At 43.8% G+C, this 68208-nt stretch overlaps 9 protein-coding genes across 14 annotated transcripts in view; 7 read left to right on the forward strand and 2 right to left on the reverse strand.

Moving 5' to 3' along the window:
- Positions 1-1049: 1049 nt before the first annotated feature.
- LOC100843875 (probable receptor-like protein kinase At2g42960) lies at positions 1050-6284 on the forward strand. Its single transcript, XM_010233758.3, has 9 exons — positions 1050-1503; positions 1615-1668; positions 1993-2754; positions 2858-2962; positions 3590-3712; positions 3784-3954; positions 4058-4187; positions 5494-5703; positions 5782-6284. The coding sequence occupies exons 3-9, from the start codon at positions 2090-2092 to the stop codon at positions 5911-5913; spliced, it is 1536 nt and encodes a 511-aa protein (XP_010232060.1). The 5' UTR covers positions 1050-1503; positions 1615-1668; positions 1993-2089; the 3' UTR covers positions 5914-6284.
- Positions 6285-8975: 2691 nt separating this feature from the next.
- Positions 8976-10032, forward strand: LOC100844176. Its single transcript, XM_003569364.4, has one exon. It carries the CDS (start codon positions 9482-9484, stop codon positions 9818-9820), a length of 339 nt encoding a protein of 112 aa, XP_003569412.1. The 5' UTR covers positions 8976-9481; the 3' UTR covers positions 9821-10032.
- A 1854-nt stretch (positions 10033-11886) lies between these two features.
- Positions 11887-17840, forward strand: LOC100844468 (aspartic proteinase oryzasin-1). 4 transcript variants are annotated; one of them, XM_010233760.3, is made up of 15 exons: positions 11950-12029; positions 12275-12301; positions 12807-13327; positions 13421-13481; positions 13865-13959; positions 14048-14160; positions 14692-14860; positions 14985-15024; positions 15128-15192; positions 15339-15452; positions 15690-15754; positions 15902-16058; positions 16141-16257; positions 17099-17187; positions 17315-17703. In XM_010233760.3, the coding sequence occupies exons 2-15, from the start codon at positions 12292-12294 to the stop codon at positions 17397-17399; spliced, it is 1701 nt and encodes a 566-aa protein (XP_010232062.2). In that variant the 5' UTR covers positions 11950-12029; positions 12275-12291; the 3' UTR covers positions 17400-17703. The 4 variants fall into 4 exon arrangements, with proteins under 4 accessions (XP_014753750.1, XP_010232061.1, XP_010232062.2 ...); XM_014898263.2 differs by having other exon boundaries at positions 11952-12029; positions 15687-15754; positions 17315-17840; XM_014898264.2 differs by lacking the exon at positions 12275-12301 and having other exon boundaries at positions 11887-12029; positions 12753-13327; positions 15687-15754.
- A 5834-nt stretch (positions 17841-23674) lies between these two features.
- LOC106866103 lies at positions 23675-25004 on the reverse strand. Its single transcript, XM_014898771.2, has one exon. It carries the CDS (start codon positions 24646-24648, stop codon positions 23902-23904), a length of 747 nt encoding a protein of 248 aa, XP_014754257.1. The 5' UTR covers positions 24649-25004; the 3' UTR covers positions 23675-23901.
- Positions 25005-43448: 18444 nt separating this feature from the next.
- On the reverse strand, positions 43449-44339 carry LOC100845083 (50S ribosomal protein L31). Its single transcript, XM_003569367.2, has 2 exons — positions 44096-44339; positions 43449-43985 (listed from the first exon to the last, which is right to left on the reverse strand). The coding sequence occupies exons 1-2, from the start codon at positions 44189-44191 to the stop codon at positions 43674-43676; spliced, it is 408 nt and encodes a 135-aa protein (XP_003569415.1). The 5' UTR covers positions 44192-44339; the 3' UTR covers positions 43449-43673.
- A 1778-nt stretch (positions 44340-46117) lies between these two features.
- LOC100844776 (factor of DNA methylation 1) lies at positions 46118-54048 on the forward strand. Its single transcript, XM_003569366.4, has 7 exons — positions 46118-46438; positions 49322-50236; positions 50333-50514; positions 52296-52385; positions 52714-53001; positions 53130-53342; positions 53611-54048. Exons 2-7 carry the CDS (start codon positions 49351-49353, stop codon positions 53836-53838), a joined length of 1887 nt encoding a protein of 628 aa, XP_003569414.1. The 5' UTR covers positions 46118-46438; positions 49322-49350; the 3' UTR covers positions 53839-54048.
- A 2946-nt stretch (positions 54049-56994) lies between these two features.
- Positions 56995-61767, forward strand: LOC100845391 (factor of DNA methylation 1). Of its 2 annotated transcripts, none has more exons than XR_730850.3 (7): positions 56995-57151; positions 58201-59121; positions 59225-59406; positions 59902-59991; positions 60080-60383; positions 60504-60716; positions 61174-61767. XR_730850.3 is itself a non-coding variant. In XM_003569368.4 (7 exons), the coding sequence occupies exons 2-7, from the start codon at positions 58230-58232 to the stop codon at positions 61399-61401; spliced, it is 1893 nt and encodes a 630-aa protein (XP_003569416.1). In that variant the 5' UTR covers positions 56995-57151; positions 58201-58229; the 3' UTR covers positions 61402-61767. The 2 variants fall into 2 exon arrangements, 1 of the variants encoding a protein (XP_003569416.1); XM_003569368.4 differs by having other exon boundaries at positions 60080-60367.
- Positions 61768-64327: 2560 nt separating this feature from the next.
- Positions 64328-66757, forward strand: LOC100831233 (SNF1-related protein kinase regulatory subunit gamma-1). The gene is made up of 7 exons (XM_003566874.4): positions 64328-64657; positions 64767-64936; positions 65076-65165; positions 65361-65522; positions 65605-65687; positions 65886-66074; positions 66169-66757. Exons 1-7 carry the CDS (start codon positions 64489-64491, stop codon positions 66545-66547), a joined length of 1242 nt encoding a protein of 413 aa, XP_003566922.1. The 5' UTR covers positions 64328-64488; the 3' UTR covers positions 66548-66757.
- Positions 66758-66911: 154 nt separating this feature from the next.
- The window catches only part of LOC100845692 (dihydroflavonol 4-reductase), a 2025-nt gene continuing 728 nt past the window's right edge, over positions 66912-68208 (forward strand). Inside the window, exons 1-4 of one of the 2 annotated variants that reach the window (XM_003569369.4) lie at positions 66912-67318; positions 67397-67566; positions 67686-67880; positions 67987-68146. In XM_003569369.4, coding sequence (XP_003569417.2) covers positions 67177-67318; positions 67397-67566; positions 67686-67880; positions 67987-68146 — 667 coding nt within the window. In that variant the 5' untranslated portion in view covers positions 66912-67176. Of the gene's footprint in view, positions 67567-67685; positions 67881-67986; positions 68147-68208 lie in introns of both variants that reach the window. The other variant, XM_010233763.3, reaches the window with a different exon arrangement.

A 68208-nucleotide genomic window follows, 5' to 3' on the forward strand; every position in this document is an offset into this window, starting at 1 on the left:
TTCCTCCAGCAGCACACCCTGTACTGCAAGATGAAGACAGGGCGGCGGCGCCGTCCCCTTTCTATCCTCACTTGACCATACTCATACTTGACTCTTTTTTTGGCTATAGATTGAGTAATTAGGATACTTTAGATCTGTAACGTAGATGCAAGTCGATCGATACTTATTAATTAGGTGCCGCAATTGATTGATTTATTGATCTGCAAGTGTTCAATTCTGTCTGGCACATTTCAGTGAATTTTTTAGATCAATCAAATTCAAGTCTCGTGTGCCAAGAATATTTGCCGAACTTTTTTCTTGACCATCGCATGAACAAAGATATGATGAACCTTATCAGGATCCTAACTAAATAAGATGCATCACTTGGAGGCTTAATTGAACCAGAACAACAAAAAGGCAAAGAGCGAGGGTTAGATCTAAGCCCGATGCAGATGCAGATGCAGATATTGTAATTTCACAAGACTTTCCCTTTTTGGATGGGCGGTGTATTTCAGCAAATGACCTGGAAATTGTAATGGTATTGGGCAAATCCACAATCGAACAGTGTGTTCGGACAAAGACCGCAAAATAACGATGTCCCCTAACCAATTTCCCCTTTGAGTAATTATTCTCTGCTACTGAGTGGACACTTGCATATCTTAGACCGGCAGGATCTTATTTCCTCGGCTCCAAAATATCAAGGCATATTTCGTTCTCTCAACAATTACTCTATCAATATGCATTTAGGTGATGTAAAATATATATCATTGTACTTGTGTTAAAAAAATAGGGATACTTACCTGTAGTTATAATTTTTATCACATGTGTGAGTAATTTTTGATCAAAGCATTGTAAAAAACGAAATACTCCAATTTTGAAAAGGAGAGAGTAAGAAACATCCAGCACCATCAATACCGAGGCTAAAGGCCGCTGCAGAGGATCCGATGACGCCGGAGAGAATTTGATGACCAGCGACAGCTGTGTCCCGGCATACACCAAGAATTTGCAGACCCGATGGAGATTTATAAAGTGCGCAAAACAACACAGAACTTGGGGGAGGACAAAGACACAGTGAGGACGGGTCGTGGCCGGTGGCCTGGGGGAAGCAAAAGATAGTGGCCAAGTCTGTCCTCGAGCCAGCCTAAATCCATGCACCTTGTTTCTGTTCTGTGTCATGCTTATACATGCAATTATTCTATTCTGTCAGTTGACCTTATCCTGCAGACCAGCACATTGTTTCTCTCATCTCCCTCTCTCACTCTCTGCCTCCTTCGATCTCCCCTCCTCGCTCCCATTTCACCATTTTCACATAGTAGGAACGAGAATCTACCACACCATTTTCTTTAATTGCTTTCTCCACCCGTTTCTCCTTGCCTTCTTCCTGATCCAGCCTTTAATGCCATACCTGCAACATCCACTACCTTACCCCCTTTTACTCCCATCTCTCTCTCTCCCCCCTTCTCTCTCTGGTGTTTCCCTTTCGCCATTGGTGCCACAGGTTGGATTCTTGCTCTGCTGCACTGGGTTGGTTCTGCTTGCATTTTCTGATCTCAAGTTTGTAGCTTCATCAAGTGTGTCTGTTATGGGTCTTAATTTCGCCTTGTTCTTGGTTCTTTCCCTTTTTGTGCGTTTCAGGTCCTTTGCTTGTGCTTGAGGGATGAGTAGATGGAGGTCTTCTTGCAGAAATAGGTAAGCTTACTTTCTTCTCAAGTGATGGTACTGCTGTACTGGGATAAAATATCTTCTTTCCTTTTTGACTGTCAATTGTATTTCCTGCGGTCTGCTTTATATCGACGCATTTAAAAAAAGTGTGTTTTCTCTTGGGAGCAATTGCTGTATGGAGCAGAAATCGTGAGTAGTTCGGCTCTATTTGCTGGGGTAATCCAAGAGATGTTTTTTTCCTTATTCTTTTCCGAGCAAAGAGACGGCTGTGTTTACACATGAGATGTGTTGATTGTTCCAATGCGACAACAGCCGAATGGTATATTTAAGTGCCTTCCTCTCGTTCTGCAGGGAGAAGAGTTCAGTTACCGATGCCTAGTAGGGGATCTACTTCGACACAGCAGAGCTGAATTTCGCAAGATACTGTAGAATTTAGCACGTCGCCACTATGGGTTCAACCGATCTGAATTCAGAGATGACGAGGACGGTTCTTGGGCTCACATTGTGGATTTGGATTGCAATTGGCGTAGTTGCTCTTCTTGTGGCCATTCTGTTGATGATATGTATCTGGGTGGCGTCCCGTCGCAGGACAAAGAGAACAATTGACAACATGACCCAGACACAGATCCCCATCTACTCCAAGGAGATCCCGGTCGACAGGGTTGGCGGCGGTCGCAGCCTTGCACAGACGATGCATGAACGTGAGCAGCCTAGCTTCCCGCCGCAAGACAAGCACGCAAACCGGGAGCCGGGTAAGACGCCGGGGCATATGGCATTGAGCAAGTCGTCAGATCATGATAACATGAGCCAGGGAAGCTCGGTTTGTAATGTGGACCGTGGTGGCAGCGTGCATTCTGGTGAAGATGGCAGCTCAGGGCAGCATGGTAGAAAGCCATATTCTCCTGCAGCGTTTGTGTCAGCGTCACCTCTGGTTGGCCTTCCCGAATTCTCTCATCTCGGTTGGGGACATTGGTTCACTCTCCGTGACCTTGAATTTGCCACCAACCGTTTCTCAAAGGAGAATGTGCTTGGAGAGGGTGGTTATGGGGTCGTGTATCGCGGGCGTCTAGTGAATGGAACTGACGTTGCCATCAAGAAGATCTTTAACAACATGTAAGCTCACTTTTGTTTGTTACTGCTCTGATCCTATATGCTTATTCCAATCTAATTCGCCTAGTGCATCATTTGCAATTTTGCATCATCACTGGTTTTACAGGGGTCAGGCAGAGAAGGAATTCAGAGTGGAGGTTGAGGCCATTGGCCATGTCCGACATAAGAATCTAGTTCGTCTGTTGGGATATTGCGTCGAGGGAGTGAACAGGTATGTCAATAGCCAGGCTTCAATCAGTTGTCAGTAATTTCTTTGAGCAACCTATGCAGTTCAGGAGAACTGACCGGAAAATGTTTGTTCATTAAGCAAATTAACACTTGTTCTGACTTACATATGTACTTTATACTGCGTTAATTCGAATGCAGCAATCTGCTGTTCAGTTTGTGTAAGGAGTACCTAAAATAACCCTTGATAAATCGATATGGAAAATACAACTTCAGTTTTTGTTTCTTTCTTGTTAAGTGGTTTTACTATATCAAAAAAAATCCTAATGTTTTTACATCTTTATTTCTGGAAACTAACAACTAAGTACATCACCTAGTAAACATTCTTAGTTCCTGTGTCGCTGAACTATTGTACAGCATAAACTATTAACCTATTGTACAGAATTGGAGCATCATGAGGTATTTTGTAGGCTTGTAGCCTCGTATGCTATGCTAGGGACCATAATTGTATCTAAATTTTGCACACTCCCCCAATTTAGTGACAGTTGATGTCTTTTTGGTCTGCAGTCATTGCTCTCTGAGGGAAAAAAAATGGCATAACTTGCGTAGAAATTTGTACTCGTATCTTTACAAGGCACCACAGTAACAATATAATGGTGATTTATTTCAATAGGATGCTGGTTTATGAGTTTGTGAACAATGGTAACTTGGAGCAGTGGCTTCATGGAGCTATGCGTCAGCATGGTGTTTTTAGCTGGGAAAATCGTATGAAGGTTGTTATAGGCACTGCAAAAGCGTAAGTTTCACTAGCTTTTCAGTCTATAAGATACGCATACACTGTGTATGTCTAAATTTATTTGATTGCAGACTTGCTTACCTTCATGAAGCAATAGAACCAAAAGTTGTCCATCGTGATATTAAATCAAGCAACATCTTGATTGATGATGAATTTAACGGCAAGGTCTCTGACTTCGGATTGGCCAAGATGTTGGGGTCAGATAAAAGCCACATTACTACTAGAGTGATGGGAACATTTGGGTATTGTCTTCAGCTTATTTATCCTTTTGTTGGTCTTCTGCATTATTACTTTATCATGCTTAAATGAGTTTAATATATTTCTCATCTTTTTTTCTTTTTTTAGATACGTTGCACCTGAATACGCTAATACGGGGATGTTAAATGAAAAGAGTGATGTTTATAGTTTTGGTGTTCTCTTGTTGGAAACTGTGACTGGAAGAGACCCTGTTGATTATAGCCGCTCTGCCAATGAGGTAAATGATTTGATGTTGTTTATTTCGTTTTCTTGTTTTCCTTCTGTTCTTATGTGGATCCTACTACACCATTTATTTCTTGGAGAATGTCCAGATTACACCCTTGGTGTTTCGGGCTCTTGAACACTGAACTTTAAAACTAGGTATTTTGCATCCTAATTTTCAAATGCTAGAGCACCTTGGTTGATGGTGTGGCGATAGCTTCACAAAGAAAATATAAGATAGCCTTAATTTTCTCTCTTCTCATCAGTTCCCTTTCCAGTCCTATTGGAACTACACCACCATGGAAGATTGGAAAACATTGTTGAAGGTGGATATAGTGTCCCCCATGAAAAACATTCAGTATCCTAGAGGTGGAGCTCCTTACAGATCTTCCTTTGTAAGCATCAATGGCCAGGCTACTGCTGTGTACGATCACCAGAGCAGAATGTGCCACCAAATTGCTGCTGCTTGCCAAATTTTGCAGTGTCGATATGTCTTCCTCAGTCTATTGTGACCCTCAACCTCCCACTCATTTATTTCTTCCATGGCTGATGGGAAGAAGGGCGAGAGAGGCGGTAGCTTGCTTCGTGCAGATGAGGCAGACATCATGGTGTAATGACTCACAAAGCTGCACACGTGTCATGTGTGGCTTCATGACAGGCTATCGACAGGTTGCGTTGCCAGCCTGCCAGTTAGAGACAAGCAATGCTCAGTGCCAAAATATATATGTTGCTTGCACCATGAGACATCACTAGGGCATCAAACTGACCGGCGATCCTAGGAGGCCAGGACCAGCCACTTGATTCATGTACGATGGAGGATGGAGGAAAACATATAGCATTTTGTGATTTTTAGTATAGCCCATTGGTTGACTATGTTGAACAAACTTGTACATCCTTCTATGCGGCAAAGCCACTCCACGTCATTAGTCATGGTGGCAAAACAACCTCCAGTTCCAGGCTTCCAGCCATTGGAGTTACATGATCTGATAGTAAGGTTTTCGGTGTAAAATATAGGGTTTTGAAGTTCTGTTCTCCAAGTGATGGTTTTTATTTTTGACTTTTTGAGGTTTAGAGGTTTGTACGGCCTGATCAGTGAAGCTCCGGGGGTAAATTAAACTAGAATGCCAATTAAACTATATGTTTCCATTGAATGCCAACTAAACTATATGATAGTCTAGTATTGTGCCCATGAGAAAACTTGTATCAGTTTTTACTTTTTCCTGGCTATTATGATTTGTGATTCATTTAATCCAGTAAGTATTTAAAGTTTCAAAAGGATCAGTAAATAGTTTTGTCCAGATGATAACAAACCCTCTCATTAGGTCAATCTTGTTGAGTGGCTCAAAATGATGATAGCCAACCGGAGAGCAGAAGAAGTGGTTGATCCAATCCTAGAGGTTAGGCCAACTATTAGGGCTCTTAAGCGAGCTCTGTTAATCGCACTAAGGTGTGTTGATCCTGACTCTGAAAAGAGACCTAAGATGGGTCAGGTTGCTAGGATGCTCGAGTCTGAAGAAGTTCCATATCGAGAGGTAACGATTGAAAAGCTACTCCACTTTAACGTATACCCTAAGCACATGATTTGGCTAACATATCTCCATTTCGAAAAGGATCGGCGAAACCGGAGGAGTCGCACAGGAAGCATGGACATCGAGTCTATTACGGAGGGATCGAATTCTGCTGAATTTGCAAACAAGGTAGAACGGACTGGCAGCTCAAGATCAGACCGGTCTCAGTCATGACTGAGCCTGATGTTTACAAATGCATCTTACACCGTGAGCACTCCTGTTCATTGATCATTCTGAGAAATGATGCTATTCACCGAGGTGGTTACTGAACCCTAGTAGGAAATATTAGTAGGTTAAGGAAGGCACGCCCAGATTTTACTAGCTAAGATTTAGGCCGAGCTATTAGGTCGAGCAGAAGCATTCTTGGAGGAAGAATTTCCTGGTCTTTGGTCATTTTTTTGTGTGTGCTGTATAGGTATGTGTTGGTGCCTGGGATGATCATACTTATGATCCATGATGTTCCTTCAGTTTGTGGAAGTGGACCGTTCTTGATTTCCTTTTGGTTCTTTGATTGCTGCTATTTCAGTTTTTACTTGTTTTTTTTAGAGTGTTTGCTTGTTTATGTGTTTCCATAGTGCTGCAGAACAGACTGGTGTGAACTGTCAAGTGTCCGTTTCTCCAGCAATCTACCTGGGGTGAGTTCATTGACTGAATCAGCCAAAAGTTACATGGTTCATTTGGCTGAACATGTTGATTTGACTGACTTCTGCCTAGAACTAAACTGTCGCGTTGTCCACGCAAATTGCTCTCGAACTGAAGAGATAAATAATACTCCATATTTGAACTGTATTGATTATTAGTACTGCCTCTGTTCTTAAATTCTTGTCGTCGTTTTAAGAACGGAGGGAGTAACAATCTGGTGGCGAGGGTGACTGACAGTCTGGCACGATGTTTCCTGTTTCAGTCCATTTGCTATCTTCAAATGTTTTGGCTTCAGTTCAGATCCGAGAATCCAGCTTCCAAAGCTTTGCCTCGACTGGTACAGGCTTCTGTTTTGCGGCATGGTACAAGCTTCAACTCAAAACTGAATTAAACCGTGAGATTTCAAATCACATCGAAGATTTCAACTGAATTAATCCTTGATATTATTAAACGAAGTATCAAAACATCATCCAGTATTACATCTCAAGATTGTTAAAAAAAGAAGCAAAACAGGTTGAAAAGAAATGATCTATTATCTAGCCTACGCTCGGTGCGCCACCCAAACCGGATGTAGAACTCCCGTTGCACCCAAATTCCATTGAATTCTTGGCCCTCGATGAAAGCAGTGGGAAAAAGTACGGAGCCAGAACGCATTCTTGGCCCTCGAAGAAAGCAGTGGGAAAAAGTACGGAGCCAGAACGCAGCCTGATAGACCACCTGCAAAAAGTTGGAAGCTTTCTTGTTGTTAAAAACCAAATCATTTCTACACTTCTAAATAGACCAACAAATCGCACAAGACCCAACAAGAATGAGCTATTTCAGAGATTTCTCCATTTCATGGAGCCAACAACCGAATAAATTCGAGATGCAAGTGGGAGGTGGAAGATTAAAAGTCACAAAGACAACTCTCCACACCAAAGGCGCCATCGGACAATCTAAAAACAAGTGGTGGATAGTATTATCTTGATCGCAGAAAACACATCTTTTGCGACCTACCCAAATTTTTTTAGCCAAGTTATCTTTAGTAAGCACAACTCCACGACACATAAGCCATGCAAATGTTTGACTAAAATACACCCGCAGTCCTAATATTATTGACAAGGTGTCAAGTTAGTTCTAAAATTACTAAACTGCATATTTATGTCCTAATTTTTTTAGAAATGTGTCATGACAGGTCCTAAGCTCGTCCAAGAACGTTTGACCAGCCTACATGGCGCGCTGACCGAATACACGTCAGCTAAAGGGCCCGCTGGGCATGACTGAAGTTATAAAATTAGATTAAATACACCCTAGCACCGCGAATACTGAACGTTCCACCGCCTAGCACCGCCCTCATCGCTACACGAGCTCATTGCCAGCACTCCTCCGGTTCGCCGCCAAGCACCCCCAACAACTTAGTAGCTACCCCTAAAACCCAGCAAGCCACCCCAATTCTCTACTCTCCCTAGCCGCAACTCTGGTGACTCGCCTGCAAGAACCGCGGCGATGGGTGAGACAACACAGTATTTCATAGAGCCAATTATGACAACAGGCGGCTTAGCCGACGTGTATTCGGTCACGTAGGACGGTCAAACGCTCCTTATCGAGCTTAGGACCTCTCGTAACCCACTTAACAAAAAATTATGACCTAAATATTCAGTTTAATAATTTTAGAACTAACTTTGCACCTCGTCAATAATATTAGGACCGCGGATGCATTTTTCCTCACGTCACTTATGTCCAACGGGCTCTCTGGCTAACGTGTACTCAGTCCACGCGCCACGTAGGCCGGTCAAACGCTCCTGGACGAGCGTAGTACTTGTCGTGACACACTTAGCAAAAAATTGGGACCTAAATATGTAGTTTAGTAATTTTAGGACTAACTTGACACCTCGTCAATAATGTTAGGACCGCGGGTGTATTTTACTCCAAATGTTTTGTTATCTTATCTAAATGACGTGAGACACATAAGAAAAGATGGCCTTATCAATCATTGTACATGCCCTCAACTCCTACACAGGCATACATGTATGGATTATGGATCGTGCATTTTCATACCCGCACCTGCTTTACCTGACGGCTATAGAATTTTCTGCATTTGCATACTCATGGATAAAAAATTGGACCAAAAGTTTATTCTTGAAGGGATTTTACCCGACGTTTACGTGGGTGATGGGTATCCATTGTCAAAAATGACCAAAAGTGCCCCGCAAAAAAGAAATAGTAACATTAGCATCACATCATTCCACTAACCATTTTTTGAACAAGGGCACTAAATATTGACTTTGACTTTAGTTTGCGAAGTGATTACTGAAATAGAATTTTATGCAATTACTGGACACGCATTTGCTACCTGATTAGGTCAGAAACTGAGTCTTTGACATTTGAGTATGTTCGGCACTTGGCTGCTCGGCAAGCTAACAGGACTAAACAGTAGCATCACATCATCCCACTAATTAACCATGAGCTTCTAGAAACCAAAAAGCAATCATCCGAAAAGCCACTTGCCTGTTGGCGTCATCCCTCCTGTCATCAGAGTCAAACGATATTTTTAGTACTCCATCAGAGATGATGAGCCGATCAACAGCTTCCCTAAATTAATTTGGCTTGATCCCCACGGCGGCAAACTCCAGTAATTATCAAACATGAATAATGAGCCTGGCTTACATACACACCAATACTATATCCAAGGTCTTCTCACCTCCTTCCCCAAGCCATTGCAGTGGCAGCGTCAGCAGTTTTGACTTGTCGCTTCAGGTCGGAATCTTCCAGGGAAAACCCAAAAGGCCTGAAGACTGCCGTCAGGCTCACCACCAGGCCTTGTTTCTTGACCAGGCGTAGGGTTTGACTTTGAACCGTCTTCCTCTCGTGTTGTTATTTGCCTTTCGCGTCTCTTCCTCTCCATTTCCGTCCATGTACACTGGAATTCTGGCTGCATCGCAACATATAAAGCTGGGCCGAGAGGCGGAGGAGGTCAGAAAGTGCAGAGAGCGATAACAAGCAAGAAACTCAGAAGTGCAGAGAGCGGTAACAAGCAAGCAAGCAAGAAAGCGACTGATCTCGGAGACTCGGGGGCGGAGAATTACAGTATATCGTTTCGTTTCAACTTGGAATATTTCTGATGGCGCGCGGCAAGGTGCGGGAGTGGATACGGAAGCGGGCGATGCCGAGGAAGGCGTCGTCGGCCGCCGGGCGCTGGAGCAGTAGTGCCAGCGGGGCGTCGTCGCCGATACTAGGAGAGGCTGCTGCCAATGGTGCGGCGGCGGCGGCGCCGGTGACTTCGAAGGTCCGGGCGGTGAGCGCCTTGTCGACGGCGCTGCGGTGGCGGCTGCGGGTGAACAACGTGCTGGCTGCGCTGTACGAGAAAGTGGTGTACCACCTGCTGTGGCTGGTCGAGTCCGTGGTCATGGTGTCCAGGCTCTGCTTCTTCCTCATGCGCTTCGGCTTCAAGCAGCTCTGAATCGAGGGGAAGACCAGACGGGACAGCGTGATTCTTCTTTGGTTGGCTGATTTTTCATTTTTGTTTCTGTTCTTTTGTGCAAAAATTTGATTGCCATTCTTCAGTGGGTTTCGACCCTGTAAAAGCTGTAAATGCCCTCGGCCCCTCTTGTGTATAAAAGAGAGAAATCCATGTCCTGGTTCCAATTGGAAATGTATCAGCGCTTCTCATAACTTGTTCTGGCATGACATTTGGATTGCCCTCGACTCCTTGTCCTTTGCCCTCATTTTGGCGTGCGGTGTAACAACTACAAAAGCAGACTAGTGCTACGAACTCTGCATTGCACGTCATTGGGATCAACTTGCTTTGTTCAATACTCGGTAGCCAGTCCGCGCCCACAAAACGCTTAAACTCAAAGACTTTTCTTTTCCAAAAAGATTTGACAGGTTCGCAGCGGAATCAAATTTGACATGGTTGCTACGACTAGTCGCGTAGTACTGGCTGGCTAGCTAGCTAGCCGAGCCGGGGGACGTGGAGTGCGGCACAAGACCACGTATCGTGCCCCCAAAGGGCTGCTATAATTTGTTCTCCACTCGGATCCTTCGGACATCCGAATCATTGATCTTCTAAGGCACCGCGTCGGATCCAATGGCCAAAACGTTACGTGCCGCCAACCTTTCTTGTGTTGCCCTCATGCTTATCTAAATTAATACGATCAGATTCACCCTGTTAATTAGGGTGCTTATACGCGTTGTACCGAAGCTACTGCCGAAAGAACGAATAAATCCCCTTGTCAAAGCCCTTTATGATAAACTTTCCTGGATTTGGGAAGTTTTTCTTTCACGGTATCGGGATCGTTTGCTCGATTTCTCTGATTTGATCGCTACTTATGGGCGTGCGTTCAAAGGATACAATCAGGGATTCGCAAACAAAAATGGGAATTCGTAGTCACTTTTTCCTATCGCGTAAAAGCAATAGAGGTTGGGATACATCTATCTCTTCGAAGCAACCTCTTTTGGATTCTTAATACCACCGTTGCAGTAGAATACCATAGTGGCGGCATTTGAAACCTAGCCAATTGAACTTCTTATAATTTTCCGATACTTTTGCTTCTTGCATGATCATACTCTTCTAAACCATGTACTCTCCCCGTCCTTAAATTCTCGTCGTGGCTTTAGTTGACTAAAACCACTAAAACCATGACGAGTATTTAGAAGCGGAGGGAGTACAACACAAGATCAGGTTTTCCTCGCAAAAACTCACACAGAGCTAAAATATGAAAACTCCAGCACAGGTATGCACCCACATCAATTTTTTCTGCATTCGAATATATTACTCCCTCTGTATGACGTATAATTTTCGTTGACTGTCAAACTTTTTAAGAAAAAAACAAAAACTAGATACTACGAAAATACATTTAATAAAGAATTAGCATTTACAATGCCAAATGAATATTGTTAGATCCATTGTGAAATATATTTTCAAAGTAGACACTACATATGTTCATACATTTTGCTATAAGTTTGATCAAATTTAGAATGTTTGGCAGTTAGTGAAAGTTATACATTTTGCATTTTGGAATAGAGAGAGTATAATTTTTAACTCATGTACATCTTGATTATTACTATTTACACTTATGGAACACAAAAGTTATAATTGTGCAGAGAATTTGCAAGCTAACATTACCCCACATATTCAAGAGAGAAAAAAACAGCACCCCACACATGTGGATATGTATTTTGCGGAGGACGAGGTTATCCTCCTTTTCGGAAAAAATATATAGATATATTATTAAACGTTTTAAATGGAAATAGACTTATATACATTTTTGACGGCGTAAACTTTTATACTCCCTCCGTCCCATATTATGTGCCGAAATATTATGTGTATCTAGAAGTATTTTAGTATATAAATACGTCCATATTTAGACAAATTTGAGTCACTTAATATGGGACAGGGGGAGTACAATAAAGTTTTACCCACAAACTATCCATCAACAAAAAGTTCCTTTGAAAAAAATGCATACAAACTTTTTTTTTATTTTAGGATCAGTTTAGCACCTTATCATACAGAGGTGAGAGGTCAAGTACTTAACGGCAGCCTTTAGCCAAAAAAAAAGTTTATCAGTTCCTATTTTTCTTCCATCTATATATAAAGTGCCCCCACTAATTTATCAATAACCCTCCGTTGAGCTCTCCATTTTACTTCGAATCGGCTCTTCCCGAACCAGGTGAGTACTCTCTAGTAGTCTAGTCCCAATCCCTATATACTAGGCTCAAAAAAAATCCCTATATACTCGGTTAATCCCTTCAATTTGATATGCAAAGTTAGAAAAATGGTTCTCCGATGCGAGCCGTGCAGTTCTAATCACAAACTACGGCGGTTTCATGAAAAGGAACACTGCATTAGTGATTAGATTGCTTCTTCTGTTCGTCGCTTCCTCTCCTCAATTTTCCCATTCTGACGCCGTTTCAGGATGCGGTTTCTGGCGAATGTGGAGCTGTTAGTGTCTCTGTGGCTTCCTGTGATGCATTGGCTCTAATTTTGTTCCTGCGTTCTGGATTGGGGCTTCTTGTTTGAAACTTTGAATGGCATATTTGTTTGTCTCCAACCATGTCTCAGAGCCTTTTGGAGTAACATCCAACCATGTCGTAACCTAAAAATTTAAAACTGTGGTAACATTTCACTAAAATTGCACACATTCAGAGAGTGCAATTTTAAGCGACCAAGATTTTCTTTTCCTTAAAGAAGCCAGCTGAGAATTAGCTAAAGCATTTTTTATACTTTTGTTTGTGCTAATGCTAATCAGTTTTGTCAACAGTAGAGTTGTTATCGCTGTTAAAAAATAGGGTTTTCCATGTATATGCAATATGGATTCTTACGTGCTCAATAAATTCATAGCAACCCACAAATTCGGCTTTGCAGTATTCATACCATTTTCCTGTTACTCCAGGACAATTTTTCACGCGTTTGGCTGATTAAATTTCTCGCCTGCTTACATCTTCAGCGGTTATCAGAATGGGGAATCATAGAGCTTGTGGGATCTGTGTTATTCTCTCCATACTCTTCGTTTCAAGTACTGTCGTATCTGCTAGCGATGATGGGCTGGTCCGTTTTGTCTTAAAAAAGAGACCGGTAATCGAAAGTATATACAGTGAAGTAATTCCAAATAGTACAATGGAGAACAAAGCCGCACTTGGGTATGCTGGTGTCAGGTTGAACGGCGCAGCTGGGACAAATTTCGATCCAGTGAGAGAGGCAGTTAACCAAGTTCGTGCCCATGAACGAAGAATGTTCATAGAGGCCGTGGCCATGGAAAAGCAGTGCAACCATAATCTGAGTTGCAGAGGGATCAGGGGAAATAGAAGTGTGCATGACGGTCAGCAGAACATCATCCCGCTAAAGAACTACATGAACGCTCAATATTTTGGGCAGATTGGAGTTGGTTGCCCACCACAAAATTTCACGGTTGTCTTTGATACAGGGAGCTCAAACATCTGGGTCCCTTCTGCCAAGTGCATTTTTTCGGTAAGACTGCAAGGTGTTTTGCTCTTTTATTCAATTATCTTGGGATGCTTGCTATGCTAGATTGATTACTGATTTTGGTTACTATGGGAATAGCTTGCTTGTTACTTCCATCCCAAGTATGTATCAAGATGGTCCAGCACTTACAAGGAGAATGGTATGCTTCTTCTCTAAGACATCGACTTATTTATTAGCTATGCGCAAAAAAAAGACTTATTTATTAGCACATTGTTGGTATCATGGTATGTACTACTGCTCAAATTTGCAATGCTATATGGCGATGAAATTTCAATAAGCGATTAATATTTGTTTAGAGGAGCTGAGATTTGAGTTGTGAAGACTGAAGAAACTAGTTTGTTTTCGAACATTGAAGAGGCTAGTTTTTTGGCCCTATGAATTCCTAATACTTATCACATGGGCATATTTTCTCTAGATTTGCATGTTCGCAAGTCCAAAATGATGACTGATCCCTTAATGATCCAATACTCTTAGGACTACGGCTAGATTATGGTTGATCTTTCCATTATTGCTGCTATGCAGGTACACCTGCTTCCATTCACTATGGATCGGGAGCAATTTATGGTTTTTACAGTGAAGACCAAGTTACCATTGGTAATCTAGTTGTCAAAAATCAGGTGCTTCTTTGATCAGTTCATTACTTATGAACTTAGTCTGAACAATGTACTGCCAATGCTGATGCTACTGAACTCGATATGTTATCAGGAATTCATTGAAACTACCTATGAGCATGGGTTTACATTTTTAGCAGCAAAATTTGATGGCATACTTGGACTTGGATTTAAGGAAATTTCAGTCGAAGGCTCAGATCCAGTCTGGTATAAAAGTAACTTTTTTAGGAGAACAAAAGTATCATTGTTGATTTAATTATAATGGTTTTGGGACACCAAGATTAAGGATCAGCTGATTTCCATTTGTTCTGACCATTAGTTCTCATTTGTCAGTCTCTCCCACTTGTTCATCTTAGATGTCTTGCCATGGATTCTGTTCTTTAGAAAGTGGAACCTTTTTTTACCTCCTGTTCATAGCTTGCATTAGTTGGCGCAGAGGCCGGTGGTACTTCAATTAAGCTTCCATTTTCTAAAAAAAATAGCTTGCATTAGACAAAGGAATTTTGTTGTGCGGAAGTAACCACTCTTTCTATCGGACAATTCAATCTGATATTAAGCTCATGGTCAATGTATTTTGTGTGCTTCCTTAAACAAATGTTTGTCAGTGGTTAGTCATTATCGGAATTTGTTGCTCATTAAGTACAAATGTTCAGCATAGAGCATGTCATACATAGCTTCTAACTTGTTACTTCAGTGAATTTCTTTTGGTGGCATTTTACATCTTTAGTTATCTATCAGGTACAATATGATCGATCAAGGTCTTGTGAAAGAAAAAAGTTTCTCCTTTTGGTTAAATCGAGATGCAAACGATGGGGAAGGAGGTGAAATTGTTTTTGGAGGTTCTGACCCAAAGCATTACAAAGGCAGTCATACGTACACCCGAGTTACCCGGAAAGCTTACTGGCAGGTTGTTATTTAGTTTCAATTCATAAGTTTAGAGTATGTTTGACCTTGTTCTGAATCTGTTTTTCCTGCTTTTCTCTATCGAACTTTTTGCGAGTTAATTTATTTTTGTACTATTGCGTCTGCAGTTTGAAATGGGAGACTTCCTTATTGGCGGGAAGAGCACTGGTAGTGTATGCTTATTGATTCCTCCCTTAGACAAGACAGATTTACTGAAGTACTGATAGTTGCAACATTCCCCTTCCCTGATCAATAATGTATGTCATGACAGGAATTTGTGTGGATGGTTGTGCGGCCATAGCAGACTCGGGAACTTCGTTAATTGCTGGTCCAGTAGTAAGTGATCCATATAATTTGAAAAATTGCATCCTACCTTTGATGTTTGTATTATACAATTATTTCATATCTAATAAAAATGCTCCTAACAACTGCAGCAGTACAGCCATGTGAGATTTTCATTTTAATATTTTTCTTCTGTTTAGGCTGTCATTGCACAGATCAATGAGAAAATTGGAGCTAATGGAGTGGCTAACGAAGAGTGCAAACAAGTTGTTGCTGGATATGGGCAACAAATGATAGAATTGCTGGAAGCTAAGGTTTGGTCTCTGCTTCAAAGTTGAGACTGTATATATACTCCATCCGATCCATAAGAAGTATCTCAGATTTAGTACAAAGTTGTACTAAATCTGAGACACTTTTTATGGATACTTTGTACTAAATCTGAGACACTTCTTATGGATCGGAGGGAGTATTATTTTGTCAGAAAACTCTCCTTCTTTCCAGTCTAGTTGGGTTACAACTTACAACTCAGCGATTGTTGTTAACTGCAGCAGACAGCGCCAGCACAAGTGTGTTCGAAGATTGGGCTCTGCACATTTGATGGAACTCGTGCAGTAAGGTGTGTGCACACTGCATTGTGCAATGATCGGCAGGCTTGCTTTGTATCTCTGAACTTTATCACAATTTCCAACCAACTCCTGTTTTTCTGTGTTCATTTTGGATTCCCCTCGTAACCTCATACATGCTTTCTTATGTATCCATACAGTGCTGGTATTAAGAGTGTAGTGGGAGAGGCGCAAAAAACAGCTTTAGGTGGCATGTTTGACGCTACATGTAACGCTTGCGAGATGGCGGTTACGTGGATGCAAAGCGAATTCGTTCATAACCGTACCAAGGAGGACACGTTGGAGTATGTCAATCGGGTGAGCCTATCTAGAATCACTCAGAATGTATATGTTTGCATACATCAAACATTATCTTACTAGTAGCTGATTTAAACAACAGCTTTGCGACCATATGCCTAGTCCCGTGGGATCATCTGTGGACTGTAGACACATCGATTCCCTGCAAAGTGTCTCATTCAGCATAGGTGGAAAAATATTCGAGCTCAAACCAGAACAGGTATTCACTTAGCTTGAGAATTTGTATCTGAACTACTGCTTCCAACATATCGAACATTAAGGCTTGAATATCTGCATGTCTTTTAAATGCAGAGTACTTTGCCCCGATCATACATTTCTTATTGGTTATTTGGCTGATGCAATGAGTTATGTTCAGTTCCCTAAAAAAATCAGTTATGTTCAGCTGTGTTTTATTATTTAAATTATAAAAATAAAGGAAATTAGGTCGTACATTTTGTTCTGTTCTTCGTCATATGCCATGTCCAGTAATTTAAGTTCAGTTATGCCTATGTTGTCCTAAGACGTTTCTTAAAATGGATAGCATTATTGTGCTAAAACTTCAGTTCAAAGTACTAGTCACAGTTGCCAGAACACTTCGCTAAAGAAACGTACTATTAGAACCGGACATTTAATGAAACTTCATTCCCAACCATTTACAATCATGTATCCATCAACACAAATTCTGCCATAACGGGTCCTATAGGCTTCCCTTCATGGTGATCCTGGGCTGAATAACCGACTTAGCAAAAAAAAAAGTAACCTCAAAGGTGGGTTGGTAGGCAGTATGAGAAATTCAGCTAAGAGATTTATGTATCTGCTGATCCCTATTTTTTTATAGTGGCGCAGCAGATAGCAGATATGTAGAAATTCGTTTTACCGTGGCAAGGCAGATGCAGAAATTTGGACATGAGTTTTTTCTGTTGTTAGTATACTACTTTTGGATTTTGTAGAAATCCTGACACAAGCTTTGGTACAACTGCTTAAGCTTTACCTTGATACAATCTCTGGAATAAAATGATACGCTGTTTTCACCTAATTTCAATCATGTTTCTTCCAAGCAGTACATTCTCAAGGTTGGAGATGGATTCATGGCTCGTTGTATCAGCGGATTCACGGCTTTGGACATTCCCCCTCCAGTAGGCCCTCTCTGGTAAGAGAGATAAATAAACTCTACTGGAAGAACTAGTTGTGCTGCAGATGATAATTATTTCTCTTTGGTGCTTCTCATGAGATGCGATCTCTGAATCTCGCGACAATTTGTACCGTCTGGAATGCAGGATACTGGGTGATGTTTTCATGGGAGCGTACCACACCATCTTTGACTACGGCAAGATGAGGGTTGGCTTCGCCGAATCCGCATGATTAGAAGCATTTCACTGCTGTATTTGTCTCTGATGGAGTAAAAACATGGTCGTTCTTACATGGGAAATTCTATCACACGCCCAGGCCATAACACGCACCCAGTGACCCAGATGCGTTGGGTGAAGAAGACGCACCTGGGAACGTCAAACGTGTTAAGGCTATCATGTATGTACCCAGGTGCGCATTAGTACCGCACGTCGCCATATAATGTACGGAGTATGTCTCTTTATGATGCGCAAGTAAATAAGGTCATCCAACATTCCCCTGTACTACCCTGATACTCAGTAAACGTGTTTCTAATTTAGTACGTACAGTACATGTTAGAGTTGTGAAGGCAAAACATGTCAATTTCCTGGACTGTAGTTCGTACATTGCAGATCATGTGTAATAACTAGATCAAGACACAAAGGTGCACAACTTCATGTTTTAGTTCTGATCTAATCCTTTGGTGCTCATTTTTTTTTAATCTTTCTTCATATCAACCTCGGATCTATTTCCGAGGTTCCATAAAGGTTGGCCGGCTTGCTCTAGTTCAAAGTCGTACCAACCATTATGAAACGGATGGAGTACATGCCGGACTAGCAAACAAGAGCAGCAAATTGCAACATCTTTTCTTGTCAGATACCAAATGCCCTTGGCACTCTGCTGTGGAAGCATTCAACTCATCTTACTGCGATGTTGCGAGAGAACGGGTCGGGCCGGTAGCACAATTAAAAAGGAAAGCATCACCATGATTACAAAAGTGTTCTTTTTTTAGGGAAACTAGCATGGTGTTCCGTGCAATTGCGCGGGAAACATCTTTTATATGTCTTTAATTACTTTGATGCACATACATACTATTGCTATATTATTTCAAAAAACACCTCATCAGTAATATAATGGAAGCTTGGGTGTTTGTGAGGCAGAGTGCAACGTCGTAGCCGCCTTCAGGGATCTAATAGCTCCCCTAACTTTCGGCCGTCATCTTGGCATTGGGAGGTTGGGGTAACCTAGAGTCCTCCTAGACGTATCAAGAAATCTTAGTAATATAAATTGTGTGTTCCTCGTTGACAATGCTATGGTGCAGGGTGCGGTGTCTTTGAGAATAAAGCAATCTGGTTCTTCCTCTTATGTGACGGTACCTTACCTGGCGGAAGCATGGAGTGAGATAGTTTTTCTCTACAGGTTCATTGTGTCTGATCATGTAAATATTGGGTTAGTATCCTTGTAGAACCGTTCATACAAATTTGGTGAGATTTTGTTAGTGTGTCTTGGTGCTTCTGTTGTCCAATATGTCTTGCTTTGGAGTTCTTCTCTAGTGTTCATGTACATTTAGTGGGTTATCCCCCATGCAAGTAGGTTAGACCCTTGTAACTTCCTCTCTTTTTGGTGTCAATTGGTCGATTCAATGTTTGCATCAAATCAATTGATCATTTAAGGTGATATTACTTATATATATATGCAATTAAAGTTCATATAATCTACCGTTGTTAGTCTCTACTTGATACGACTGATGGTAGATGATTAAAGTTCACTGTGTAATTGATCAATCGGTTGTTTGCATTGATAGATCGAATATACACCAAATTATATTAGCATAATGTGATATTAAAGTTTTACATGATTATTCTATTGATACCCAAACTAACGTTTAGATCGCGGATTGTTATCCATTTACAACTCATTCTTGAAATTATATAAAATACATATTATGATGGATGGAACTGTCCTTACTACTTAATATTCTCATGACCAGTGAAGAAAAATAAAATCATATAAAGTTGACAGATAATATATCCGTCACCTAATCGAGTATGGTAAAATAAATATTGACTTGGCACTAACCACCATGACAGAACTCATTCGTGCAGATATATAAACTAATGTTATGAGACAAATGGAATTGATCTTACTACTTAACATTCTCGTGACTCGTGAAGACAAACAACGGAATAATATTAATCCTCTAATAGAGTATGTTAAATAAATATTGACTTACAACTAACTATGACATATTGGGCCAAAGTAAGACTTAAACCACTTTGATGTGTCATTGCCTAGCCCATCCAATATACCTCTCTCATTAAATCTTGACCTTTGAATTAATATAAGACCTAATAGTCTAAATAATTCAGATGATGTGGACCAACATGGTGCTTCCAGTCAGTCTCACCCAATGTGCTTTTGGTATATAACTCTTTACAAATCTTTGTTTCCCAAGTATATATTAATTATGAAAACAATCTTCATTTCTCAACTAAAAATTACACAAAACACAAAAACCCTATAATAAATTGTGTGATATTATGTGATATTATACCAGTATAATAAATTGTAAGTTAGGTCACGGTTGGTATGGCACATGTAAGTATACATTCTACGTTTCAGAAGAACATATAAGCTTAAAGATATTATTAACCTTATATGTAATGCAGAGGATAATATGCTGTTCATTATGTTAAATACTATTCCGTACTACTACTATTCAATATGGATATGCACTTAATATGAGTTCCCATAAAAATCTGTGCTGCAGAGAGATAAAATCTGCCTTGGTTATTAAGAACCAAACAGGGAGGCATTAAGCTAAAAAGAAAGGCAGGCACGTCAACGACAAGCAACTGCATAGCCGAGAGCACTGGGTACGTCCCAACCCATCACCGCGTTCAGCTGAAACTCATCTAGTGCCTTCAGCGTTTTAGATATGACTGCACTTGCACAACTAAAAACAGAGATAAAGTCCTGCGCGCCTCTGGTTCAGCAAGTACTCCTTTTTCTTTCTAATAATATGGAAACAGGCGATCGACCTTTTTTATTCTGAGTCGCGGGGGATCGATCCTGGGATCTAAAGCAATCGACCTTTTGTATTCTCACTTGCGGGGGATCGATCCTGCGATCTAAAGCACGTAGCGAAATGCTGTTACAGGGATACTAACACCACACGTTGATCAGCGTGGGTCCATATAACGGTCGGCCAGATATTTTCATAGCCGTCCGTACCTCTCATATTTCTTTTAGTATAGAATAGATTACAAAAGTGTTTCAGAAGCTATTTTCTGTTGGTATTATCAACAACTCACTTTAAACTCAATCTTTCAGGCATGGCGCTTGAGCACAGCTTCTCCGTGTGCTTTCGCTGGGCCCTTACATGGTCATTAAAATCAGAAGGATATAGATGTACTGCCACGAAATATGTTGACCGAGTGTCCCTGTCGCCCGTAAAGGATCATCATGTCATGCATAATGAACTTGGGTATTATAAAATAGTATGATTGAATCATGGTGGCTTCAACACTAGTGGACAGTATTCTCGTTTCTCATTAGTGGAGACTTGCGTATAACGAAGGGAAAATAATAGCATATATAGCTAACTAAAGCTGGAAACTATGGGAAGAGAAACTATTTTATTCTGTCTGGCACTTTTTATGAATTAACTCTGCTCTGCTCCCTCTTAAAGGAAGGCCAACGTTGGTCAACACCCGGTGCTAAACCGTGTTAAGAAACGTTGGACCTGGGCCTAAACGTTGGACCACGCGGAGCTAAGAAAATTTCACTAGACTCGACTCAACTACTTTGAGTTGATTCCAGAAGCTCGTCGACAATTGTGGACCCCCGCCCACAGTGCTCGTGTCCGTCCGCCAACGCTCCAGAAGCCGTGAGGCGATTTTGTTGTTACCGGTGGCGGAGGAGGCTGCGGATTGAGGGAGGTGTAGGCAGCGATTTGGGCGGTGGTGATAGGGACGATGAGTGGGGATTCCACCGGCTGCAGATTGGAGGACGCATCGGCGATTTGGACGAGACGACGGCCGGAGTCTCTGGGAGACGAGAGAGCAGCGGACGCGGCGTGGTCCTTCCCTCCCTCCCTCTCTGTACTTGCGACGGCAGGAGGGCTGAAGCGAGAGGCGACGCTTGGCGGCGGAAGTGGCTGGGAGGAGGAGTTCGAGTCTCTCCCGCCTCTGCTGTCCCCATGGACGAGCGTCCTTCCTCTTTTACATAGTCGCGGGCGCAGTAGCCATGGCCATAGATGGAGGAGGCGGATCCGTGGAGAAAAAAAGTACTAGTAAAAAGGAGACTGGAAAAGTGAATGGATATTAAAATATAACTAGTGGGTCCCACACGCAGCAGCTAAGGAAAACGTACATTACAGCATTCTTGGAATCTTTACTGGCGTCCAGCGTTTTTCTTAGCCTAGTCCCACGTTGTGCTTGCTCTTATGGAGCCAATGGAGGCGACTGACAGAGCACTGTGGCTGTGGCCCATGAAAATGCTTCGAAGTGTGATGGTTGCAGAACTAGATAGCTTTCAGGATTGGTGGGGTGTGCCTTGGTGACGAACTGAGGAAGGAACGAGTAGGCTGTATGGTTAAATCGACCGAGATGATACACGATGCATCCTCGCGCTGCTGTACAAGCCGATCTGGGAGTTTGCAAGGGCAGGGGCAACAGCAGCAACACTGCGGCAGCTACTCCTATTCGATAATTGAACTGCCCGATGCGCATCGAACCAAACATGCCGAAAACGACAGGGGTTCATGTCGGAATCGATACCATATCCCCCATATCCATGCCATCTTCGTCTTGGAATCGGATCCCATATATACGAGAGATGCGCATAGATCGTGGGAGAAATTACTAACCTTCCGACCGCCAGCCATTTACCCAAGATTCGACGGTAAAACAAATCGCGTCGTCGCCGGCGAATAATACCGAAGATAGCAAGAGAGGGGCCGGGCCGGGGCATGGAAATATGGAATCGATGGCTCCCTCCGGCCCCCCCTTTCTTGTCGATGCAATGGTTCCGTGTACTTTGGAGACGTAGGGCCCGGCCGGCCACAGTGCTGCAGTGCAGGGACATGTGCACGTACACAAGCTCTATCGTTCGACCTCAGGCGCACACTCCACGCAAAGTTACAGCCACAGCCCACAGCCCACAGGATAGGAGTAGCTCCTGTGGGCCACAGCCATGCCAAAAGGCCACGTACGACAGGTGCGTCGTCGGTGAGATTTATTTTCAAATAAAATATATATCCGCAAGCGTACTGTACCTCATTGTCGTGTACGTGCCGGTGCATGCATGCCTCGGTTTTTATGGCCCCGACGGGAGAACCAGTTCATGTCACGTCGATCGGCTTTCTTCTTTATTTTATAAAGTTGTACGTAAATAGGAGTATATTGCTAGAACTGCACATGTCCCCTGTACCAGGGCTCCGTGGCGTGGCGTCTGAATTTACTGATTTACTCCGTGCGTGCATGCACCGGGCCAGTTAGGTCAAGTCGATAATCGACGTGTCGTTAGTAAAATTCCAGGGCCGTCCGGGTCCATGCCTAAGCTTTTACTAGTAGCAGCAAAGAGCAACCGGGCCCGGCACTGGCTAGCCAGATGCATGGTGGCTGCATATCTTATTTTAGCTTACCTTGCTGTTTAGTGCTACCTGTGTTTCTAAATTTTTGTCATTCTTTTAGTACAAATTTGAACTAAAACAATGACAAGAATTTTAAAACAGAAGGAGTAGTAAGAATTTTTGAGGCTGTAATAACTTAGAGTTGTGCGCATCCATGACGGAGAGGATATGAGAGCATTTTCTTCTGTATTATCTAAACTAAAACGGGATCTATATATATATCGGCACACACAATCTCAATGTGGTATGGAAGCAAAAAAGTTTCGAGTTCACGAGCTTGGCTTACCCAATTTAAATTGCATGTATAGTACTTAATTTTGGTCCAGTATAAGCCCAGTGAAGTCACGTGAGAGGGCCTGACGCCTGAGCTTTCTCAGGCGATCTCGCTGGCATATATAACTCCATGCGCAATACACATGACGTTTTTGCTAATTTGTACGCGTTGGGTCTTGGGTGATCTTTTCCCCATTCGCAGTTCATAACGTTTTTACTAATTTCTTCAAGCTCGTGAAAATATTTAGTTGGAAATTAGACCGTAATGGGGCTTGCTACAAAGCTACAACAAATTTCCACGTGTGATTGATATACCTGCTCCAGTGGAACACTTATCATGATGTTGTGGGGTGTGTGTTTCTCAAACTTTGTTGCAGAGCACCTGATAGGTCCCTTGAAGCATGTATTATAATGGAGGAGATCAAGGTGCTTGTCTCGAATGTCCTTAAGTCGGAGTTCACGTAATCAGGAGAGTGAATTACAGTACTCATGAATTATCTTCCGGAAGAAGTTTCTAAGTACTGGCCGTGGTCCAAATGGTGATCAATAAATTTTTCCATTTGCCGCGCAAAAAAGAGAATCGAATGTACTACGGCCCCGAGATGCACATCATGCACGGGAGTTGAGCCAGCACCAAACAGTGCGACGGGAGTCTGAATTTTCTCACTTATCTAGTCCATCGATTGTCAGCAGCCATCAGTGAATCACAGACCCGCCAAAAGCAGAGGAGGAAAAGAAACACATTCTCAGATGCTAGAAAGACAAGAAGCAAAAGGCGAAACTTGTACACCAAACAAGGCACCACGAAATTCTTTACAGACCGATCGATCCATCCATCGTTTCACACACTCACTTCCCTGCTGGGGGAGGAGACACAGCTACGACGGCGATCGCCTGCGCCTGAGCATCGTCTCCGGCGTCGACCAAGACAAAGGACTCCTCGCGGTGGAACCGCGTCTGCTCCTTGGCGATGAACTCCTCGACCGCCCTCCGGAACTCCTCCGGCTCTTCCTCCTCTGCGGACGCCCACGACGTGGACCGGCGCCGGCTCCGCCCGTACTTCTCCGACTCCGACCGGCGCATCTCGGGCGACGCCGCCCTCCTCCTCCCGCCGCCTCCTGGCTTCCTGATCTTCTCCGACCTGCTCCGCCGCGGGGCCTGGGCCTGGGCCGGGGCGCGGACCGTCACGTGCACGGCCTGCTTGTCCTCGAACACCGCGTCTGCAGCCGCCTCGGTGGCCGATGGCGGCAGCAGCAGCGGCGGGCCCGCGAAGCAGATGAACTGCTCCTGGGCGTCCTCCTGAATGGAGGAGGAAGGGCAGGAGGATGCGCGGTCGCGGCGGGAGAAGAGGAAGAGGAGGAGCACGATGGCGTTGGCGACGACGAATATCGTGCGCGGGTGGAGGAGGAGCGAGGCGGCGACGCGGACGGCGGAGGAGGCCGCGGCGGCGGCGTAGGGGAGGCGGGGGAAGGAGCGGGAGAGGAGCAGGGCTAGCGCCAGGACCTCCGCCGCGCGCACCACGCGCCAGGCGAGCCGGAGCCGCACGGCCGCCGTGGACGACCACTCTCCTCCGGCATCGGTGGAGGCCATGGCCATGGGGGGCGGGCAGCGGTTCTTTGGGTGCTCGTTTTTGATTCGGTTTGGAGGGAGAAGGTGGTGCGCGCAGGGGTTTGGGAAGGAGCGAGAGGGAGCAAAGCGTGGCTGGCTGCCTGTGTGGGCGCGCGTGTGCCAGTGGGTTTAGGGAAGCGTGAAGGGAGAAGCGGCGCAACTAGTATGTCCGGGGTGTGTACCACTCTACTCTATTGGTTCAGCGCTCTATAGGTTGGGTGTTTGGGTGGTTTATATAGGGAACTTTCCAGAAATTCCAAGCTTCTATTTATACGAGTTAGGTAATTTTTCAAAAGTTTGCAAAAAAACGCTCCCTCCGTCCCACATTAAGTGTCGAAATGTATCTAGACGATTTTTAGGCATAGATACATCCATACTTGAACAAATTTGAGACACTTAATATGGGACGGAGGAAGTATTTGTCTGGTAAGTGAATGGAGGAGGAACACATTTGAAGTATTGGAGAGGAAAAGAGGATCAGAAATAAGAGAATGGGATGTGTTGAAAATTATCGGCATGCGTTCATTTGATGGTGAAACCGAAAGATCTATACGTTACTTTTTCTGATCCATATTACTTGTCGCTTGTCGTAAATTTGTCTACATACACATGTACCTACACAATAAAACACGTATAGACGCATGTGTATCAGATAAAATTGCGATAAGTAATATGGATCGGAGGGAGTATCTCTTTTTGGTGGTGTGGTTATGTCACAAAATACTTTCCATTTATTGGTAGCTAAGGAAAAGAGAGGATGGATATGATGTAGCTAAAGGAGAGTTATTTCGTGCGCTTATTTGCATATTGTTCTGCTTATTTGCAATCTGACCATCGCGGATGTGATCAAGTATTATCCCTCTAAACCCTTGCCTAGTTCATGTCTGCGCACCACGGTGGCAAAATACAACAACATCAGCGAGTTTGTACTGTATCTGCATATGCAAGCCAAGTTTATAACTCCCTCCGTCCAACAAAAGATGTCTCAAGTTTGTCAAAATTTAGAGTATCTAGACATGACTTGGTGTATAGATGCATTCAAATTTAGTTAAAGTTGAGACATCTTTTGTTGGACGAAGGAAGTATGTGATTTCAAAAAAATCAAGAAGTTGTACTAATTAACAACACACCATGAACTAGCTATGCAATTTAATTTGCAAACTATGATTAGGTATTTTAATTATGTTTTGTTAGAAGTGTACACTGCCGATATCAATGTAACCTAACTGGTATGCACTTTTAGGCAATCCTAAAACACAACAAAACCCTTTTAAATTTAGTAAACTAAGTAAGTTAGTTATATGTGGGCCGTGGAAAGAGACTAAAACATAGTCCTACTTCGAATTTTGCTTTGGAGATTTGTATGGACCTATGGACAGAGACCTCGATCCCGCCAAACTATCAACGAGATTGATTTCAAATAGTTGTAGACCTTGACGGGTTTAAGTAGCATTTTCTTGCCTTTCGGTTCCTCCGCGCACTTCTCTTCCTCCTCCTCCACATTGTTTGCGGGTAAAATCGCTAGCTTTGCAGTCTGCTGAACCAAATCAATATAAGTACACGATCTTAGAAAAAAAACACAGTAGTACTACCGATTTATGCATGTTTACGACTTTATCGAGACCTACGAGATAGATAAATTAGTACCAGATCAATGCTAACCTATAAATTTAGTCATCCACTACGGCTAACATGATAAATTAGCTAGTACTACCAGATCAATACCAGCCAATAAAGTTAGTTATCCAGAACGACTGACATGATATCTCAGGTCACCACAAGCCGCAACAACAGTAATCGAGTGTCCTTTAATCACTCAATTCGTAACATAATCCAGTATAGCTTTTCGCTCCTTGTAATTTGCAATTGCATGCGTGGGCAACCTTTCCTTTCCCCTTGGGCGAGGAACGCGAGAAAGGCAGGGGAAAAGCTCCCTCGTGACCACATGCACGTACATACAGGCACACAGCATCAGGGATCAGCCTGAGACAGCGGGGCATCAGTCCATCCATCAGGCAGAGAGCACCACCCACCGCTGCACGTACGGTCATCACCTCCTGATCTGATCAGATCAGCCAAGCCACCGGCACACGTACGTCCCCCTTCGCAAAAGCTACTACTAGAAGAAGATGGCCTTTCCTGCACCGCGCGACTCGGATCTCAACACAGTTGGTGTTGGGGCCGGGCCGCGGGGGACCCGAAAGAGGTGGGTGAAATGGGTTGCGGTCTCTCTGGCTCGGACCAGGAGAGAGGAGGTCACGTGGATCGTGGCCGAATTAAGCGCCACTGTACGTGCGCCGTGGCAAGTTTTACAGATTCTGGTCGCATGCACGGACAGGGGACTACTTTTATGTGAGCGCACGGATTCTCATGTGCTCCACGGAAAGCTTCGCCTTCGCCTTCGCCTTCGCCTTCGCTAGCTGCAGGTTGGTGTCAGCGCCCGTCTGTTTGTGCTAATGCTAGTGCGTAGTACGTCCAGCCGTCCAGGGCTCCAGGCCCAGCGTCGAGACTCGCGCGTGTTCTGGCTCGGGTCGGTCACGTGATCAGAGGGCCTGGGCGCCTGGCATTACATTTGCATCATCGCGCGCATGGTACTACTATTCTGGTCCATGGACGTGACCTTTTCCGGTCACGTAATAACACCAGCGATATTTCGGGATTTTAACAACTGTATACTACGACGGTTCTTTTGTTTTCACGCCACCGGGAGAGAGTTGGAGAGATGCTGGTAAAAGTAAAAAGTTCCTACGGTCCGTATCCGACCCAAGGATTCAAATTGTAGCTGCTCTACACGCAGGGTGTTGATACTGTGCATTAGACGAACTTTAGTTAAGGCCTTCCCTGCCTTTGCATTATTACCAGCAGAGCCACGATCGACCGGTAGCTTGGCGTGCGTGGTTGCCGAATGTGTACGACGGCCGGGTAACATGATGTGACAAAAACGTAAGGTATGCGGCCTAGTAAAATTAAAAAAAAGGGAACGAGACCCCTGCTCAAAAAAAAAGGGGAACGAGACAAGTCAAGCCACGGCCTAGGCTCACACGCGATCGAATGACCGGCCACTTGTCTCAGGGGTAACGTGTAAGCAAAGCGCGCCGCATGCAGTTTTAGCCAAATGATTTTTGGAACGTACTACTCCACTGCCGATCCAAATGGATTTACGGCCGCTCCGGTGCTCGAGGCCACGAAATCAGGCGCTGACTACCTGTGCGTGTCGGCGTACGCTCAGCCTCAGCCCAACTGAACAACATCGCGACCGAGGGCTTGGCTCTATATATGTCAATTTTGAAATTTTAGTGGTACTAGTGTTACTTTACATCAAAGAGCAATTCACGATGGCCACATTAAAGCGTACGTATATTCTTTTCTTTCGCTAGATGGCAAATGCAACTAGAAACATGGTTTAAGTCCTACTTTATCCGCCCATTGACAAACCAGCTGGTTCTCGTATGAAAGAGATCATCAGTCTAAATCTTCGTCCTTTTCTTCCAGGAAAAACAAAGCATAAGTGTTCGGTTGAACAAACTAAACTCGATCAAGCAAAGCTATGGTTTCTAAAGCTGCGTAGCCTTGCGCGTTTGAGAGGCGTCCCTTTTTTTTACAGGGGATCTGCGGCAAGATTAAAAGAAGCAAATTAACAAACTTGAGGCCCCTCTAGCATAGCACACGAGAGAGGCAGAGAGCACGGCACGTACTAGTATATTACTAACACAAAAGCGAAGATTAGGCAAAGAAGCCGCGCTGGAACAGGGGCCGCACAGCCGCCGAATACCGCAGCCGTCTAATTAAGTTTGGTAACCCATATTATAACACGGAAAGACCCCACGAGCTTAATCAGTGATTGGCTCGTGATTGCCTCTTTCCATAGGCGCCACTCTTTCATCAGATCATGTTTTCGTGGCTTTGACTCCACAAAGGTTGCAGACGTGCAGATAGTGCAGGGACACAGCTTTTATAAGTTAGTCGTTGATTCGAAGACCAGAGCTTAGAATAGTGGCGATTATGATAGCAGCAGTTTGATTGTGTTGGGTTAGATTAATCGGGTCGGTCAGCAACGCCATATATCTAGAAGACGCTGTCCATAACAGACTACTCCCTCCGTTTCATAATACAAGACACCCATGCATCCCTAGATCATCAATTTAGGTAACTAAATATAAATTAAATAATTAAATAATCATATCATTAGAAAGTTCTTTCGACGACGAATCTAATGATGTTCTTTCGATGACGAATCTAATGATGTATTTTTTGTTAAGAAATATGTATATTTAATTAATCAAATTGAGGATTTATGACTGCATGCGTACCTCGTATTATGGGACGGAAGAGTAACAATTAATCTGGTGTGCAGGAACTCTGCCACCCTGGGTCATTAGCCTCCTCGCAAATCTCAATTTGCTTCTTTAATCTGATGACCCACTGAACCTTTCAGTTGACTGTGATATGACCAATGCGAAAGGTGGGGAAGCAGAATAGAATTGTACAGAACATATCGATTTTTTTTAAAGCAAAAGGAGATGTTTAGTAGCTGATGGAATGTAACAGGTTAAGAGAATTCGGTTACAAATTTGAACTTTCTGCTTAGGAAACAGACGCTCTATCCACTGACCTACATGCGCCTTGATACACCATTTCCAATTATAAATTCTCACTTACATACATTCATCATTAATGTGCACCCAAGACTAAAATACTAATCGAAAGAATAAGAAACGACACAAGAATAGAATCAGATGCTCACGACTAATTAGAAAGGCACCATCATTTGATATCAACGTCCCCTTTCACCTAGCCTCTTGCAACAAACGCCGTAAAGGACAGATCAACCACCACATATTACCAAAAAAAAAAAAATCACCATCCTCATCAGTCACCACTGCCCATCCATTCATGTCGACTCGACGGAAGCACCTCTGATGCCATCAAATAATTTGCATGCAGACCAGACCACGGCATGCGTGCGCCAGTCCGAAACAGCTCGGGGTTTCAATAATTTGGGGAAGCTAGTTCTAGAGATGCCTGCGCTTATCTTGTACTGCTTGATAGTGCTCTAGTTGTGTTGACTTCTGAGGCCTTGCTTAGACAATTACTACTACTCCTACGTAAAGCATATGGTAGAGACTAGAGACTAGAGACTATCACCGCTTCTTGCAGTCTGGGCCGGACCCGGCTTCCTGCTAGTGTGCTGGCCTGGCCCACACAGCTTCCTTTTTTTTTGAGAACTAGCCCACACAGCTTCCTCGAGTCCTCGACAATCCGGAAGACACTTTTCTTGTGCCGAGCCATGGCATCCCAACATCCGCCGCCGCCGGCGAAACTCCCCACAGCCGCAACCACCACCATAGATGCTCTTGACGAAGACCTCCTCCGCGAGGTATTCGTCCGTCTCCCCTCCCTAGCGAGCCTCGTTCGCGCTGTTGGAACGGCACTTCATCTAGTCAGGCCTGATGTACACAAGTCAGGACGGCCTAACGGCCTAGACCGAGTCAGGAGACTCCCCTAGTATCATGGGCGTGCTGATCTATCCCTACGCACGCCCGCGCGTTTCTCTCGGGCACGTCTCCCATTTTCTGTTGTACATGTACGAGTATAAATACTCTTCACCTATGAATGAATGAATCAGTTCGGTGAATCTAGCTATTCAACTTGGTATCAGAGCCTACTCTTCCGCCATGTCTTCCCATCGCCGAAGCCTCTCCCTTGGCGACGACTCCATCGATCCAACCACTCCCCTGAGCGCCGCCTTTCAGGAGCGTCCCGTTTCCCCCGCCACACCTGCTGCAGCGGCCGCCACCGTTCCTCCTACTCCGGCCGCCGCCCGTCACGGACAGATCGCCGCCACTCGTGCGGCACCCACGGCACCCGCTCGCACCAGACCGGCGCCCGCACCTCGGCTGGGGCCTCGTCCAGCACCATGCCATCTCTGGCCCTCCCTCCCTCCATCAACATGCACCAGTGTCCCTTGCTACTTTGGGGCTATTGCCAGTGAAGCACCACTGGTTGGTCAGTGAACCAACTAGTCAACCATGCAACTATCTAACCATCCAACCCTTTCGACCGCTGGCGGGGTTCCTCCTCTTATAGCCAAGGGAATATCACGGGTGCCACGATATATGGTTTACAAGTGACGAGCGGGGAGCTCGGGCAGCTCCTCCTCGGTGCGCTGGCATACATGCAGGAATACTAGCCTTGTAGCTAAGGGTCTAAGCCCTAAATTGAACAGCCACTGTTTGCCTGATTTGACGGGGAACCCCCTCCCTGTCGGTTCATTAAATGCGCCGTTCGCCTCACTCCTTGTCCTGACGAACCCTGCGCGCTGGGCGCCCGCCGCATGCCCACGTGGCACCGCAGTCCTGCTTACTCGGCCCCGCCCTCGCAGCGGAAACATGCGCCCGGGAGCGCCCCTCCCGGCAAGTACCTTCCCGGGAGGTGCCCAGGCGGGAATTCTCCCCCGAAGCCCCGCTAGCCCTGCCGGGCTGGTAGCTTGCCGCGCGGCTTGTATACTGCCGCCCGAGGTGTGACCCTCCCGGGAAGCAGGCGAGGCGACTCGTGCGTCGTGCAACGGTGGTACCCCGGGTGCCACTGGTACGACAGGCCGCCGGCCAAAATGCGGCCTCCTCGTTGTCGCCCGGAGCTTCCCTCTCCCTTGCGAGCTCTCTCTCCCTCCCGATCTTTCTCGTCGGCTTTCAATTTCTATCCGAATGTCTCTAATTTAAAAATTTTAGTTAGCTCCGGTTAATTAACACCTTAATCCCTTGTCAATGATTAGGCTAACTATTTTACTTTGTTTGTTTTCTTGTGTATTGTGTTGTAGATCGAAGGACCGTTCTTGGATGTACGCTAAGGAAAGAATCAATGCTCGATGGATAACCGAATGGACGGTCTTTTTTGGAGTCGCAAAAGGTGATATGGAATGAAAAGGACTTGTGATGATGTGTTGTCCATGTCGCAAATGTGGAAACACATGCATGATGAAGTCTGAAGATGTTCAGATGCACGTGCTGGCATCGGGTTTTGTGGAAGGTTATTCTCGCTGGACTTCTCACGAGGAGGATGCGGTTGATGTCGATAGCGGTAGCGAAGATGATGATGTCCTGCGGTATGATCTGGCGAATGACTCCGAGGAAGAAACAAGGGTCGATGAGGAGGCTAATGTGGAAGGTGAAGGAGCTCCACGTGGCAGGATTGCCGAAATGGTAGATGACCCGTACCTACGGGGGCAGCTGGAGGACCCCGAAGATGAGGCAGAGTCTGCTCAGTTCAAAAAATTGTTGGAGTACGCAAACACACCCTTGTATGATGGAGCTGGCAAAGAAAACAACGTGCTCGAAGTGACGCTCGAACTTTTGAGGCTGAAGGCAGCATCATGCTGGTCAGACAAGGCTTCACGGACTTGTTGAGTTATCTTGCTTCGGTTTTTCCACAGCGAAACAAGTTGCCCAAGAGCACATATGGGGCGAAGAAGATTACATGCCCACTTGGATTAGATTGCCTGAAACATCATTCATGTCCAAACAACTGCATGGTATACATTGGAGAGGACGAGAACCATGAGAGCTGGCACATATGCGGTGCATCGAGATAGAAGTAGAAAAACGCCAGAGCTGGCGAAGACGATAGGGAAGAAGTGATGAAGGGCAGGCCGGCAAAGACTGTCTGATATCTTATGGCACGTGGCCAAGTTGAGCGTTGGATGCAGAACGTTAAGGACGCGAGGTATCTCGTCCATCACGATCCGATGCAGGCTTCATTCGATCCTGACGGGCACTACCGTGTGGAGGAAGCTGGGGTCCTAAGACACCCTGCCGATGGGACTCAGTGGAGGAACTTCGACACGGCATTTTCTGATTTCGGGGCAGAGCCCAGAAACCTGAGGGTCGGTCTCAGCACTGACGGGATAAATCCTTTCGGAAACATGAACAACAAGCACAGCACATGGCCAGTGATCTTGTTTGTCTATAACCTTCCTCCATGGTTAACCATGAAGAGAAAGTACATCCACATGTGCATGCTCATACAGGGTCCAAAACAGCCGGGAGCTGATCTAAATGTCTATCTGCAGCTAGTGAAGGATGAGCTGAAGCAGCTTTGGAACCCTGGCAGAGTAGTTTGGGACGCAAAAAGGAGAGAGTACTTCACGATGAGAGCAGCACTTCTGACCCGCGTATATGACTACCCCGCGAGTGGACAAACTTCATGCCAGGTGACACATGGCTACAAGACCTGTACAAAGTGCGGGGAAAACACGACATTGGAGAAGTTGCCCGCTTCATCCAAAATTGTTTACATGGGCCACCGAAAGTGTTGGATGCTAAAGACTTTTGGAGGGATGACAAGGAAAGGTTTAATGGGAAGACGGAGCATGGGACAGCGCCGAAGAAGAAGTCTGGTATGCAAATCCTCGAAATTGTGAACGATCTTGATGTTGTCCCCGGAAAGATTGATGCGAAGAAATATAAGAAACTTGAAGGCGTCGTGTGGAAAAAGGAGGTCCGTATTCTGAGACCTGGAGTAGTAGGCACATTTAGAATGCCGCCACAGCATAGATGTCATGCACGTGGAGAAAAATGTATGCGACAACGTGTTGGGGTTGCTGATGAACGTTCCAGAGAAGACGAAAGATCGATCCAAGGCATGGAAGGACCTGGAGCTCATGTCTATCAGAAAAGAGTTGTGGGGCAAAGATCAAGTGTCGGCAGCCGACAAGAATGGTTTCGTGACGGTGACCACGCGGTGTCGTCTTGCATGTTACAACCTGTACAAAGACGAGTTGCATAGGATGTGCCAGTGCCTGCAGGGCATTAAAGTCCCATCGAACTACTCGTCGAGCATCAAGCATCTAGTTGACATGAAGAGTCACAAGCTATCTGGCATGAAGTCTCACGACAATCATGTCATACTCACTCAGTTACTTCCAGTCGCAATCAGAGGTATGATGGAGCCGCACGTAAGGGAGACAATCATGAAGCTTTCTGACTTCTTTGACAGCATCTCGTAGAAGTCAATCACCGTTAGACGATGCCAGATACTGAAGGATAGTATGATACAGATTCTGTGCAAGCTCGAGATGTTCTTCCCTCCATCATTCTTCGATATCATGGTCCATCTAATGATCCACATATGTGAACGATACAACGGGGTTCTGAAGCACTACGTTCGTAACAGATTGCGTCCGGAAGGTAGCATCGTGGAAGGCTTTAGGGCAGAAGAGTGCGTCGAGTGACTTCACAACAGAGGAACCATGGGTCTTTACTAAACAATGCAAGCAGGTATTCTACATAAACGACCCGGCAAATAAAGGCCGCATCGTAGTATGAAGAGGGAAAAGAAGCATTGTTGGAGTGGACGGAGTTACTTCACAAGAAGACTACGAAGGTTTCCATGATCCGACGACCGCCGCAGATGATGAAGAAGCGCAACGCACATATTAACGAGGAAAAGGAGAGGGAAAAGAAGAAGTGATCGGAGCGAGAGCGAGAAAATATCACAAAAACCCTACGTCAGAAGCAGTTCTGCGAGGAGTCAAGTTATGACTTACCGAAGGAAGAAGAAGCACTAGTAGTCACATTGTAAAATATACTCGTACTGAATCTTAATGCAAACTTTGTAATAAGTGAAATTATGTGTGATCCATGTACTTCTGTAAAAAATTTAAATGTTCCTGTAATTTAAATTGGTACAAAGCTCAACAAGTATAGATGCACATCAGTAACGGTCGTGTTCTTACCTGAGCGTTACTGATGTATAGATCATCAGTAACGGTAGCACCACGGCTCGCCCGTTACTGATGTGCATCTATACATCAGTAACGGTCGCGCGGGAAGGCGACCATCACTGATGTGCTTGGGCGTATAAAAGGAAGCACCGAAACCCTAGCCCGTTACTTCTCGCCTGCGCATCGCTTTCCTCTAGCAGACCAGCAGTGGGCGCTCCTCCTCCCCGGGCGAAGCTCTGCCCAATTTTCACGCCGCCGTTGACCCCGCGCGCTGCCCCGAGCCTGCCGCCGACGGCCTCGTCCTCGCCTCCTTCCTCCTCCGCCCCGAGCCCGCGCCTCCCCGTCCTCGACCGGAGCCCGCCGTTGACCTCGCCCGCGACCTCCCCGGCCGTCCTCGCTCGCGACCTCCTTGCCGTCTTCCTCCACCGCCCCGAGCCGTCTTCCTCCGCCGTCCCCGAGCCCGCACCACCGAGCCGTCTTCCTCTTCCCCGCCGGCGACCCCGTGCCACCGAGCCGTCTTCCTCGACCCACAAGGTGCGCGCTCCCTCTGCCTCCCTCTCACTGTTAGGGTTAGGGTTGAATTTTAGGGTTAGGGTTCACTGTTAGGATTAGGGTTAGTGTTAGGGTTCACTGTTAGGGTTAGGAATTGCTGCTTCTGCCCCTGTTTACAAGTGTTAGGGTTCCTTGAAATTACAAATGTTGTATGATGTGCTCCTGCGGTCCTAATCCTTGTATGATGTGCTCCTGTGCTCCTTGCTGATTTGAATTAGGTTGCTGATTTGAATTAAAGAGCATGATTTATACATGTTTAAGATTTTAGCTATATATGTAGCTCTACATAATTTATATGCTGCAATATACATGTTTGCGTGATGCAGTTCATAAATTTAGCTCTACATAATTTCAGAAAGACCATGATTTATACATGTTTATGATTGTAGCTATATATGTAGCTCTACATAATTTAGATGCTGCAATATACATGTTTGCGTGATGCAGTTCATAAATTTAGCTCTACATAATTTCAGAAAGAGCATGATTTTATCTATATACATTACTTATGATTTTAGCTATATACACCAAGTGCTTCATTTATGTGAATTGTGGGCCCGACCATCGTGTCGGGTCATTGGAGAAGGGGCCGGCCATCGTGCCGAGGGGGTACATATGCGGGTGGGGTTTTTATGCAGGTTTCGAGCTCCTAGTAGAGAAAATTTGCTAGCTTTTTAGCATAGGTCATGCCAAAATTTTTAGCCGATATATATTTGATGGTTTTCATGGCATAGGTACGAAATGGGCAAGAGTAGCCAGAAACCAGTTCTTGATCGGGAGGAGGTAGATCGTGTCGATGAAGAGTCTTCATCGGGAGAGCAAATTGCCAGCTCTGGCTCAGGTAGCTCTCGTTCAGAAGAGCGCGACAACAAGCGACGGGTGGAAGAGAGTAACTCGCAGCCTTCTGAAACTCCCACTAAGAAGCCAAGGAAGAAGACGCCAAGGGGGAACCACAACTGGAAGGAGTTCTGTTGCGTGGTCACCCGGCACTCTGAGAGAGGCCGCCTGGAGTCGCCTGAGAGGGCACAGAAGGCCTTCGCAACGACCTGTGAAGTCGTTGCACGTAAGTATTGCAAGATCACCGACGAGTGGAGTGACATCTCCGAAGTCGTTAGAAACACGTGCATCGCGGACGTTGCAAGGAGGTTCCAAGTCACTGACGAGTGGCGCGAGCGATTCCTAGCGGCCGTCGACATAGTAGTGCGCAATGGAGTTGCTAATTGGAAAACCACCGCTAGAAAGTGGATCGACAAACCCTACGAGATCATCAAGAAGAAATGGCCGTCGGTAACTGATGAGGCCAAATGGGAAAAATTCAAGAAGGAATCGTCTGACCCTGCTTTCATTGCGAAGAGTGAACGTATGAGGGTGTTGCGCTTGAGGAAGCCCTTGAACCACAAGCTAGAGAGTGCAGGGAAAGAGGGGAAGAAGAAGGTCTAGCGCAAGCAGGAACGATTTCTCGAAGCGGCAGGCAGGGTGCCTCCAGTGCATGACATGCTGGAGGACCAACGTGCTAGAGAATATGCACGTCAGCACATGACACCTGAGGAGTGGGCGGGCATTGAGCCAATGCAGCCGCCTGTTAAAATTTTTACGGTAATGGTTCACGTGCATTTTTTTGTTTTCGGCGTTGATTATGACACTCCTGATCCATATAGACTCACGTCCTATCTTATATGATAACAGGAAAATGGCCACAAATGGCAGGACAGCAAGAGGTCAGAAACCTCCGACAACTCCGTGCAGAGGAAGAGGTGGGAGTCGGTTTGACCGCCGGCTTGCAAAAGGCGGAGCACACGGGCCGTGTTCTAGGAGAAGGCGAAGGGGCTGTTGGGATGATTATTTCCCGCCTGCTCCGAAGCGAAGCAGGGTCCAGAAAAAGCTCCCCGCTCCTGCTGAAATAATAGAACAAGCTAAGGCGGAGGCGCGAGAGTAGGCATCTATCGTGTCTCAAGAGGTGTCGCGGGAATATGTAGTGCAAGCCGTCCATCATTTGGTGTCGGCATTAGCCAAAGACCATCCTGCCCTTGACGCCATACTCGGGGGAGGAGTGGAAGGTTTGAGGAACCTCCTTCCTCCTCTTCCTCCTCTTCTCCCGCGAAAGACCACCCTGCTGAAGAGCAGCGCCGCCTCCGACACACGTATGGACGACGAAGACACCTACACCCCAGGTTACAGCCCGGCTCCTAGCATGCACAACCTCCCCGCTAGCCAACCGGACCCAAGCGAGGGCATCCGGGATAACGATCCGGGTCCGAACGACAACATCCTTGTAAGCATACTTTTCAAACTCTTTTTCACTCCTCACCTTCATGAATAAAGATCTTACGCACATATGCCTTCTTCTTGTTATGCGCAGGCACCGGTGAAGTGTCGTATCCACGTTGACAAGTCTGGGAAGCCAGTAGGCGCCATTGGCCGCGTGATGCCCAGACAATCACCGCCACTGGTGCACGGCATTCTTATGAACGACGCACAAGTGATGTGATGGTGGACTCCGACGTCGAGGAGCATCGGGATTATGCTATCCCGCTACCTCCGGAGGAAGGCGTGGATATCCTAGGCGGTTGTCCAAACTACCGCATTATGTGGCCTAGGAGCTTGGTATCTCTCTACAACCAGCGCCGGTCCTTTATGACTCCATCTCCCTCCGCCCACAAAGGTACTTCTCATTCGCCGCTCGGCCTTTCCCCTAGGATACTTACTCCTGTCGATGCCGGCGGAGATGAAGAGCGGGCAATGTCGATGCCTGCACAACTCAAAGATAGCCAGCCCACATGGTCGGCACAGGCTGGAAGCGTCCCTACTACCTTCTCTCTCTTGGGTGCCGCTGAGTCCATGGGTGGCCGCAAGATCGATGACAAGTACAAGGCAGAAGAGCAGAAGGCATGGGACAATAAGAGGAGGCATAAAAAGAGGGGGCGCGGTGGCAAGACCATCAAGGAGTCCTCCAATGTCACTCAAGATGAGATGCACTACGTGCCTAACATAACGGGAGTCTGGGAGGACAATAGGCCTGACATTCGCATGAAGGACCCCCGTCAAGGCCAGAGATTCGAAGACGGATCCTATTTCGTGACTAGGGAGTTTGACCAGTTGCTTATTTACTATCTTGGAAGACCGATGGTCACCGAAGATTCACTACGTGCCGTGTCCAGAGAGATGCAAGAGCTTCATCAGTTCTACATGCAAGCATCAGCTGGTTCTCAACAGCATGCCCAACAGATTAATGTTCAAGTCCCAAAAGACTATGGCTTTTTTGACCAAGAAACCGGGAACATTCAGGAACGTCTTATCACCTTTGGTGTGGAGTTCAACGAACTGTTCCACATCTTCAACCGTCAAAAGCTTGATATCAACCTCTTAAGGCTGTAGTCTGCCTACCAAATAAGAGAACTGCGGCGAATGGAAGTCAAAAAAGTAGCCATTCTAGGCCCCGCGATGTTCAACTATGGTGACATCGGTCTTGAGCTAGAAAAGGATGCCTCAAGAACCCTTGCATCTAAATACTTGGTGGCATGTCTCGAGAAATACGCGGACCACGACTTTATCCTCTCCTTCCTTAATTTGGAGTAAGTTCAATTTTATATATGGAACCGTCTGTTTTTTCTAATTTACTCTTTCTTATACACCCTTGGATACTAAAATTTGTTTCTTTTGAAAAAAGAGACCATTGGGTCACACTACTCATTTGTTTGCCTTGGTCCGTGGTGTACTACTTCGATTCACTACTTCCGAAGAAGGGTGTTCGAGGTAGGTTTTGGAAACCCATCAAATCACTCATTAACACTGCCTGGAAAGTGGTGACCAGGGGAAAACTAGCTGGTAAAGGCTATAAAGACGAGCCTCAGCACAACCACAGGTTCCCTTGCCAGCAACAGCCGCCCGATAGTGTGTTCTGTGGCTACTACTGCTGTCACATCCTTATGGAGAATGCCAGCATGTTCAAACCTGAGTGGAAGGGGTCAGTGGCGGCGATGGAAGAGTACTGGCGGCCCCGAATGACAATGGTACACCGACCTAAATGGGTCGTGTATAACATTCAAAGGGAGTTCGCCCATCTCATCAACAATGAGGTCATCAAGTCTAGTGGGGACTTCTACGAACGCGTGGAACAAGTGGTGTCTAGGGTTCACCCACAACATTAGGACCTAGCTTGAAATGAGATACATTTGTATTCTTTATATGCTTCCATAAAATTTTGACACTTTGTAATTATATTTCTATGAAATTTTGACACTTTGTAATCAATGTCGTGAAGTGAGATACTTTTGTATTCTTTATATGCTTTAAATGATGTGGCTTTATATACATTTGTATGGTTTAAATGATGTGATGTGATGTGATGCGGCTTTATATGTATTTTTATGTGTTGTGCTGTATATATAATCTGTGCTGTGTTGTATATACAATTCTATGTATTTTTGGTGTATTTTCTGTGGTTTTAATTATTTTTTTAAATACCAAAAATGTATCAGTGTCGGTCGCTCGACCGACACTGATGTGGCAACGCGACCGTTACTGATGATATATACATCAGTAACGGTCACTGCGACCGTTACTGATGATGGCACATCAGTAACGATCGTAGCAACCGTTACTGATGATACCCATCATCAGTAACACGAAGTTAGCAACAGCGGCCCCGACCGTTACTGATGTTGTTTTTCGACCGTTACTGATAAGCCTTTCTGTAGTAGTGGGACAATATGGTTAACTACTTGGCACTTTAGGCCTTGTTTGGCATTAGTGTATTTCTCACTAGTTTATTGGGTATTTGAGGGGATTGGGTGTTCACCTAATATCTTCAAACCCTTCTACCCCAAAACACTACAAAAACAGTAGTGCCAAACAAGGTCTTAGATGGTTAATGGTCAGATTGTGAACAGTATGGTTCTTTGGTTATAAACCTTGTTGCTGCTAGCTTGGTGCATGCTGGATTGCTGGGATACCGATGGTAGGTCTCAGGTTGATCCACGTCACACAAATCTAATGGTCAAGATTTAATGAGTCGGATATGTTTGTTGGGCTTGCAACAGATCATCAAATTGGTTTAAGGCCCATTTGACCAATAAATAGCAACCGGCTGATTCTTAGCTGTGATCAACGGCAACTGCGTCACGTTCTCACCTCCCTCCCGTTCCGTACATCGCCGGACCTGAACTGGTAAATCCCTTTTCCTTTCGGCGTCGCCCTCGCATATGAGAGATGGCAGCAGGTATACTCAATCTGTTATATACATAGGCTACAATTTGTTGTTTGAAGTTTTCTTCTTTCCTTCAGTTGCTGCCTTTAGATTGTAGATGTGATCCAAGATCGTAGATGTGATCCCGTAGAGCTAGCATCGCACGGATGTATAAATGTGCAGGAATTGTTTCTTGTCACAAATTATCAATTACTCCGTCATGTACTCCTGAGCTGAGAAACGATGTGCATGTTGGAGTCTGAGTCAGAAATTCAGAATCAGGTGCCGAGTTTTCTTTCTCACACTTTTCAATTTATGAGGAGTACCATCCACATAATCAGAACTAGAGTAACTTTCACAAAACCATAGTTTTTAGGACACCCTTGCCGTTGAACCACAGTTAACGAAAAACCATTCGCAGAACCACACCTTTTGAGTCAAGTTGTCTCGGTCAGCCCAAAACCAGGTGTATAGGCGGTTTTACTTGGATCCTTACTTTAATCGTAGGCTAACGGGTCGGGTCGAGTTGGGGCGACGTGATGTCTGAGAGGTGGGCCCCATCGGTAAGCAATCAAGTAAAACCGTCAAATCATTCGTTTTTGGTTTGACCGAGACAACTTGACTCAAGAAGTTCTTTGGACGTTTTTTTGTTAAGTGTGGTTCTGCGACAAGATTGCCCCAAAAATTATGAATTTGTCAAATGATTTAAAATTTAATCAGAGTATCGACATAATAGTCAAGTGAAACTTTAATCTTCATTATGTTTTATTATCATGGAAATCCTACATACCAATATGACTCGAAATAAACATGATTATCGGTACAAATAATTGATCCACAAATTCCACATGTGAATTTGGACTTTAGTTACAAAACTAAGCTAATATCACCTACAAACAATCAATCTAATGCAAAAGTTGGTCGACCAGCCAACACACTGGCCAACCATTAGTTCTGGATTTGGATATAAGACTGCATATAAAAAGTGTCATGCTTAAAACATGATTTGACTCGATATACTTTCATAATATTAGGGGTTATGAGATTGTTTAGTTCTAATTTTGTAGATATACCAGGCTTCACTGATTCTGACTTTTTACTATTCCCTCCGTCTCTAATAGAGGCACGCACTTGTTCCAAGATTATCAGTTTAACTAGCAAAATATAAATTATATGACATAAAAAAAATATAGCATTCAAAATTTCATTTTACTATGAATCTAATGCTATATTTTTTATGCAATATAGTACACATGACCCTCAATTTAACACCTCTACTAATTGGCATCAAGTACTAGAGACCGACTCGCAAGCAAAACATGCACTTACTAATAAGTATATCTACAAACTAAACAAATATAAACAACTAGCCCATGTTTTAAATTTTTAATCTAAGCATCAGTAGAGTATAAAACTTTATACTTACATTATGATTTATAATCATCAAAATCCTACGTACTAATATAACTTGGCGTACACACGTATATTGGTGCAAACAAACGATCCAATGATATCCCCCGTTAATTTTAATTTTGTCACTAGATGTGATATCACGTTTAAGCAACCATATCAGATAAAAACCAGCGGTTGGTAGGTGAGCTGAATTTTAATGAAAAATATTGACCTAATATCATGTACTATGATCAATCAGTACGATCTACATCATATGAATGATTTAAACCATTGTATAATAAAACACAATGCAAGATTTTTGAAAGAAAACACCATGTTGATCCACATCATCGGAATTATTTAAACTATTAGATAAAAACCAAGATTCAATGAATGTGGTATATTTGGTGGGCCATCAATAAAAATTAAATTAAAAAAACCACATAAGCCCAATACTACGGTTAGTAGTAAGCTAGTATTTATTTGTACAATGTGATACACAACACGCATACACCGTTAGATGATTAATATATTGCGACCTTTCTGATTTATTTTTCTTCTTGAATCCCGGGAATATTAAGAAGTTATAAGTCGAAATCTATTCATTGTCATCTACATTTTATGAAGGATGGGTTATTAAAAGTACTTAAAAAACTAAAACTTGCTACCAATATATTAACGTTATCCAAAGAATTGTTACTTGCCATACCAATATATAGTTGCTCAGAAAATGTGCATTGCGTTGCAAGTGACCTCAAATCTGAATTCTGGCTACTAATTTAGTATCACACATGAGCGAATGACATGCCAGCTAGCTAGCGGACCAAACAAGTCCTTACCAAATATCGCTACAAAATACCGTAGAAAACAAATCATCTAAACTTCAATCCAAGTATTAATATGACATAATGCGGTGAAACTTTAATTTTGCATTATGATTCATTATCATGGAAATCCCAGCTTCAACTATATCTTGGCATACACAATACTACCAATGCAATCCCTAACATGATAGAAATCACACACAAATAAAATATTTTCTCATGTTAAAAACATGATTTGATTCGATATATATATGTTTAGAGTTCTCGGGGTTATGCGATTGATTAATTTAATTTACTTCTCTAGATACACCACGGTTGATTGATTCTTTATCCCTAAAAAATTATCGTGTAAACAGTGTAACAATACATACATAGATCAACTAAAATAGATTATTAAAGATGTTTCGTGCACAAACCATGTTGGCTGAGTCTAATAGGAATTAGAGTCTTCTTCTTGGGAAAAGGACACAAGAAGTACAGAGTAATTAGAGTCCTTGTGTGTTACGTTCTACTCCCTCCGTCCGGGTATGTAAGGCCTGCACGGAATTTTATGTCATACTTTTACCAAAAAATACATTAGCTATATGACTTTATTGTGACACAAAAGAGATATTGTTGGATTCGTATTGGAAAACTCTTTCTAATGACATAACTTTTAGAGTAAAATGTATCAGAGGTCCTAATTTTTTCGTAAAGGTCCCAAGTTAGTCCTAAAACTTTGAAACTTCACATTTGAGTCACAATTGTTTCATCAGTGGTTCAACGCAGATCCTATGATGGTTCGGTCGCGTGCCTGCTGTCGACGTGGTTATTTGGGCCCACATTTCAGGTGCCAAGGTGGACAATTTTTTGTTCTTTCAAAAACCTCCTGGCTCCTTACTTGCTCTTCCCCGTGCCCCCTCTCCTCCTCTCCTTTCTTCGCAAAAAAAAGTTAATAGAGATTTCACAAATTGTGTTGGTGGAGACTTGCTAGCAGAACTCCTCTGAAGATGGAGAATGTATGTTCAGCCTTCAGCGACGTCGTCAGTCACACTGGCTATCCGCGTCGATTCATGGACAGAGACACAGGTGAGCCGTTTGTTGTCCCTGCTATGAAACCCATGGCCCAAATCCGATCTTCAGCAGCCCCGTTTCGTATTCCACCATACTCAAATCAAGTACTAGTACAATTCACATTAAAATCAAGAGTGGGTGTTGAGAGTAAGCAGTACACCGTCACGTACCCGAAGTGTTCCAAATCCAGACGCGTGCACAAAACACAACAGTGGGAATCAAACCAAGCAGAACTAACTGAGTTCGGGAATCAACGGCAAGAGAAGGCGGAGGCGGGCGGAGCAAAAAATCATTTGCGGGTCTCGTCGTCCTCGGGCTCGAACTCCGGGTCGCCGTCGGGGTGCATCTCCAGCCACTGCTCCTTGGTCCAGTACTCCTTGACGTGCCCCCACTTCTTGCGGAACTTCTCGATCTGGCTGTCCATGACGACCAGCGCAGAGGAGTCGCCGACGTAGTAGGGGTGGTTCCCCGACCACACGTCCACCGTGTACTCCGGCTTCGTCCCCCCCGTCACCAGCACCAGCTCACCGTTGCAGTACACCTTCGCGTCCTCGAAGATCTCCGGGTGCAGCCCTTTCTTCCGCATCGAGCACCTCATCCTCTGCACGCGCCGCACAGTACGGGTTACAGATTAACAACTCCCCAGCGTCTCCCCCAATTCAGGCACAGCCTGATGAAGTTTATGTATGGAGTAAGCGAGTGAGTGAGTACCTGAGAGGGGACGAGGGAGCGGAGGTTGCGGGTTGTGGTTCTCGCGGCGGCGGCGGCCGGGGTCGGGAGAAAGGAGGTGGAGAGGGAGAGCGCCATGGCTGACGACGTCTTGGCTTCCTTACCTTCTGCTGTTCGATTCTTATCCTCTTGTGGTGACGACGAGTTCTGAATATTGAGGCCCCGGTGCTCACTGGACTCTGGCGGGCCTCTGGGTCGCCGAAGGCATTTCGAGGTTTGTGGTTTGGTATCCGTGTCCCGTGGGCCATAAAACATCCCATTAATAAGAAAATTTGTTTTCTCATTCCTCAATCGAATATGATGGAGTGTTAGGCCGATTTTGAAACTGGGTAAATATGGTTTTGGGATGGTATTCAAAACTAAATTGCCCCCCTTTTTAGGAAGGCGCGTTGGTGTCCGGGTACACACACGTACATATGCTTGAGTTTTTAACACGCTTGTAAATTTTCATATAAAAAGCAATTTTTGCCGTCTAGAAGAAACACTTATTGGGTGCTGTAAGAAGCAAACTTTTCATTACTTGTCCTTTTTTTTGAAAGCCCACGTGCACTTAGAAGACTCAAACATTGACATGTTTTAATTGTTTCGTTTTTCTATTTTTAATTTATAATGAGCGAACGTTCGCTCTTTAGTTTCTCGGAAAGAATGTTTTTGCTGGCCCTCCAATTGGAAAGACTATGCCTAGGATCGCGCCGCATGTGTCCTGTGGTTGACAACTTTAGTGAGCGAACGCTCGGTTTCATGGGGTGGCAACTTTAGTCTGTGAGAGTGCAATTTTAGTTCTGAGCACATGACAACTTTATCCCGTCGTGTCGGAAGGCTGGAGAGCGAACGTTCGCTCTCTATATTCCATTCCTTTTCTATTGGGTACTAATCTCTCTATTCCGTAATTCTTGTCGAAATATTACATGTATCTAGATACATTTTAAGAATAGATACCTTCATTTTTGGGCCAATTTGAGACAAGAATTATGTAACAGAGGGAGTAACATGCAATCCAAGGTGCACCTTCAAATTTCCTCTGCTTATCACTTATGTCCATTTTGGTCTGCCTAACTAGCGCAAACGCACACTAGGTAACCCGGCCACACTCACTACTGCAATAAAGTTTTAAGTTCCATATGAATTCTTGATAGATGAAGCCGCTTGCACAAACTCGACCTCGACACCATGGAGATTGAGCCAAACTAGATGTGTTCCGAGGACAAGGAGTAATAATTCTGAAAAAGGGTTCAGTTAGTCAAACGAACCGCAAAAAATGGTATGTTTTGATCAGACCATAATAAAATATGGAAAGTCTTACACGTGGGCGCAGCTCTCTCGGTAGGGCGCCCGCCCTACCTCAATTCCTCACAAAATATTAGGCATAGGTAGTATTAATCAGGTCCAAATCTAGCTATTTCAGTGAATTAAGGAAGAAAAGAAAAAAAAAGGCAACGTGATCGAGGGATATTCAAAATCTTGATGTTGATGGAATTAAAGAAGATTTTCACAAATAAGATAGAGCTACGCCATTGCCTACGGCATTAAATCAATATGTCTAATATTTTATGTATATTTAAATATCTTTCTGTTTTTATTGTGCAAGGTGATTATGTCTAGGATCATATAAAAAATTAATGTGTATGGACTACTTTAATTTTTCGCGTCAATTTAATACTTTAAATCTGTCTGACCTTAAATTTCTTCTGTCCTCTGCCGATGGTCTTACGTGTGATTTGAGTTAAAAGTCACGAGCATCCTGTGTAAAAAAAGATACTCACTCCGTTCATAATTCTTGTTTCAAATTTGTCGAAAAATATATGTATCTATTTCCTAACAAATGTCTAGATACATATAAGATTTCGGCAAGAATTATGAAACGGAGGGAGTATATTTAATACCTATAAATGATTTTTATACCAAAGATGCCTGAATATGGCTTCTGGAACGAATTTAAATGTGAGATTTCTCAGGAGTAAACTGCGCACGTGTCATTTCCTTAGTTAGACAAGATACGCCATGCAAAACTCTGCCGGCCGTCCCCAGTCACTTCCATTTTCTCTCTTCTGTCCTCTCACATCCGATCCCCTCCGCCGCCAGCGCCATCCGCCAGGGTCGAAGCTGGTGAGTAGCGCCAGCGCCAGTGTAGAAGATGGCGGACGTGCAGTGAGCACCAAGCAACGACAGATTGCAATTTCCTGCCGCCGGCCCTTCCTCACGACCGCCGTCAATTCCCTCGTCCTTCTGCACTGCCGCCGGTCAAAGTTACTCTCCGCCTCCGGTACCCACTATCTAACAGGGCAAACATCAGGCCCAATAGATCCTGCACTGCCGCCTCCTGAGGTACTCTCGACGAACCCTTGATCTGCCGCACTTGCAAGTATTAGTGGTAATCTGGTGTTTTTTTTAATATGCTCCCGAGCCGCTCCCGGCCGACTCAGGAGGCGCCGGAGCCGGAGGTGCCCACCGCCGCCACTCCTCCAATCCTCTACATCCAGCGATATCCTCGCCGCTGCCGCCGGTGTCCTCCACGGTCGGCCGACCGCGGCCGCGGGCCTCCCCGCCGCTGCTGGTGTCCTCCACGGTCGGCCGACCACGGCCGCGGGCCTCCCAGTGGCGTTCCCCATCCATCCATTCCTAACGCGCCCCACATCCATCCCCTCTCCTCCCCATCCATCTCTCCCTCTCCCAGTTTGGAGGTGCTCGTTCACAGGATGACGCTCAGCTCTGAATCTTGCCTGAGTCGGCATCGTCGGGGTTGCGCCGGCAAAGCGTCTCTGCTCGTCCTGGCAGCGGTGAAGGAGGCCGAGCTTGCGAGGCTGTGGCTTTCCGGCGGCGGCATGCGTGGCCGCTGCGCGCGTTGGCATTTGGCGGTGTCACCAGCTTATGGCGGGGGTCTGCGGCCTGCTGCAGCTGGTTCCTAGGCGGCTAGGCGTGAGGGTCATGCCGAAGGATCTCTTGCTTGGCACAGTCGTGCCGATGGGCCATGTCGGCGGTCTTCATTGTCTGTGGTATCCCGCTTCCCAGGTCCGGTGCCTGCATCCTGCGTTTGCTGCCGGCAGCCTCCACTGGATCCGGACGTTCACCGGTTGAACACAGTAACACACTGCCCAGCCAATACTCAAATTCGGTGCGGTAGCCCTCCTTATGCTTCCACTGCTCCGAGGTGTTCCCCTGGTGCACAGCAGCTTTGCCGGACAAATTCGGCTCTAGGCAGCCTTTACCAGCGAGCACCAAGTTTAGCAATGCTTCCAGCTCAGGTCCAATTCCTCGTGGTGCCATCCTCCTGCTTTGCTCATGCTCGAGACGAGTGTTGTTCTGGGCGCAAGCTCAGCAAAGGTGAATCCCTTGGGCGCCGTTCCCCTTCTTGAAAGCGTCATGTGGGAACCTTGTCCCTTTGTCAATGCAAGTTTTCATGTGCACGGGTCACAGCGGTGCTCTTAGTGAAAACTCTGCTCTGACTCCTGCCAATGCCGGCGACACTTTTGGGCTACGTTCCCTCCATGGAGGCATCGTCGTGGAGCTAGCCAGTGGCCACACCTTCTATTCGAGCCCTATGCTCTCTGATTGAAAACCCTGACCTGGCCTTGCTGGATCGAGTGATAGGTGCATCCAAGACACTGTTATCTCCTTGGAGACTTGGACCCCCTGAGACTCTTGGTGGTGCGCATGGTTGTCTGTGGAGCGTCCAGTTTGGGGCCGCTGGTTGTTGATGGGGTATGGGCCTCAACGTGCTCCAGGTGCGGTCTTGGTTGGTCTTTGCCCTTCAACCGCGCAGGTTGCCCATCATACCTCGCAAAGTGCTTAGGATTGCCAGTGGCAGAGTTTGTGGTCAAGGTTTGTGTTCTTTGGTGTAGTGTCACAACTTGCATATCAGCATATGCTCTAATGTCGTGCCCCTGTGGTGGAGTTTGCGGTCAACACCAAACACACTTGTTGACTTGCATGTGCTCCAGTATCGTACCGTGGTGATGACAGCTGAGTACGCAGGTGAAAATGTGTCAATTTCATGGCAGGTTCTTGGTATTGTGATACCTTTGGTTTGCATTTTCCCCTTTTTGTTCTAGTGTTTTGATGTTTGCATTTTGAGGTAAAATCCATGTATCCCAACCAATAACCTTCTGAAATGGAGGTCAGGACTCAGGAGCCTGATCTTGTAACACTTTTGGGACATATTCTGGGGGTGATGTGCCATGTGTTTGTTGTATGATTTAGTATTCTGGGTCTTATCCTTGCTGTACCTAGTAGTCCTCTTTTGCTCAGTTCCTTGTGCATAATCCATAGTGGCATTCTATGACCTCTTTGATATGTTTTGTTCCTGATATGATACTCTTACTTGATATACATTGTTAGGCATCCGCAGGCTTGGTTTATTTATTTTTGTCATCTTATCTCATCGTTACTTTTCATAGGCCAATTTTGCAAAAAAAAATATTCATAGGTCGGGCAGAAGAGTTAATTTTCTGCAATAGACCAATATTATACTGTACTGTATTGGTCAACCTATCATTTATCGATGGTATGATGCATCATTATATAATAGGACCACTCTGAAGATGAGTTTATCGATGGTATGATGCATCAATAGTATCATTTTTATTTTGGGTCTGTTAGCATTAGGCAGCACCGCATCAGAAACCTTTTTTCCATGTTATGATCTGATTTGAACCTTGTTGTTCCATTATAGCGAGATAGTGGAACCACACCTTCATGGTTGTATGGGGAAAAAGTATTGAATGATATCTCGTCTGCATTAGCCTCTAATTCATATTTCAGTCACATGGAAAATTCTTTGGCTTGCTTCCTGTCTAAATGGTCAAACCTGTGGTACTTGACTTTTCCTATTTCTTAGTATTGCTTTAAATCTGAAGCCATGGTTTCATGCATATATTTTCATGATTTATCTTACTGTACCTGAAGTTTGATCTTTTTTGTGGAAAATTAGCAATGCAAAATGTTAGTATTGTTAAGGATAGTTCTGTAACTTTGGCTGTCTTATATTGTTTGCAACTTCTAATTAAACAGCTACACTATTTGTTGTTTACTACTCATTTAGTTTCTTTCCTTCTGCCGGAGTTACATCTGGCAATGACTTGTATGGTGTTGCTATTTTATAAACATGTGTATTATTCCTCTCTATACAAGTCCTGATATCCTTATTGGCATTCCATAATGTTGACTGAAATAAAATACACTTAATTATTGGAGTCCTTGTTTCCTGTCTAGGTTATCAAGATTTACCTTCCTATTTGAAAATGGAGTATAGTTCAGATGATGATTCGGAAATTAGTGATTCCGAGATTGATGAGTGTGAAGACAAAATTTATGCACGCCTGATTTCAGGAGATTTAAAAATTAACAACGGGGCGAGTTATAGTTGCCCATTCTGTACTGGCAAGAAGAAGAAAGATTACAATATACATAATCTTCTGCAGCATGCGTCTGGAGTAGGTGCAGCACCTAATCGACCGGCAAAAGAAAAGGCAACCCACCGTGCCCTTGCCAAACATTTGAAGAATGGCCTTGCTAAACCTCCTGAGCCACAGCCACAACTAATTGTGGATCAGCCCCTTCCAAACAGAAACGAGAAGTTTGTGTGGCCCTGGATGGGTGTTCTAGCTAATGTTCCTACTGAATGGAAGGATGGGCGCCAAGTTGGAGAAAGTGGAAATCGTCTGAAGGAGCAACTATCACGATTTTGCCCATTGAAGGTTATTCCTTTATGGAATTTTAGAGGTCATACAGGCAATGCTATTGTTGAGTTTGCAAAAGACTGGAATGGATTCAGAAATGCACTTGCATTTGAGAATTACTTTGAGGCAGAAGGTTATGGCAGAAGGGACTGGAAGCACAAACAGAATCAACGGTCAAAGCTTTTTGGATGGGTTGCAAGGGCTGAAGATCACAATTTTCCAGGCATAATTGGTGACCACTTACGAAAAAATGGTGACTTGAAAACTATTGACGATCTTGAGGATGAAAGAACACGTAAAAATGACAAACTTGAAGCTAATTTAGCTAACCAAATTGAGGTCAAGAATAAGCATTTACAGGAGCTTGAGTGTAGATACAATGAGACGACTGCATCACTTGAGAAGATGATGGGGCAAAGGCAACAACTTCTCCAGACATATAATGAAGGTTTGTGTCGAATTTTTGCTGCTTTATTCACAGAGAATGTATTTATATCCTCAGCATCTCCATGTCGAATAACCTGTTAAACTTGATCAATGCCAGAAATTCGCAAGATGCAACAGCTAGCTTGCAGACATTCTCAAAAGATCATCGACGAGAACCAAAATCTGCGCTCAGAGCTGGAATCGAAGATGAGTGAACTTAACGCTAGATCCAAGCAGCTTGATGAGCTTGCTGCAAAAAGTGGTTATGACAGAAAGAACCTTGAGCAGGAGAAGCAGAAGGTGCGCGATTTCTTGGATTCTTGTTTTATGAAAATTAGCCTCCATCGCAATCCTGACCTCTAAGGAGTCAATTGCAATTTTCGTATTTTTCATCTGGATTAGCATGCATGTTTGTAAACAACAAAATATGAATGCACCATTGAAAAACATTGGTAAATATGTTCAAAAGAGGAGGCATGCCTTCGCTAATGGATATTCTTCAATAACTTAACATCATTGTTATGTGCTCATTCCCTGTCTCCTTGTCACCTCCTACTCGACGTAACAATACCGACAACAAAATACAATGAACACACGGGCCATAACTACTCCAAATAAATAATTTCATATAAGAAAAAATTGGGCAGAAAGATCAAGATTCGCTAATGGATATTCTTCAATAACTTAACATCATTGTTATGTGCTCATTCCCTGTCTCCTTGTCACCTCCTACTCGACGTAACAATACCGACAACAAAATACAATGAACACACGGGCCATAACTACTCCAAATAAATAATTTCATATAAGAAAAAATCGGGCAGAAAGATCAAGATTATCTTGGAGGGTCAAAAAGGGGTAGCACCATTTTTCGGCAAGTAGAGGTGGCTCAACGAATTGGCAAGGTTAGGGTTTGGTGTAGCTAAGGGTAGCTTTGTTAACACAAGTAACATTCTACTCATCGACCATGCTAATATTACTGTCAGATATACCTAATATGCAACTTTGGGTTAACACGCTAGTAAAATCCACAATATAACTATATTGCGACCTTAAATCTATTAAGCTAAGCTCATTATATCAAGTATGACATCAACACACAAATCCTAGCATGCTACTTATCAAACAATAAACACTCAAACCTAAAATACAAGTAGTGCATGCAAGTAAGCTACTGGCCTACTACGAGCATAACTAACAAAGACAAGCTCTATCACACATCACTAACAGAACACAAGCTAAGCATGTTTTTGTTTTGACATGAAAAGATTATGTCCGCAAGATACAATATAGGCATTTGCAAGCAAGTATCTAAACAATGGAAGCCACATTAAGCAGTCCTGGTAGGTTAGAATAATTCACAGGGATAAGGCACTAAATATGCACCTTCTAGCATCAATAAGCTATCATGCAATGACATAACATATACACCCTGTATGCAGCGATGAACTAATAATTCCCTATATGCACCGAACAATTTGGCATGATATTGATCAAGCAAAGGGCAACCCTATGCTAGCATATAAAGGAACTGCTAACATGTATCACTAGTAAGCAAGACCAACCATGGATGAGCATACCATACTAAGGTAAGTAACCTATATAACATGCAACAACAAAAGTATACTAAGCACTTTCTAAAACAAGCAATAAGAAATGTTATGCCTATTCTTTCTAGCTATAAATACAACCAACAACATGGCATGTACAATCAACATACAAGCATATGCTACTGTCCAAAGTGACTAAACAACCCCAAATATGGTACCATGTGAATTTTTGCCTGCCACACACTTAAACAAGTTCATTGACTCATTTGGCCATCAATCATGTTCTGTATCACAGTTGCGAAATGGTCGAGTTCTATGACCTAGTTGCAAACACCTCACAAGTGGCTGTACCTGTAGTTTTCATTGCTTGTTTATTTTTCTGCTGGCAACTATTTATTATGATGATCTCATGCATATTGGTTCTGTATCATTTTACATATGGCACTAGAATGCAGAATCTTAGGCCCTGACGCTCTATCACTTGTAAATACTCATGCAACTTATGTAACTTCTCTTGTTATTTGAATTCAGAATGCTATTAAATCAAGCCATCTTAAGTCGGCAACAGTGGAGCAACAGAGAGCTGACGAGAACGTGTTAAAGCTTGTAGGTGAACACAAGGTACGTGTCCTGGTCTCTTGTGTGATACTCCCTCTTTTTCACAAAGGTTGGTGTATTTGGTTTCGTTAAGACAAGGCTTTGACCAAGAATTACTTTATTAATATGAATTTATATGATAGAAAACCAAATTATCAGCAAGAACTTTTGAAGACGAATCTATTGATATAAATTTCATGTCGAGAACACATATTAATAAAGTAGTTCTTAGTCAAAGTCTTGTCTTAGCAAAACCAAATACGCCTACCTTTATGAAAAGGAGGGAGTATATGATGCTTTGGTTTTCAAATAATATGTGATATATGCAAGTCTTACCATATGGAAACTGCAGAGGGCGAAAGAAACTGCTTTAAACAAGATTCTGATGTTAGAACAGCAGCTGGAAGCAAAACAGACACTTGAACTAAAAATACAGCAGTTGAAGGGAAAATTGGAAGTGATGAAGTATATGCCAGGTCATGAAGACTCGGAGTCAAAGAGTAAAATCAATGAACTGAGCGAGGAGCTGCAAGATAAGATTGATGAACTGGATGGAATGGAGTCACTTAACCAAACTCTGGTTATTAAAGAAAGCAACAGCAGTATTGAACTGCAAGAAGCTCGGAAAGAGCTTGAAAATGTATGTACCTTTTAAGTCGATTGAACTGTGTCATGTTTACTGTTTTATGTTTCAGTGATGCATTGATGCTTTTGTTGTTCTTCAGGTCTTATGGATGTTCATCTTTTCATCTGCTGTATGTTCCACAGGGCTTGCTTGATCTTTCAGGTGGCCAAGCACATATTGGAATCAAGAGGATGGGCGAGCTTGATCTGAAAGCATTTTCAAATGCTTGCAGACAGAAGTCATCAAAAGAAGATGCGGAAGTTACTGCTGCCATTCTCTGTTCGAAGTGGGAAGCTGAAATTAAAAATCCAGACTGGCACCCTTTTAAGGTTGTCATGGTTGATGGGAAGGCGATGGTATGGATCTTTATTTTTTTTAAACTACATACTTCCATAGCTTACAAGTGATACCTTTGCTGTTCATAGGTAATTTGCTTTTAAAAGCTTAGGTATTTTCTCTTGGTTAGTTGCATTTTAGTAATTGGAGTGTCTTGTCATAACCATATCTCATCTTGGATTTTTAAATATAACTCTGGTGCCACCTTACTGCTATTGACGATGGCTTCCTGACTATCACTACCTGTGGTGGCTAATTTGATATCTGCTGGCGCATCTTGTATTTTAGGAAATAATCGATGCTGGTGACGCAAAGCTTCAAGAATTAAAAGAAGAGCATGGTGATGAAATATACGCTTTGGTCACGAAGGCACTGTGTGAACTTAATAAGTACAACGCTAGCACCAGGTATCCCGTTGGGGAGCTGTGGAACTTTAGAGAAGAACGGAAGGCGTCCCTGAAGGAAGCTGTCCAGTTTGTGCTGAGGCAGTGGCGAATGAATAGGAAGAAGCGTTGAGCTTAATTGCTCTATTGACGTTGAATAATCATGTTGCAGTATCAGCATCAGTGAACAACTATCTGTGTAACAAGTTGAATAATCGTGTTGCAGTATCAGCCTTAGTGAACTCTATCCAGCTGTGTCACAAGTCGAATTATCCTGTTGCAGTACCAGCATCAGTGAACACATTAATCTTTATCCATCAGTTTAAATTGCTCTGTTCTTAAACTCTGCTGCATGTTTGAGTGTTTTCACTTATGCACGTTGCCATGCACCCAACACTTTTGGCTAGATGTACGTTATTTTTTCACTCTGCCCAAGTAAAATTGGTCTTATATATGTATGAGTTGCTTTTGTCGTATCAAGTGGTGATGAATCTATTAGCGGCACTATACCATGTACGTGGATAGCTGGCACTTTGGTGCTCGCGCTATTTCAAATAGTCACAAATAATCATTTTAGGTGGCATTCTTTTATCAGTGCTGGAACTAAAATTACCACAAAAGACCTTTCCTATCCTAGTAAATCCAACATTTTTAAACGCCCTGAAATACTATTTATGGCCTTTTTAAAAAAATTCCAAACATGTTTGAGTGCCTTCTTTTCTCATCCATGTATTCTTAAACATGTGATGGTTCTATTTAGAAAACAAGTTAGCCATTCTGATTGACTCTCCGACCAAATTAGTGTTATGTAAGACATGATTATAGAGATGTCGAAACTAAAACCGGATGAGTCAGTTGTGTTATACCGAGGATGTGTATCTCAAAGAGCCAGTCATGACTGACATTATTGATTGCGATAGTACTAACAGGCGAGATGGTTCAACGAGGTTTGTAGGAAAAATAAAGAATTGCATGCTGTACGAGTACAGATTCCCGTCTAGATAGCTCTTTGGCTGCATCACTATAAGAGGTCCAACTCACCTTGGAATCAATGTTGTACAGAAGTCGAAAAAAATGCTTCATGAGCCACGGTTAAAAGGATGAGGAAAATAGATAAGTCTACAAGCAAAAGACAAATTCTTATTTACGGCACATGAACAACAATTTAGTTAACGAATTCACAAAACACACACATAACATCCTAAACTAAGATTAGCGATACAATTTAAACAAAAACAGTTCGGAAGGGATAAAACCACATCGGCATAAGGTTGGACCAGTTTTAAAACTAGGAAATGACTTCGGCAAGGAGATCCGCTGTCTCCAATTTTATTCAATCTAGTTGCAAATGTTTTGAATGTCCTGGTTAAAAGGGCTCAAAACCAGGGTCTGATTAAGGGCTAAATTCCTGAATTAGTAGAAGGGGTTTTAAGTATGTTGCAGTATGCAGATGACACCATCTTTCTGTTTGATGGGGATCTGCATGGTGCAAGGAATCTTAAGTTCCTCTTGTGTTTATTTGAACATCTTACTGGTCTTAAGATCAACTTCCATAAAAAAATTAAATTTTCTGTTTTGGAGATGCTGTAGAGAATAGCTTAGCTTTAGCTCAGATTTTTAGGATCTATGCCCATGAAATACCTAGGAATACCAGTCCACACTAGGAAACTTGCAAATTCTGATTGGAAAGCTACCGAAAATAAGGTAGAGCATAAATTAAGTTGTTGGAAAGGAAAATTGTTGTCTTTAGGGGGGGCGGGGGGGCTTGGTGCTGTTAAATGCTAGTCTTAGTCATGGTTGTCTCTTTACCTTTTGCCTAAGGGTGTCAAAAAGAGAATTGATTACTTTAGAGCTAGATTACTGTGGCAGGAGGATCAGGGGATAAAAAAGTATCACCTTGTGAGCTGGCCAATTATTTGCCAACCCAAAGAACAAGGGGGTCTAGGTGTTGTAGACTTAACAATTAAGAATATCTGTTACTTAGGGAATGGTTATGGAGACTTAAGAATAGAAATGGCTTATGGCAGCAGATGCTTAAAGCTAAGTATTTAAGCAGGGAAACTCCGAGTCAAGCTGAGAGTAGGGCTGGTCAATCTCATTTTTTGCATGGGCTGATGCAAGTTAAAAGTATTTACAATAATTTCAGTAGAAAAGTGGTAGGTAATGGAAAGAATGTACTCTTTTGGGAGGATCTTTGGCTAGGGGATGAACCCCTCAAGGTTCAATTCTATAAGTTGTTCAATATTTCTAGGAATCATGGTATCACTGTAGCTAAAACTCTCCAACGGAACTGTCAACACATGTCTTTTAGAAGGAATTTCAGTCCTGAGACATTCAATTATGGAATGATCTCAAAGCATTATGTTCTCAAGTGGTGCTGAATGAGCAGAAGGATAGAAGCAAGTGGTTGTTAGAAAAAAAATGGTCAATTCTCTGTGAAATCTTTTTACAATGTTTTGGTTACCAAGCAAATTGATTTCCCATTTAAATATTTCTGGAAACTGAAACTACCTCTTCAGATTAAAGTTTTTATGTGGTTGGTAGAAAGAAACAATATTTTAACTAGGGATAACCTTTTGCATAGGGCTGGACAGGTCCAAAGGAGTGTGTTTTTTGTGATAGTAATGAGAGTATAGATCATCTCTTCTTGGTTTGTCCAGTTGCTAGATTCATTTGGAGCGTGATAGGGTGTACTTTTGGTATAACTTCTTTCCCTATAACTATGTCAGAAATTCATACTTGGTTTGGATCCTTCCCTCATAGTTGTAGGCAGGTTTTAATTATTGGTTACTCAGCACTTTGCTGGTCCCTTTGGAAGGATAGAAAGGCTATTTGTTTTCAAAATATTTATCCTGGTGATCCCACTAATATATTGTTTTCACTATGCTATTGGATGAATGCTTGTCCATTTTACAGAAACCTGAGGCAAAGAAGGCATTGTTGGATGTTTCGGCAACTCTCTGGAAAGTGGCGATGGAAATCTTAAGTAGATCGTTTGGGTGGAACCTGTGCAAGCACCTGGAGGCGGGTTAACAAAAAGAGACTTTTGCTGTGTTGGTACTTGTTTTGATGGTACTGTAATAAGCAGCAACAAAACACTTTCCCTTGTAATGTTTGTCATCTGGGAGTTTCTGGCGGTTGATTTTTCTTTTTTTCCTTTCCTGAATTTTGAAAGACCTGAACTTTTCTTAATTGAAATCGGGAGCTCGCTTCTAGTTCCAAAAAAAAAAAGGTTGGACCAGTTTGCTGCTGTGATATCGCAGGTTATTTTTGCAAACGCGCCGGGAAGCCGAACGGTTCGTGTCCCTCTGCGGCTCTCACTCTGTCTCTGTCCTCGACGGCGGCGATACACACCCTCACACCCTATGCCCCATCTCGCTGCCGAGCGACCCAGCCCCCTCGCTCCGTGGATCGTCTTCCTCCTCGCGCGAGCGCCTCCACCGCAGGTTGATCTCCCCGTCGATTCTCTCGCCCCCGACTGTTTCTCCTCCCAATCACCCCACGAACGGATTCCGCCCTTTAGCTCCTCGTTTCATAATCTTCCCCAATTCGTAACTGAGGCAAAAATTAAGGTAGGGTGGCCGCCCTACCTTGCACAACTGGGTCCTCCGCCCGTGTTTGTACCGATGTAGCTCCACCGCTGGCCGCCTCGACTCCCAGGCCTCCACTTTTCTCTGCAATACGTATCTTAGTGCTCTCCTGCTTCCATTGCCGAAGCCTGCAGCCTGTTCAACAAAATGCCCCATCGCAATGTCGTATTCTGTTCAGTCCTCAGTAAGAGGTTTTTGGTATATTCCAACATGCAAAATGTGCTTAGCACTAGGGAGCCAAGCATGAGCTGCGATCTGCAACTCATTCGCGGTTGACACCCTTGTTACCTGGTGCATCCATTGGAAAGGCATTCTTGTGGCTTATATAGTTTGCAACTTCTAAACAGCTAAATAATTTGTTTCTTGTTACTTATATATGAGAACACAAGAAAAATGACACAAGTAGCACTATTCTAATCAACTGCACGGTTTGATAAAATATATTGAAGCTTCATTTCAGAGTTAATGTATTTAAGTTAATTTCTATTGCTACAGATGACACTCTACTTTTAGCCTGTTGCTGTTTAAGAAATTATTCCTTCCGTTCCTAAATAAAGAAGTCCTATCTTTGTCCCAAGTCAAACTTCTTCAAGTTTGACCAAATCATAGAAATTTTTACTAAGATCTACAATATCAAATCAGTATGTTATGAAATATGTATAATGACATATTTAATAAAACTAATTTGAAGTTCTAATTGTTGGTAGTTTTTCCTATATATTTGGTCAAACTTGAAAAGGTTTGACTTAGGACAAAGCTAGGACTTCTTATATTTAGGAACAGAGGTAACTATCCTTCGCTACTATGACAAGCAGTGCTGATATCCTTATTGATATTCCATATGTCGACTGATGTAAAATACACTGATTATCGTGTTCTCAACTCAATCTTTCATTCCTGCCTAGGCAATCAAGGTTTTCCTTCCTTTCTGAAAATGGAATGTAGTTCAGATGATGGTTCAGAGATTAGCAATACTGAGATTGATGAGTACGAAGGCAAAATTTATGCAAGCTTGATGTCAGGTGATTTAAAAGTTAACAACGGTGAAAGTTACAGTTGCCCATTCTGTAGCGGAAAGAAGAAGAAAAATTACACTTTGCATAATCTTCTTCAGCATGCCTCAGGAGTAGGTGCAGCACCTAATAGACCAGAAAAAGAAAAGGCAACCCACCGTGCCCTTGCCAAACATTTGAAGAATGGCCTTGCTAAATCGCCCGAACCACAGTCACAGCTAGTTGATGTGGAGCCACAACCACTTCCAGGCAGATATGAGAAGTTTGTGTGGCCCTGGATGGGTGTTGTAGCTAATGTGCCTACTGAATGGAAGGATGGGTGTCAGATTGGAGAAAGTGGAAATCGTTTGAAGGAGCAACTATCACGCTTTTGCCCACTGAAGGTTATTCCTTTATGGAATTTTAAAGGTCATACAGGGAATGCTATTATTGAGTTTGGAAAAGACTGGAATGGTTTCAGAAATGCACTTGCATTTGGAAATTACTTTGAGGCAGAAGGTTATGGCAAAAGGGACTGGAAACAAAAACAGAATCAAGGGTCAAATCTTTTTGGATGGGTTGCAAAGGCTGAAGATCATAGTTCTCCAGGTCCGATTGGGGATCACTTAAGGAAAAATGGTGACTTGAAAACTATCAATGATCTTGAAAATGAAGGAACACGTAAAAATGACGAACTTGTAGCTAATTTAGCTAACCAAATTGAGGCCAAGAATAAGTATTTAGAGGACCTTGAATTTAGATACAATGAGACAACCGCATCACTTGCGAAGATGATGGGGCAAAGGGAACTACTTCTCCATGCATATAATGAAGGTTTCTGTTAATTTTTGCTACTTCCCATTTTATATACTATATGTGTCTAAAGCATCTCGATGTTTTAAATTGTTAAATAACTACTGAAACTTATCACTACCAGAAATTCGGAAGATGCAGCAGCTAGCTCACAGACATTCTCAAAAGATCATAGATGAGAACCAAAATCTGCGTTCAGAACTGGAGTCCAAGATGAGTGAGCTTAATGCGAGAAAGAAGCAGCTTGATGACCTTGCTGCAAAAAGTTATTGTGATAGAAGGATTCTTGAGCAGGAGAAGCAGAAGGTGTGTGATTTCCTGGCTTCTTGCATCTTATCTCCTTTGCACCCTTCTTGAGTCTTTTGAAGTGGAGTCCAGTGGCCGCACTCATCACCACATGCAATGGTGTGCGCACAGTGGGTGTACACAGAATCATCACACCTTCAGGGTGCCAATAAGAGTGGAAGCACCTCTATTGGGCATTTGGGGTGTTTTAGTCATTAGCAAGATAACATGAGCAACCCTTTATTTTTGTCATGTGCTCGCCACTGGCCAAGTGTCCATGGATATGCCTCCATTTGCATTTTTTTACCTGTCATGCACTGCTTAAAAAGTTCAATAGGTACCTTTGTTGTACCAGTGTTGCTTACTCATTTATTTTCTGTTGGCAGCTGTTTATCATCAGTGCTATTCATGCATTTATTGGTCTGCTACCATTTATTACTATTCAAGCCCTGTCACTTGGAAATATGCATGCAACTTATGTGATTTTGTTTGCCTTTTGTTTTTGCTTGATTTCAGAATGCTATTAGATCAAACCATCTTAAGTTGGCAACAGTGGAACAACAGAGAGCTGGTGAGGATGTGCTGAAGCTGGTGGGAGAACAGAAGGTATGTGTCCCGGTTCCTTTCATGTAATCTGATGTTTGACTTTTGAATAATATGTCTTGTATGTTTGTCTTCTGTATGAAAACTGTAGAGAGCGAAAGAAGCTGCTTTAGACAATATCCTGAAGTTAGAGCAGCGGTTGGAGGCAAAACAGACGCTTGAATTAGAAATTCAGCAGCTGAAGGGCAAATTGGAAGTGATGAAGCATATGCCAGGTCATGAAGATTCAGAGTCGAAGAATAAAATCGATGAACTTAGCGCGGAGCTGCAAGATAAGATAGATGAACTGGATGCTATGGAGTCACTTAACCAAACTCTAGTTATTAAAGAAAGCAAAAGTAATATTGAGATGCAAGAAGCTCGGAAGGAGCTGGAAAATGTACGTTTATTGTTAGGTGATCTAACTGCACGATAAGTACAGTTTTAATGTTCTTTCAGCAACACGATCAATCTATTTAATGTTGTCCTTCATATCTTATGGCTATTCATCCTTTCATCTGCTGCATGTTCCACAGGGCTTTCTTTATCTTTCTGGTGGCCAGGCACATATAGGAATCAAGAGAATGGGTGAGCTCGATCTCAAAGCATTTTCAAGTGCTTGCAGACAGAAGTCATCGAAAGAGGAAGCAGAAGTTACTGCTGCCATTCTTTGTTCAAAGTGGGAAGCTGAAATTAGAAATCCAGAATGGCACCCTTTCAGGGCTGTCATGGTTGATGGGAAGGAAACGGTATGAATCTTCATTTGTAAAAAACCATTGCTGCTAAGCACTTAACTTTCAAGTTTTGAGTTATTACTGGTACAACAGCATGAATCTTCATTTGTAAAAAACCATTGCTTGATTGCTTCTACGTACTGAACTTTCAAGTTTTGAGTTATTATTGGTACAAAACCGTCCTCTAACATTTGCTAATTTGCTTTTGAATGTTTATAGATATCTTCTCTTGCATATAGAAATGCTTTGTTATTTTGGAGTGCCATTTTAATGGTTTTGTGTTTAGTTGCATCTTTGTTACTGGAATCCCGTGTCCTGCATAAACCACTATATAGTTTAGTCATCTTGGATACCTTTGCTCAATGGGCTATTTACTGTGATTTCCTGGCAACCCTATGGATATTGTCCTGTAAGCCTCATGACCTGGGTTATCTATCTTATTTGAGTTCTAATAGTGCATGCTGTGCTTTAGGAAATAATTGATGCTGATGACGCAAAACTTCAAGAACTAAAAGGAGAGCATGGTGAAGAAGTATATGCGTTGGTGACAAAGGCACTGCATGAAATTAATGAGTACAATGCTACCGCCAGGTATCCCATAGGAGAGCTGTGGAACTTCAGAGAAGAGCGGAAGGCGTCTCTGAAGGAAGCTGTTCAGTTTGTCATGAGACAGTGGCGAATGAACAAGAAAAAACGTTGAGCCTATTTATCCAGTCGTGCCACCGCTTTCCACCTGGTCTGGGGGTTATGCTACACTAGCGTTAGAGCTTTTGAACCTGTAGTATGCTTTTGAACCTGGGCGTCATGGCTCTATGCTGGGCATAAGTTAAATATTCCTGCTCCAGCAGTAGCGTTAGCGTAGTCTGTTTATCCAGCTGTGTAGTTTGGTTTGTTCTTAAGCACCTATTGACCTATGTGGGATGTCCGTTATTGAGAACTGATTTTGTAGGTCTGCAACGGTGTAAGCAGATGCAGCAGACGACCAAGGCTGTACTGTAGTTCAGTTCTTCGGTGTCCATGAAACACTGCGAGAAGCGAAACTGCACGGTCTTTTTTTATTCTAAAATGTTGGTCCATGCTGTGGGATCGGCCGCTCCAAATTACGTTCTGAAACCAAGTACTAATAACCAAAATGACAGTTCTGATTGTAAAAAAAAAAAAGGAACTGAATGGAGCACTACGAATCTACTACAGCATGCCTTAAACAACAAACTCATAAAAACGTGCGGCAACATGGAGCTTTGGCTGTATTACCTCCCTCATAAGTCATACTCCCTCCGTTCCATAATTCTTGTCTCAATTTTTTCCAAAAATAAATGTATCTATTCCTAAAAGATGCATGTAAAATTTCGACGAGAATTGTTCCCTCCGTTCCATAATTCTTGTCTCAATTTTTTCTAAAAATAAATGTATCTATTTCTAAAAGATGCATGTAAAATTTCGACGAGAATTATGAAACAAAGAAAGTACTTGTCGCTATTTTAGTATAAATTTGCACTAAAACAACGACAAGTATACAGAGAAAGTACTTGTCGCTATTTTAATACAAATTTGCACTAAAACAACGACAAGTATTTAGGAAACGGAGGGAGTAACTCATAAGAAGCATGGAGTCCTGTTTAGAGAGCTCGTACATTCGATCCAAAGTTCCAAACAGCAGACAAGTAAAAATAATGGCTACGGTTTGTATCGCTTGATCCGGATTTCGTCTAGTACTGTACTCTTTTTTTCGCTTAAAGCAGTTCCGCTTCAGACTCCCAGGAAAGAAAACCAAAAGAGGCTATTGTTTGGCTGCAAAATGGGGTTCTTTTCTCTTTAAATACCTAGGCATTTCTATCCATTATCGTAAGCTTCACAATCAAGATTTGAAATGTACAGAAGATCGATTTGAGAAATGGCCGAGCAGTTGGTGTTCCAACAATCTTTCGTACTGGGTCGTTTGGTACTCATTAACTCTGTGTTGAGTAGCCTCCCTATCTTCTTAGTGTCCTTAGGGCATGTACAATGGTTGATAAGACTGTCTTATCTTAGCCATTCCACGTCAATTAGAAAAGACGAAAAAACATGTTATACAATGGGTTATCTCTTAGTGTTCTATCTTAGAATTAATGTTTACATGAATAAAATAAACTAAATAAATGCTAAGAAAAGGTGAAATCTAGTACAATGGTAAATTTGACTTATCTTTGTCTTATCATTCTTGTGAAGAGATCATCTCTTAATTAAGAAAAGACTTGTGCATTTTCTTCGTTTCTCTATCTTCCACATCAGATTTTATCCTATGTGGCATCGCTAAGAGAAAGCTGACGTCACCCCATTGTACATGCCCTTAGAAATTCCAAAAGGGTCAGGAAACATCCGGATTTTTATAGGTCTTGCTTTTTTGGCAATCTGACCAGCAAAAACGAATTATAGGTTAGCGCAGTGGGATATTTTGTGCCAAGCTCGAGATCAAGGAGGTCTTGGCATAGCGGACCTTAAGGTTAAGAACAAGTGTCTTCTGAGCAAATGGTTGTTTAAACTGACAGCGGACGGTGTTTGGCAATCGCTTTTACGAAACAAATACCTTGGTCAAAAAACTCTTTCCCTAGTTAAATGTCACCCTATGGATCCCATTTCTGAAAGGGGTTAATGCGGGTCAAAAAGATTTTTCTTCAATTTGGCGAGTTTAAGATCGGTAATGGTGAATCCGTCCGGTTTTTGAGGGACACGTTGCTTGGGGACATGCCTTTATCCGAAAAGTATCCACATTTGTTTAACATTGTGCGAACAAGTATGTCTCGGTGGCTTCAGTTCTTGAAGCAACTATGTCAAATGTTAGATTTTTGATGGACCTTGTTGGGACATCACTGTGAGGCTTGAAATGCCATTGTTGACTCTGTCGCCTCTGTTATATTGTCGACAGAGTCAGACTCTTTTCATTGGAACCTTCTTCCTAGTGGGGTTTTTTCCGGTCAAATCCATGTATTCTGCTCTTATGGATTCTCGAGATCGCGTTAGGTCGAAACTTCTTTAGCAATTCAAATTGCCACTCAAAATAAAAAAAAAATCTTTAATTCCTCTGTAAGGGGGTCATTCTTCCTAAGGATAATTGCATCAAACGAAGTTGGAAGGGATACACATTGTGCCTTCTGTTCTGAGCACGAATCGATTCAACATCTCTTTTTGATTGTGCAATGGCTAGACTTATGTGGACAACAGTTCATTTGACATTTAATATTTTGCGTCTAAATAATATGGCTCATATTTTTGGGGCATGGTTGTAGGGGTTCACAAGACTTTGCGTCCCCTCATTTTAGTAGGGATGGTGGCAGTTTTTTGGTCTATTTGGTATGCCGTAATGACATTGATTTTCATTAAAAAAAATGCATTCATGTATGCAGGCGTTGCTCGTATGTACCAATTGTCTACAATTATGGGCATGCTACAGAAGGTGCAACACAAGAAAAAATTGGAGTTTGACGTCAAACGACTGGAGTGGATCATCAGGGAGTTTTTGTCCCGGTTTGAGTTGGAGTGAATTTTCAGAGAGTTTTTGTCCCGGTTTGAGTAGCATTGAAGCTCTAAACTTCTCTGTAGAATGCAGCGGCCGGAGGTAAAATTCCAAACACAACACGTACACAAAAGAAGAGTCGTCCCCTACCCGTTCGATGCGACGACCCGGGGAGCCCCGCGTGTCCCCAGGCATCCGCCGACGTGTCCCGGCAACTGCAAAGCAAAAGGACACTGACTGAAACCGCAGCCGCCAGAGCCCAGACGCCCCAGAGGGACAGACACAGAGCCAGGGATGGAGATGGAGATTGCGAGAGGAGCAGCGAAGGCGGGGAAGGCCGGCGGTGGAGGAGGAGCGACGGCGTCAGGGGATTACTGGACTGCGGCGCTCAAGTCGTTCTTCGACCACATCCCCGTCTCCTCCGTCTCCGGCGCGCTCCAGTCCTCTCCCTCCGCAGCCCCAGGTACACGCGCACCTGCCTCTTGCTTCCTACGTAGAAGACGCGCGATGTCGCGGCCGTGCTTGATTTCGCTGGGCCAGTACGGTGTCAATGGTTGCTTTTTGTTATGCAGCGTTGGAGCTCAACCTTGATGCCTGCGTGCTGGACGCCATCGGCTCCATGTACCTCAGCAATGTCGCTGGCGCGGTGATCGTCGACGATGTCCAGACTAGTTTCCGCAACTTCGTCGACCGCGACATCGGCTTTGTTGATTTCCCCAGCCTCCTCTTATGGGCACTGGAGGCAAGTTTGTTCCGGCCTTGCTATCTGCAGGGCCTATCAATCGCTTGGTTTTACTTCAAGCAGACTGTGTAGAGATTGTTTAGTTTTGCTTCAGTTTATCTAATCTTGACGACAAGTTGGTCGATTGCGTTGTTCCTAGGAACTTGATAAAGTCAGCACCGAACAAGAAGACAAAAGTTCCGACTTCCTCTCGAGTGTCAAACTGCATCCTCAGATTTCAGAAACAAAGGTACATGTATGTAGGTGTTGTTGTTGAACTGAAATGGATATGATTTCTTTTGTGTCATGGTGTTGGTGAATTAGGAGAAACATTTCATATCCTGACTGACACTAACACTGCCACGGGATGATAAGATGGAATTTTTAATGTACTCAGGGATTTAGTAAATTTGAACTCGATTTTTTACTCTGATGCAATGAACAGATTGCCTCGTTAGCGAAGCTATTCCTATGGGAGCCATTCTTCCCTGTTCGGCCCCATGATACGCTCTTCCATGCTATGCTTCTATTCTCGAAACACCACAGGCTCAATGTTATACCTGTCGTCGAGTCGATGAACTCAAGTGTTGCGGGATTTGTTACTCAGGTACTTATTTGCCATTCTTGGTGCTCAGTGATCTTGAATGCACAATTCAGTCATAAATCTAACGGTTAATGAACCAATCTAGACTGGAGTAATGGAGTTGCTTCTCCAATCAAGTGGTCTTGAATGGCTTGATAAAATTGCAGATAAACAACTTTCTGAATTTAGGTAAGCTCAAAGCTCTGGGCTGTGAAAATGAATTACTCCCTCCGATCCATAATAAGTGTCTTGGATTTAGTACAAAATTGTGCTAACTTTATACTAAATCCAAGACACTTATTATGAATCAGAGGGAGTACCTATCAAAATTGCATATTCCTTTTTTAGGGGAGCATTGCTTAACGTCAGTAATGCACTTTCTTGTAGGTTCACTAATGAGAGTAGGCCTGCTACAGTGTACTCAGATCAGACTGAGTCTGATGCCCTCCATGTTCTTTCAAGGGAGAAAACAGCAGTTGCAGTTATCGACAGGAAAACTCAGTACTTTATTGGAATGATTCAGTGCAGCGATCTTTACCTGCTGTTGGACGATCAATCCCTATTCAGGAAGAGAAAGCAAGTATTTTTTTTTTGAAAGTATTTATTCTGTTCGTGTTCTCATCCCTCTCAAGATAACTTTTGCTAACATGATAAATGCCATGTTTACTAGGACCCTGAGTGCAGAAGAATTCGTCAAACTGAAGACCAAGAATGATGACGGCAGTACAGAGCATTCATCAGCGTCTGATAACCAGAACATCCTCAGCCTCAGAAACAGAGAGCAGCAAAGAACAGGCCTACCGGTAACGAACCGGAAATCTGACACCCTGAAGCAAGCAATGGAGAATCTAGCAGCCTCCGGAAGCAGCTGCAGCTTCATCATCGACGAGCATGGGCACGTGGAAGGAGTCGTGACAACAAGAGACGTCATCTCCGTCTTTTCCCCGCCGTGCATGGACTCGAGGATCGACGGGGGCACCTTCTTCTCGGCTGCGCTCGAGCAGGCGGGCTGCCGTGTTGAGAATGGACAGATGTTTAGGAACGCCTAGCTTTTTCTTCTTCTGATACTGACCATGAGGTTTGAGCCAGTGATGATTGGACAGATTACATCGCTAAGGGCAGAATGCAGATGACTCAGCTGTTGCCTGTTGGCCTGTTTGCTCTTCAGTGTTCACTAGTACAATATTTGGCATTGTTGAAGTTACCACATCCTGCCCTGTTTACTTAACAGAAAATAAATCAGTATGTAATGGCATTGACATGTTGGGTTGGGGATCAGCTTACAATTTTTCTTTGACAAAATTTGGTGTGCAGCTCAAAAAGTAAAGAAATATGCAGCTGTCAAGTCACACAAATTAGCAACTCAGATCGCACGTAATTTTTGACTGAATAAAGATTCAACGGTCCAGATACGGCATCATCTCTAGTCTGATTATACTAGTCGGCTTAGGTGATAGATAGGTAAGCAAACTAGGCGTCTAGCTAACAAGCCAAACGTAAAACTGGTGGCTGCACGTGCCACGCATCTACCAAACCACTGTTGTTAGGTACTACCGGCGAGATCGCCGGCGAGATCGCCTGTAGTAGCACCCATCACGGTGCATCATGCCCTTGTTATATATAGCCGCCGAAGAAGCCAAGTGCCCAAGCAGCATATCATAAAGCCCTCGGGAGAAAGATGAAGCAGGAGGGGCGTGAGATGGGCGGGGGTAAAGCAGGGCCGGTGGTGGTGACGGGGGCGTCAGGTTTCGTAGGGTCATGGCTGGTCATGAAGCTCCTCCAGGCAGGGTACACCGTCCGGGCCACCGTCCGCAACCCATGTGAGCACGCGCTCTCTCAGACGCACCAAGCTTTCACATTTCGCTCACTCGTTTTTCTTTTGGGTCTGAATTTACCAGCTGATGTTGGGAAGACGAAGCCTTTACGGGAGCTTCCCGGAGCGAAAGAGCGGCTGTCCATCTGGAGAGCCGACCTGAGCGAGGAAGGCAGCTTCGACGAGGCCATCTCCGGGTGCACCGGCGTCTTCCACGTCGCCACGCCCATGGACTTCGATTCCAAAGACCCCGAGGTAAGCAGCTAAAGAGCATTTGCATGTGTCCCGGGCGGCTGGGAAGAAAAGCGTGCAATCTAACATGGATCCCCCCAAAAACATGGGATCCACGAATGCGATTGCTCCGTGGGCTGCAGAACGAGGTGATCAAGCCCACGGTGGAAGGGATGCTGAGCATCATGAGAGCCTGCAAGGAGGCCGGCACCGTAAAACGCGTCGTCTTCACCTCCTCCGCCGGGACGGTCAACGTCGAGGAGAGGCAGAGGCCAGCCTACGACCACGACAACTGGACCGACCTCGACTTCTGCCGCCGCGTCAAGATGACCGGATGGGTGCGCTTATAAGTTTTTTCTGTCCAGAGAATATGACTTGACAGATTGCTATTCCTTCAGAAGATGCAATAATAATCAATTTTTTTGTGAATCGATATAACGGCAGATGTACTTCGTGTCCAAGTCCTTGGCGGAGAAGGCGGCCATGGAGTACGCGAGGGAGAAGGAGCTGCACCTGATCAGCGTCATCCCGACGCTCGTCGTCGGCCCATTCATCAGCGCCGGCATGCCGCCCAGCATGGTCACCGCCCTGGCACTCATCACAGGTAACAACAACACAAAGGCAAAACCCCAAAGCACTGGTCATCGAGCCCGGTCCTGAAAACGC

Source organism: Brachypodium distachyon, chromosome 2, assembly GCF_000005505.3.
Source record: "Brachypodium distachyon strain Bd21 chromosome 2, Brachypodium_distachyon_v3.0, whole genome shotgun sequence".
NCBI lineage: Eukaryota > Viridiplantae > Streptophyta > Magnoliopsida > Poales > Poaceae > Brachypodium > Brachypodium distachyon.

Coding starts and splice junctions, on each gene's coding strand:
- LOC100843875 (XM_010233758.3), top strand. CDS start 2,090: ATGGGTTCAACCGATCTGAATTCAGAGATGACGAGGACGGTTCTTGGG. Junction 2,755..2,857: donor AAGAAGATCTTTAACAACAT/GTAAGCTCACTT, acceptor CTGGTTTTACAG/GGGTCAGGCAGAGAAGGAAT. Junction 3,713..3,783: donor GTTATAGGCACTGCAAAAGC/GTAAGTTTCACT, acceptor ATTTGATTGCAG/ACTTGCTTACCTTCATGAAG.
- LOC100844776 (XM_003569366.4), top strand. CDS start 49,351: ATGGAGTATAGTTCAGATGATGATTCGGAAATTAGTGATTCCGAGATT. Junction 50,237..50,332: donor TCTCCAGACATATAATGAAG/GTTTGTGTCGAA, acceptor GATCAATGCCAG/AAATTCGCAAGATGCAACAG. Junction 50,515..52,295: donor TTGAGCAGGAGAAGCAGAAG/GTGCGCGATTTC, acceptor ATTTGAATTCAG/AATGCTATTAAATCAAGCCA.
- LOC100844176 (XM_003569364.4), top strand. CDS start 9,482: ATGGCGCGCGGCAAGGTGCGGGAGTGGATACGGAAGCGGGCGATGCCG.
- LOC100844468 (XM_014898263.2), top strand. Junction 13,482..13,864: donor CAGCACTTACAAGGAGAATG/GTATGCTTCTTC, acceptor GCTGCTATGCAG/GTACACCTGCTTCCATTCAC. Junction 14,861..14,984: donor CCCGGAAAGCTTACTGGCAG/GTTGTTATTTAG, acceptor TTGCGTCTGCAG/TTTGAAATGGGAGACTTCCT.
- LOC106866103 (XM_014898771.2), bottom strand. CDS start 24,648: ATGGCCATGGCCTCCACCGATGCCGGAGGAGAGTGGTCGTCCACGGCG.
- LOC100845083 (XM_003569367.2), bottom strand. CDS start 44,191: ATGGCGCTCTCCCTCTCCACCTCCTTTCTCCCGACCCCGGCCGCCGCC. Junction 43,986..44,095: donor GCTCCCTCGTCCCCTCTCAG/GTACTCACTCAC, acceptor CGGCGCGTGCAG/AGGATGAGGTGCTCGATGCG.
- LOC100831233 (XM_003566874.4), top strand. CDS start 64,489: ATGGAGATGGAGATTGCGAGAGGAGCAGCGAAGGCGGGGAAGGCCGGC. Junction 65,688..65,885: donor AAACAACTTTCTGAATTTAG/GTAAGCTCAAAG, acceptor ACTTTCTTGTAG/GTTCACTAATGAGAGTAGGC. Junction 66,075..66,168: donor TCCCTATTCAGGAAGAGAAA/GCAAGTATTTTT, acceptor CATGTTTACTAG/GACCCTGAGTGCAGAAGAAT.
- LOC100845391 (XM_003569368.4), top strand. CDS start 58,230: ATGGAATGTAGTTCAGATGATGGTTCAGAGATTAGCAATACTGAGATT. Junction 60,368..60,503: donor CTCGGAAGGAGCTGGAAAAT/GTACGTTTATTG, acceptor CATGTTCCACAG/GGCTTTCTTTATCTTTCTGG. Junction 60,717..61,173: donor TGGTTGATGGGAAGGAAACG/GTATGAATCTTC, acceptor GCTGTGCTTTAG/GAAATAATTGATGCTGATGA.